Consider the following 70,487-nt stretch of genomic DNA (forward strand, 5'->3'; position numbering starts at 1 on the left):
TCAGCTCAGCTCTGGCTGTTGCGGCCACTTGGGGAGTGAATCAGAATGGCCTAGTGGCTAAATCCTCACCTTACATACACTAGGAATTCATATAGTTGCTGGTTCATGTCCCAGTACCCTATTTCCATCCAGGTCCTTGTTTCTGGGAAAACAGTGGAGGATGGCCCAAAGCCTTGGGATCTTGCACCCATGTGGGAAACCCAGGACGAAGCCCCTGTCTTCTGGCTTCAGATCAGCTTAGCTCCGGCCGTTGTAGCTACTTGGGAAGTCAACCAACAGACAGAAGATCATTCTCTCTACCTTTCCAAAGAAAATAAAAAGAAATATTCAAAAAAGGGGAATTATTCTAAAACTTAAAGAATGCACTCACATGTACTTACGTCGTGTGTATGTGTGGCCCTATTATTGGCACAAGGATTTTCCCTGTTTCCTTAAGTACTTATTTGGTAAGCTCCCTTTTCCGTTTCCTTGGAGTCTCTAAGCTAACAGGTCGTGTCCTGCCCTGCTTCCACGCCCTGCCACGTCACCCCAGTTTGGCTATGCCAGGAATGTTCCTGGGGAAGAGTAGCTGTATGACTCAGAAGGCACCCTAGGGATTACATGGAGGTAGAAGCAGAGACAAAGTTTAGGGGGAAAAAATGGGAGACATTCGCTTCTTAAAATACTTATAATTCTACTTTTGCCTACATCCATTCAAATATTTAGGAGACAGGCTGTGTCAGGCACTATTTTACAAGCTTGAGATATAAAAATGGCTACGATATGATCTTTGCCCTGAAGAGATCAGCTTATGAGGAAGATAAACAGGTAAACAGACTGCCATAATACAAGATTGTATGTATCAAAGTAGTTATTTTATGGTGCACAAGAGATAAACAAGGATTTATAAGAAGCTACAAGAAAACAGGGATTTCTTATTTTAGTGGGGCTGACATCAGATTCACAGATCAGCCCCCAGGGAGAAAAGATCCCTGTTGGATAACCCTTGTCATTCAGGAATTTATTGGTTATTCCCATTGTTGAAATCAGAAATAGGCTTGTCTCTACATTAACTAGTTTCTGTGGTAACTCAGGGAATAACAGCAAGCTCAGTGTCTTTTTAGGAACAAAAATAATTTATTACAAAATTTTGATTTCCTGAAGGCCAGTGAGCCAAATCCTCTGTGTTACACCCTCTGGTTCCTGTTGTTTAGTTGGGTGGGAGGTACAAGAATAAGGCCATCATAAATTACGTCAATATGACACTGCTAAAGAATTACAAATGATAACCCAATCTCTCCTGCAGCTATCTTGATATGCAAAGGAAGCCCAATCAGCCAGCAGGTGGCAGTAGGGAGAGGCTGAGAGCTCTGCGGAGGACTTTCTGCACACACTGGAGGTCCTGGGTTTCCTTTGGTGGGCCTTGACATCTCACTTCCGGATGTCAACAAAACCGAGGATTTTCCCCATTCTCTTCATATTTGTTCATTCCACTTATAATGACTGGGGCATCATATGTGCACAGGAGGAGTGGAAGATAACAAGGGTGAACCAAACCCAGTCCTCACCCTCCAGAAGCCGGCGGTTTATTCAAACAAGCCTTCAGGCTTGCCCACTATGTGCCCAACCTCCAGAGTGGGAGGGCCATGTTTCCGCGTGCTTCCATGCCCTTTGCAGTATACATCGTCGAGTGATAGAGAAGGGCAGCGAAAGCCGTCTAGTTACCTTCCATGGCTCCTTTTGGCTCCTTTAGATCTAGTGATCGAGCTGTTCAATATTTCCTCAGTTCTGTCACTGTGTCCAGCCTTGACTGAGGCAAGCAAAACATCTATTTTCAACGTCCTTTGGAGGAAGACACGGCAGGCGCACACGCTGAAGTCAACAAGGTCGTAAAACGGACAAGGGCAGTTTTTATTGGCATGTGACGTTTTGCGGCATTCGACTTGAAGTTGGCGCTGAGTGTCCGGAGTTCTTCCCGGGGCTGGGAATTCCAGAGGCTCTGTGGCTGCCGGAGTGCAGAGCGCGCATCGCCCAGGTTTCTCGGCGAGCTGACCCGCCGAGCCACCGTAGGGACCGTCGGCCGTCCGGCGCGCGCCCGGCTGCCTCACCTGGGGAGGCGTTAGGACGTGAGGTACTCTTCTCACGTGACCATCACAAGTCTCCCCATTGGCTCTTGCTCCTCTCTGCCGCCCACGGGAGTGGCCCGCGGAGCTGCCCGCGCGCACGCGCACTGCTCGGATTTCCTCGGCCACCTAAGAGCGGAGCGGCGGGGCTGGGCGATAAACAGGCTGAGGCTGGGAAGGAAGGGGAGGGGGCGTTCGTCGTTCCTCCGGCCTCGTTTTCCTTAGACGGAAGGCTTTAGTCGTGACAGGGGGTCCCAGCAGGCAGCTTGAGCCTACTTTTCCCTTGTGAAAGGGGGAAAGCAGCCCCTGCGGAAGGCGGTTAAATTACGTAGGGGGAGCGAGACGGGAGTTCTCCCCCGTGCTAGGCGAATGGTGCGGCCCTGAGCTGGTCCAGGAGTTGGCTCGAAGAGTCTGAGAGGCCCCAGAAGGGGGACTGGAAAGTGGACCTCAGAACGTGGGTTCTGTGAAGAGACGTGGGGAAAATTCGGTTCCGAGGAGAGGAAGAGTCCGGTTCAAAGGGAGCGAGGACGCTGAGGGGGGAGGGGGCTGCCAAGATGGCGACGGCCTCTTGTGGGCCGTCGGCGGTCGGGTGTTCAGCCTTGGATTCCGGGATCCCTTCTGGTACCTCGGTCTCAGGTAAGCCGGGCGGGCCGTGGGCAAGGAGGCTCATGAAGGCTGTGGCGGTGGCAGGAAGAGCGAGACTTGGGAGGGCACCTGTGGTTCGGGTCTGTGCGAGGGATTCCCGGGAAGGGGGAGTAGAAGGCTGGGCTTTCCGAAAAGAGGACCAGTTTCTGAGCGGGCAGGGGCAGTGTAAGGAAAATGGAGGCCTGTGAAGTCGAGAGGAGCTACTTCGTGGGGGAGGCAGGTCCAGGACGAGTTGATGGATAATACATGTCAGAGAGAAGCCCTGAGACTTAAAAGGGATTGGAAAGTTGTCGGGGTCTTTTGGGTTGCTGGGGAGGAGGAGGGGATTGTGGGAGTTACTGGAATTGTATGATTAGAGACCCACCCCCCATCAACACCACTACCACCACCACTGCGTCATTCGTTTGCACTTGGCCCCCGCTTCTAGTTGGACTAAACTGCTTTGGAGAGTGCTCAGCGACGGGAAATAATGAGAAGTTCTGAAGCAAGAAGTTTTGAGAATGTGGGGAATTGTCTCTCAAAGCCCCTCAGAGTAAATGGCGAGGCTGGGATGGAATCTGAAGGTGCAGGAGGAAGGTGATGTTAGAAATCATGTCAAAGCTGGGGGTGTGTGCTCCAGGTACTGCGGGTGGGGGGACTATTGCATAATAGGAAATGGATGGGAAGAATGCTTGGGATGTGTCAGGAAGCTGGAACTTGGGGGAACGGGAGTAGTTAGGAACTAAGGAAGATTGAGGGAGGCCCACAAGGACAGCAACAGATTTTGTGTAGGAGGGAAAATGTGTTTGGGTGGGGGAGTTTCGTGAGTCAGAAACTGTTCTAGAGCTTCCATCCTAGTTGTCCCGCTGTGACTGTTGCCTTTGCGCTGGGAACAGGAGGGGCTGCCAGAGGCTGGGCGCCTTCCTGGAGGTTTTGACATTACCTCAAGGCCTGAGATTGCGTCCTTGCCATTTGGAATTACCTCAGTAGGTGATGATTCCACCTTAAACACTGCAGCTCAAGTGAGAAGAGCTGATAGTCTCGAATAACCTCTTCACAAGCTGTCGTTTTATTTATGTGCTCCTATTTTTAGTTTCTTGAGAGATGATTTTTACCTTTCCTGTGACAGCATTAGAGGGCCGCAGCAACTCACGTTGCCTCCCACACATTACAAGGGAGGGGTGAAAAGTGATAGAATTTGTATGTATGTTAACTTTTGAATTTGTAACCCATTGCCACTGTTTCCAAATCCAGAGAAGAGGGTGGTTGTGTGTGGTCTTCAGGGGAGCTTTGCAGTGCTGAACTCAGGTATTGTTAGAGACCAAGGTCGACCTTTAAAGCAGTGATTCTGTCCCACAGTTTGATTCAGCCTCAGGAAGTACCTGCCCAATTAGGCCAATTTAGGAGTCATAAGAAATTACCTAATGTGTCTTAGTTCTCTTCTGCCTCCCATTTCAGGTATCTTATTAGATGTTACTGTGTATCTTTTTATGTTTTATTCCTGGTCTTAGGGATGGGCAGTTCTGTATTGCTTTAAGCAGATCAAATAGTACATTTCAGTGAATTTATAGCTCCTTGACTGTTAATGGGAAGTCAAGGTGAAGAATGTCCAAGTTAATGTATCTACAAATCACATTGAATTTGTTAGAAATGAATTTAAGGTAAAAAAGAAAAATCCTGGAAAAAATAAGTTTTAAGTGAAAAGTGAATTGCCTGGGACTGGCACTATGGTGCTGACATCCCTTAGATAAGAGTTTGAGTCTCAGCTGTTGCACTTTGAATCCCGCTCCATGCTGCTGTACCTGGGGAGGCAGTAGAAGATGGCCTCTGCTTGGGCCCCTGCACTAGTGTGGGAAACCTGGATAAAGCGCCTGGCCCAGCCATGACCATTCTCTCTGCCTCTTACATGTCTTCTCTCTCTGTGTGTAACTCTGTCTTTCAAATAAATACATCCTTTAAAAAAATAAATTGCCTTAGATTACATTTCTTTAACTTTTGTTTTGTAGACCCTCCTGTGCTTCTTTGACTTCTACTGAAACAACCAAATTAAGCAAAATTCTGAGGATGGCATATAGGCTGAGGTGCCTGTGGCACCAACATCCCATATGGGTGCTTATTCTTTTTGTTGTTGTTGCAAAGTCAAATATACAGAGAAGGAGAGACAGAGAGGAAGATCTTCCCTCTGATGATTCACTCCCCAAGTGACCACAAGCAGGGAGCTGGATAGGAAACGGGGCTGCCGGGATTAGAATCTGCGCCCATATGGGATCCTGATGCGTTCAAGGCAAGGACCTTAGTCACTGGACCGCTGCGCCGGGCCCCAAGCTGCTGATTCTTGTCCTGGCTGCTCTACTTCCAATCCAGCTTCCTGCTTATGTTCTGGGAAAACAGCAAGGGATGGCCCAAGTCCTTGGGTCCCTGCACCCAGGTGGGAGACAGGAGGAGGTTCCTGGCTTGAGATCTGCCCGTTGAGGCCATTTGGGGAGTGAAGATCTCTGACTCTGCTTCTCTCTGTATATTTTCTTGTGTATCTGCATGTTCACTTAGCTTTGAGATTAGTGAATTTTCTATTTTTTTTTTTTTTATTCATAAGGCAGAGAAGGAGGGACAGATCTGTCCACTGCTGGCTCACTGCCTAAGAGCCCACAACAACCAGGGCTTGGCCCTGACCAAACCGGAACCCAGAAGCCACTCTGTCTCCTGTGTGGGTGGTGGCACCTCAAGTACTTGAATCACCATTACTGCCTTGTGCGTTATTAGTAGGAATCTGGATTGGAAGGCCGGTGAGGAGCCAGAACTTGAACCGGGCCCTAAAGGGATACGAGCATCCCAAACAGCGTCTTCATTGCTGCCCCATTTGCATGCCCCAGTACATGTTAATAGATTTTCTTCTTTAAAAGATGTTTTTAGGTATTATAACATGTTTGAGCTAATGCAGGATAGGGTAAGGGCTTTATTTGTGATTGGAGGAAGAGTGTTTTTCTGTTTGGACGGTGGTGACAAGGGAACTAGGAAATTGGCAAGAGTGATAGTTTGATTTCCTTAGCTGTTAAAGAAGGCTAACCTGGGAGCAAGTGCAAGGTGTGGGAGCCAGGTGTATTTGCTAAACTCATCTTAAAACCAGTTTTTGTTCTTAGATGTTTCCCTGAACTCTGCTTCAGTTTTGGTGAAACTCTGAAATCCTAAAGTCATGATTCATTTGTGATGTGGAAAGTGGATGTGAAATGATTGTCAGAGTTCACAACAGCCTGATTGTGTTAGAGAAGCCGTTCATAACATTAGAGTTCAGAAAAGTGGGGTACAGTCACATTAGGAAGAAGTGATTTTGAGGAGTTCCCTGCCTGTGATAAACTCTTATCTAGATACCACTTAAACTATAGCTGGTCTTCTGTACAGTTGACCCGTGAAATACAGAAGGTGCAGCAAGCCCTAATGTCTAAGAGATGTTTAACATCATTTCCAGGGGAGTAGCTGTCATGCTTGAATTTGGATGAGGCAAATATAAATGAAACCAGCTTTTTAAAAATTTTTGAAACCAGCTTTTTTTTTTTTTCTTATTTATTTGAGAGAGTTACCCAGAGAGAAGAAGAGACACAGATCTTCCATCTGCTGGTTTCTCCCCAAATGGCTACAACTGTCAGGGCTGAGCCATACCAAGGCCAGCAGCTTTATTTGGGTCTCTACATGGCATCGGGCCCACACATTTGAGCCATCCTCTGCTTTTCCCAGATCATCAGCTGGGAGCAGGATTGGAAGTCGGGCAGGACAGACACAAGCCATTTCCCATATGGGATGCCCATGTTGCAGAAAGGTTTCACTCACTACCCACATTCCTGGCCCCATATGTATTCATTTTTATAAGAAGATTTGTTTGTTTATGTTATGTGTTTTAAAGGCAGGCAAATGGCTGCAACAGGCATGACAGGGCCAAAGCCAGGAGCCTGAAACTCTTAAGTCTCCTGCCTGGGTAGTAGGGGCCCAGGCAATTAGGCTGTTTTCCTCCGCCTGCACATTAGCAGGGGGCTGGATTGGAAGCACAGCAGTCAGGACCCAAGCTTTGTATTCTGGTATGGGATGCTGACATTGCAAATGTTTTTAACTCACTGCGTCATAATATTGGTACCTGTGTGTTCATTATTATACTTTGTAAATAATGTAGAGACAATGCAGTTTGCTGTGTTGTTTCAGCTGTTTAGTGTATAAAATAAACTTATTTCCTGTTCTCCATTCCTATATTTGAACAGTGGCACTTCTTAATCAGCTTTGGTGAAATGCTGTTAACAGTGCCAAGGTCTGTCAAGCCAGTGTTCGGAGATCTTGTTTCTTTATCTCTGGTTGAACTTCATATGGTCCATCAGAGCATGAAGTTAATCTATTTTATGCCCCTTTAACTAGAAAAGAAGGTGAAGAGTTTCTGTTTTGGAGAGCTGATATGAAGTCAATGGAAGGGTCAGAAAGGCAAGTTATTATGCTAAGGGCTACACTGCTCCTCTGAAATAGGAGCCTTGTGATAAAATCATGTTAGTCCCCCAAGTAAAAACACTTGAAACCTTAGATCGACAGGAATGATAACTCCCTCTCCTTCCGAGTAGGGCGTTTTGAAATGGTCACTACTGGACCTGGCATCATAGCCTAGTGGGTAAAGTCCTCGTCTTGTTCCCGCCGGAAACCCATGGGAGTGCTGGTTCTAATCCTGGTGTCCCTGCTTCCCATCCAGCTCCTTGCTTGTGGTCTGGGAAATCAGTGGAGGACGGCCCAAAGCCTTGGGACCCTGCACCCATGTGGGAGACCCAGAAGAGGCTCCTGGCTTCAAATCAGCTCAGCTTTGGCTATTATGGCCACTTTTGGGGAATGAATCAACAGACAGAAGATCTTTCTTTCTTTGTATCTTCTGTCCTGACTTTCAACAAAAATAAAAATACAATAAAAAAAATCTTTTAAAAAAATGGTCACCATTCACCTTTGTGATGTTCATCAGAAGCAGGTGAGTTGGAGGGAGCTACACAGTGCTTTTCCTGGCTATCTCCTTCCCCGCTTTCCCTCTCCCTGCCAATTGCTGAAGGAAACCCCAGAAAAGACAGGATTGTAATATTTTTGCCTGGCATGTTTGTAGTAGAGTTAGCTTCATTGATTTCATCACAAGTAAATTGTTCTGTGATCTGGAGACTTCAGTAATAGAGGTACTTGTGGGTGTTGTGTCCTCCGCTTTTGTGTTTTTTGCTTATTTTGTGTTAAGATTTTTTTATTTGGGGCCCTGTGTTGTGGCTCAACTAGCTAATCTTCCCTTTTCATCAGTGGGATCCCATGTGGGAACTGGTTCATGTCCCTTGGGACCCTGCACCTACTTGGGAGACCTGGAAGAAGTTCCTGGCTCCTGGCTTCAGATTGGCCAGTTCCTGCCATGCAGAACTTGGAGAGTGAACCAGCAGATGGAAGATCTGTCTCTCCTCTCTGTAAATCCTGCCTTTCTAATAAAAATATATTTTTTTTTATCTGAAAGGTTGAGTGGCAGAGAGAAAGAGAGATCGGTCTTCTGATTCAGTCCCCAGTTGTTCATGATAGCCAAGGCTGGGTTGGACCAAAGCCAGGAGCCAGGACCCCATCATTGTCTCCCACATAGGTGTCTGGAACAAATGCATTTGAGCCATCACCCAGGCTGGGTTGGAAATGAAGAGTAACCAGACTGCAGCTGTGACCCTTGAGATAGTGTGTGGACCTCCATGCAGTCTGTTTTCTTTGTGTATAGTATAAACTACTTGTAAGCTGATCTGTTTTTGTTTTGCTTTTAGGATTTGTTTATTTATTTGAAAGGTAGAATTAAAGGGCTGGTTGACTCCTCAGATATCCTCAGTGGCCAGGGCTGGGCCAGGCCAAAGCCAGGAGTTACTTCTGGATCTCCCACATGGGTGACAGGGGCCATCTTCCACCACTGTCCCAGGCCATTAGCAGAGAGCTGGATCAGAGGTAGAACAGCCAGGGACATGAGCTGGTACCCAAATGGGTGGCTTTACCTGCCATGCCCCAATGTTAGTCCCATTCTTCCCTTCATCTCTTCTACTATAATGAAAAACAAAGCAGTTTAGATCATCTCATTGTAGTGAGAAACTGAAATTTGCAAGCAAAATGGTGGGCTTTACATTTGTCCTGATCAGAATATTACCAGATACCATTTTGTTTGATATTTTATTGTAAGTAAGGAGAGAGCTTTCTGTTTTCTCTCTCCACAGGGGGGTTTTAACCCCCCTTCCTTTCATTTTCTTGATAGGGCTGTAACAGCCAGAGCTGAGCTGATCCAAACCCAGGATTCAGGGGTGGATCTCCCACGTGGTGCAGAGCATCCTCGACTGCTTCCCCAGGCCATAAGCAGGAAACTGGATGGAAAATGGGGCTGCCAGGATTAGAGCTGGCGCCCATATGGGATCCCGGTGCGTTCAAGGCGAGGACTTTAGCCACTAGGCCACCATGCTGGGCCTTGTCATTATTTTTTATTAGTTACTCTTGTTGCTTCCTAAGTCCGGAGTCATTTATAAAGAACTAGTCATTAGCTAAATCCTTGCCTTGCAAGCGCCAGGATCCCATATAGGCACCGTTTCGTATTCCAGCTGCTCCATTTCCCATCCAGGACCCTGCCACCCACGTGGGAGACATGGAAGAAGCTACAGGCTCCTGGCTTTAGATCGGTTCATCTCTGGCCATATACAGAGAGAGGAGGAGAGAGAGAGAGAGAGGAAGATCTTAAGTCCGATGGTTCACTCCCCAAGCTGCTGCAACGGCTTGTGCTGAGCCAATCTGAAGCCAAGACCCAGGAGCTCTTCTGGGTCTTTCACACAGGAGCAGGGTCCCAAAGTTTTGGACCATCCTTGACTGCTTTCCCAGGCCACAAGCGGGTAGCTGGATGGGAAGCGGGGCCTCCTGGACTAGAACCAGCACCCACATGGCATCCCAGCGCGCTCAAGGTGAGGACTTTAGCCACTATGGTATCGTGCCAGACCCAATTTTGGAATATTCTTGCTTGAGGTAAAGATGGCAACAAGATCATTATTTACTTATTTGAAAGGCAAAATCACAGAGTAAGAGAAAGGAGTCAAAGGAGATCTTCCTTTTCCCCTCCGTGAATAGCCGGCAGCATGGTCAGGTCTCCTATGCAGGTGACAAGGGCCAAAGCCCTTGAGCAATCCTCTGTTGCTGTCCCAGGTACGTTAATTAGGGAACAGCCAGGTCTCAAAGTGGTGCCCATATGAGATGCTGGCATCATAGGGAGTAGCCTAACCCACTATGTTACAGGTTTCCTCCCTACCCCCAAATAGCCAGGACTGGGATTTGAACCAGTATAAATATGTGTTGCAGGCATCACAAGCAACAACTTAATAACACTTACCCCTAAATTCATGTCTCCTGTAAGTTTTTTTTTTTTTTAAAGAGACATTTATGTATTTTAATTTGAAAGGTAAGTTTACAGAGGGGAGAGACAGAAAGGTTTTTCATTTACTGGTTCACTCTCCTAAGGGGCCTGATAGCCAGAGCTCAGCTGATCGAAGCTGGGAGTCTGGGTCTCGCACATGCATGCAGGGGTTCAAGGACTTAGGTAATGCTCCACTGCCTTCCCAAGCCGTAAGCAGGAAGTTGGGTGCTACAGGGTAGATCAGCCTGTTGAGCCAGGGCCCCGGCCCCTCCTATAAGCTTTTAATTCTTTGACTGTTTTCTGTTTAAAATAGACTTCCTTTAAATCTCAGCTTCTCTATCATTCTTAACTCTTGTCTCCAATCATTTTCTTCATCTTGTGAAATTCCAGTTTGTTTATTTGTAATGAGTACATACAGTATGTGTTCATTTATAATCATTTGATTCTTGGAGCAGCTCTCTGTGGTGATTTAAGGATCCCTTAAGGAATTTAACATATCTATTTGCCTTGTATCCTTTTTTCCTTTTTTTTTTGTTTGTATTTAACAGAGCAATATAGTATGAACCTAGAATAAGCACTAGTCCAAAGGATTGATGAAGTTGACAGAGTATGGCTCGCAGAGCTTGGCTGAGGAGGGTTGAGCAGGGAAGACTGGGTGAGAGAATGAGAAAACAGGGTTTGTTTTCATTTTGTTTATAGGGTGGTTAGGTGTGTTACTTTTTCTATGTTGTTGTTGTTTTTTAGTATACAGTTGTCTCAAAGTGCATTTGTTGAGGCCATTAATGCTTATTATGATATCATTAAAGCTGGGGTTTCTGTGCTGAAATATGCCTGTCCTGATCCAGGAAAATCTGTTCGTTGTTTTTTTCAAGATATGCAGAGCCAGATATGGAAATAGAGTTGGGAGGTGGCCATCTGCCAAAAATCTCGAATACCTCTTGGCCATGAGTGGTTTATACAGGAGACTCAAGTCTTTTAAGGAAGGACTTGAGGTGTTTTTTTTTTTTTCCTTAATAATTCCAACCAATGTTTTGTTGCCAAGTGACGTATACTTGTAGCCTGTGAAACGTAAAATTTACCTTTGTAGAACTATAAAAAGACAGAGATAGATTACAGAACTATCTAATTACTGTAATTGTTTCATTTTCCAAATTAGAAAACCAATGTTCAGAGATACTAGCTGTAAAGGTGCTGCATGCAGACTGTGTGCTATGAAAGTAAATATTGATAACAGCACAAAACACAAAATGCCAAGGCGAAATGGCCTGTGCCAGTAGGGAATGCAGCACCCAACCAGCACACATCCCACTGGTTTAGGTGAGGGACTAGTGTGTGATGGGCAGAACTGGGGAGAGCTGCAGTACTCATTGGTTCCAATGGAGGTCGGGGCTCAGAATAGATCCAACCCAGGGGTTGCAACCACCAGCTGTTCGGAGTGATGGACTGTGGTGGGCACTGCACTTACTAGTAGTACATGTAGGAGCCTGGACTGGGAACGCCTGAAAGTTTCTTTGGGGATTCCCCTGAACAAAATGGAGGAATTAAAACATTAACCAAGAAAAGATGGAAGATGGAGTAGATCAGTCAACCACCTCAGCTATATGCTTGCAGCGGAAAACTGGACAAGGGGAAACTCTAAGATAGACTGTGTTTATCAGTGGACTCTGCACCAGTCTCATCGTACCTGGACTGTTGCTGATGATATGTTGGAGCTTCTAATTGATCAAGGTGATGCTCTGCTGGCTCTGCCTTCAAACCTGAGAGGGCCTCCCTAAGAGGCCGTTGAACTTGACTGGACAGTGGGACGCTGGACTCTGTATGGTGTGAGCTTGTAATTAGGGAATCCCAAAGGAACCTGAGCTGTGGTTACGCATCAAGGTGAAGGAATTCACCATGGGGGAAGGGTTTGGGGTGAAGAGAGGAGAATCCCAGTACCTATGAAATTCTGTCATGTAATACAATGTAATTAATGAATAATAAAAAAAAGAAAGTAAATATTGATAAATCTGCTGAGTCCTTGCTCTGTTGCTTTTAGTTACCCTGAACTGAGATGAGGACTAAAAGACCAAACTATTTTTGAACATTTGCTTCTAGGAGCGTTTTTCCCTTTCTGAGTTTCCCTGGAACATCCTTGGAAAAAAAAGAAAGTTGCCATGAGTTAGCTTTTCCCTGAGGTGTGGCTTGGTTTTTGTAATCGACTTGGTTCAGTATTGTGGTGATGGTACAGTTTTTTTTAAGCACTGTTGCTTAGAGCAGTGTACTCAGTAATATTTTTCAGGAGGCAGGCTGACATTTCACATACATTTCTGAGTATTTTCATTTGGAGAACATATTGTACCTCCCCCCTGCAAGGGTGTACGTAGGAAAACATTCAGTAGTCTCAGTTTACTATGACCCCAGAGATTGCTTCTGATCCTAGCTACAACTGGGTTGGTTTAGGTTTTATTTTTAGTGTGTGTGTGTGGGGTGTTTTTTGGCATTTTTGTTTTGTTTTTCTTTTGAACAGCTCAGAGTTAGCATTTTGCTTTCAAAAAGCATAGTTTCTTTTTTTTTTTTTTTTTTTAAGATTTACTCATTTTTATTGAACAGTTTAGATTTATGGAGAGAAAAGGAGATACAAATCTTCCATCTGCTGGTTTACTCCCCAAGTGGCTGCAATGGCTAGAGCTAAGCTGATCTGAAGCCAGAGGAGCCAGGAGCCTCCTCTGGGTCTCCTGTGTGGTTTCAGGATCCCAGGGCTTTGGCTGGTCCCCTACTGCCTTCCCAGGCAGCAAGCAGGAAGCTAGAAGGGAAGTAGAGCAGCCGGGATATGAACCGGCGACCATTTGGGATTCTGGAGAATGCAGTGTGAGGACTTTAGCCACTAGGCTACCACGCTGGGTCCTCTGTTGGTGCTCTCAATGGAGGAATTATTGACATGTCTCTGTAGATCATTGGTGAGTCTTTGAATTGATCCCTGGGATATCTTCTCTATGACCTGTGGAGGTAAAACTCTATTGTCTGGGGAATGTGCATGTGACCTGCCTCTGGTGTTGTCAGATGACATGTGTATTTCAAACACTGCAATCAGTCACACACTGCACCTTAGGTTCTCATCTGGTAGATGATGTCACCTCCTCCCTGACGGAAATGGTTCTGCTCTGGAAAGCTTGGAGAGAGGCTGTGCTGTGAAGGCCAACTGTGTGTTGTTTTATATGCTGCAGGGAAAAACAAGTCACTTCAGAGCTGTTCACCATCGGAAAATATCTTGGTGTAAGTTATCTCCTTTCAAGGCCAGCTCATCCCTCCCTCAAGTTTGCCTTCTTCATACTTCGTAGAGTTATGCTGATGGTTTGTCTCTTCACATTCTCTCCTTGCTTTTGATAATAAATTTGAGTGTCCAGTGGTTTAGTAACAGCAAGCAAATTTGTGCAGAATCACAGTGGTGTGTTGCCTAGTGTCCAGAAACCAGCCCTTTTAAGTACCCTTTTCACCATTAGCAATTTTGAGTGGGGCCAAGGACTAAAATGAAATGCTTTCCATGACAGAATTACTCAGAAAAGTTTTCTGTGGCACCGTATGATGATTCAGCTCTATAATTTAGCAAGAATTGATAGGGTGTTTCCACTTGGACATTTTACTTAGCTGGTTCTGAAATTATTTTAGAACTATTATAGATTTCCCAGCTTATTTTCATAATTCAAAGCTAGAGTTTTTAAAAAATATTCTTGAAGTCTTGGCATCCAAAAATGCTATGAATTAGGTATCCCTGTTTATAAGAGACCGTTGATATTTAGAGGGACATTGTTGCCTCTTGCAAAGTGAAGCTCTTGTATGTGAACCTCACATCACAGGTTTATTTTCAGTTACATGGCATCTCAAAGTAATATGTAATTGCAGAAGTGTGTGAGTGGATAGGAACCTGCTTGGTTAAGGTTAGAATTGTCAGTGACGTTCTAGGCTGTTTTTCAGCTTTGTAGCATTGTAATGTGACTATATGAGCCTGAGTTAATGTGTTTGGGGAAGGTGGTGGTTTATGTGTGGGACTGTTACAGTGGCTTACTGGGAAAAATGGGCTATACAGCAACAAATGAGAATAAAGTCACTTTCATGTATCCTTTCTCTTTATGCATTAAAATACTTGTTACGGAAGTATTATATAGTAAAAGGAGAATAGACTGAAGTTACAAATTTAACCTAATCTGGAGATGGTTGTATTTGGCATTTTCATCTATATATAATGATTGGGCTTTTTTCTTTTGTGTATAAGTACATGTGAACTTGTAGGTGTCACTTTGCTCTTTACATTTTAAAGTTTATTATGACATTCTTCCTAGTCATAAATATACATAAAATAATGGATATAGTATTCTTTATTATAACTACACCGTGACTGAATATAAAGTCTCTTTTTCTTTTTTTTTTTTTTTTAAAGATTTATTCATTTTATTACAGCCAGATATACACAGAGGAGGAGAGACAGAGAGGAAGATCTTCCGTCCGATGATTCACTCCCCAAGTGAGCCGCAACGGGCCGGTGCGCGCCAATCCAAAGCCGGGAACCTGGAACCTCTTCCAGGTCTCCCACCGCAGGTGCAGTGTCCCAATGCATTGGGCCGTCCTCTACTGCTTTCCCAGGCCACAGGCAGGGAGCTGGATGGGAAGTGGAGCTGCCGGGATTAGAACCAGCGCCCATATGGGACCCCGGGGCTTTCAAGGCGAGGACTTTAGCCGCTAGACCACGCCGCCGGGCCCTAAAGTCTCTTTTTCATTAGGTTTCTTCTAGGTTGTTGTTGTTGTTTTTTTTTTTTTTTTTTTTGCTCTTGTGGTTTTTGGGGGTTCTTCTAGTTTTAATATCTGCATTAATAATTGTGTGATACTGCAATGAACAATTTTGCTAATCTGAACAGTGAAATGATTTGCAGTGTAAATGTTGTGACCACTCAGTTTTTGTGGAGGATTTCCATCTCATTTTTTGGACTTTACCTAGAAAATTTTATTTTACATTATAGCTCTTGGAATCAAAGTTCTACCTGAGACTGTATGCTTATTTCCTGCTATAGCAAGTAGAACTCCGAAGCAAGTGATAACTATCTGTTTTTCCTCATTAGGTTTCAACTTTCTGTGCTGTGGGGTCAACCGTGAGAGAGGTAGATCTGATGCCTATCTGTGCTGAAGAAGCATGAGCTCCTGCAGTAACTGGCCCTCCTCCTCCCTGTAACAGTTGCATACTTTTGTAGTGGCAGTGCTGATGTCTTGGCAAATATTATTTAACCATAGCATAGCATCCATATCCTTTTCCCTCTCCAAAAAATATGCTATCTATCTTAATAATATTGAAGTATCTTTTCTCACAGTATGAATCAGTTTTGTCTCCTTTAAAATTTCCCTATGACTTGAGTTTCAGTAAGCTAGTCTTTTTTTTTTTTCAAGGATTTTTTTTTTTAATCTGTTATTGGAAAGGCAAATTTACAGAGAGAAGGAGAGACAAAAAAAGATCTTCCATCTACTGGTTCACTCCCCAAATACCTGCAACAACGGGAGGTGAGCCAATCCCGAGCCAGGATCCAGGAGCCAGGAACCTTTTCCGGGTCTCCCACACAGGTTTTAGGCCGTCCTCGACTGCTTTCTCAGGCCACAAGCGGGGACCTGGATGGGAAGTGGAGCAGCAGAGACTTAACCGGTGCCTATGGGATCCCAGTGCATGCAAGGAAAGTATTTAGCCACTGGGCCATTGAGCCAGGCACCAGTAGGCTAGTCTTAGTTCTTCCTTTTCTCTTTTTGTTATTACAATTATTTTTCCTACACTCCCCCACCCAGCTTTTTTTTTTTTTTTGAGGGCGAAAGATTTGTGTATTTGGAAGTCAATTACAGAGAGAAACAGAAAATGAGATCTTCCATCTGTTGGTTCACTCCCAGATGGCAACAATAGCCAAGGGTGGGCCAGGCCAAAGCCAGGAGCTTTTTCTAGGTCTCCCACATATGTGTATGGGCACAAGAAATTTGGGCCATCTTTCATTGCTTTCCCAGGCACGTGAGCAGACAGGTGCATAGTGTAGCAGCCAGCACCCATATAGGATGCTGATATGGCTGGTGGCAGCTAATCCCACTAGGCCACAGTGCTGGTCCCTTCCATGACCCTTCCCACCCTGTAGATGATATTTTGTAATTCACGACAGTTGCTTTTATTTATAGAGAATTTGCCATATGTTAAGTCTTATATGACTTAATTCAGATAATCCTATAATGGTGAATGTTACTTCCACATTTTATGGATAAGGTAGCCAAGGCTCAGAAAGTTTTAACCACCCTTGCCAATGTTACATCTGGTGGTTAGTTAGTAAATGTTGCATCTGGTGGTCAAATCTGGGTATTCTGATTGCAGAGCCCACGTTCCAGCCCACTGTGCTGTTTCTGCTTCTCTTGCTAATCTGAAAGCCTGTATGTGAACTAACTTGACTTTAAACTAGAGTAAATATTTGTTGCTGAGTGGGTACTGTCTGAACCAGAAGTCCTTGGTGAAGGAGAAAATAGTACAGAAGGGAATTTTCCTAGCCCGCGCTAAAAAAAAAAAAAAATCTGTTGAGTAATGTGGAATTTTTGATCATTCTTTTAGAAAATATTTTAGACATTTAATGTAAACTTTGCCAGTCACCGACAGTGCTTTTGTTTTTAATTAAAGCAAATTATAGTCCCCTATACATGAAAAAGAAAACTCTAGACCTGAGATAAATGGAGGATTTCCCCCAGTATTGTCTTGGTACAAAGACTGGAAGGTATTTTCTGCTACCAGTTAGGATTTTAAGGTCAGACTCCAAGTATGAGACTGAAAAGACAGTTTCTGCCTCTCTGACTACTGGCGTTTCTGGGTTCATAACAAAGACAGTTTCATTGAAAGAAGAGAGGCACCTTCTACCAGGGACATTGATGACTGTTGCTACATGAGAGAATGTTGTTGTTTTATTGCTCATTTCATTAAGAGGAACTGAAGGTAGAAGGCTGCATTCTTAATCCTTTATTTATGAAAATTTGTCTGTGAAAACTCTTTCCTTTCCCAGGGGAAGAAAATAAGTTTACAACATTGTGGCTGGCTTGGAGCCTCTTGTCTCTGTGTCGCTCTAGGTGGTCAGAAAATTTTGAAAACAGTAGATGATTTAGAAAGAAGTTTAACTAGAAATTAGGAATGCAGCTTCCAATTTTGGTTCTGTCAGTGTCTGCTTTGTGATGTTTGACGGCCTTTAACCTCTTTGTTCTTCTGTGTTCCTGTTTATTAAAAAAAGAAGCATTGCACTAAAAAATTTCAGGCTTTTTGTGAATTATTTTTCTAATATAAGTGATGATTGATTAGTTAGAGATTTATTTTTATTGAAAAGGCTGGCCACTGCCTTCCCAGGAGCATTAGCACATAAGAAGTGAAGTAGCTGGGACTTGACAGTTGATCATATATGCAGATGCTACATGTGCCTTAGGTGGTGGCTTAGCCCGTTATGCCACAGTGCCACCCCTTCTGTATTCTGATTTTATTCATAAACATTAAATCTCATTCTTCTTAAAAAAAATGTGGCTGATGTTGCCTTGCTGAGTTGGTGATAAGGGATTCTGAAAAATCGGTTTTTTTTTTGTTTTGTTTTTTGTTTTTTTGTTTTGTTTTTTCTTTTCCTCTCAACAGAGAGCACACTGATTTCCTAATTGGGAGTAACTGATTATGTAGCTAGGTATGTGCACATGCATCTGGTTATGCTGGGCAGGGCAGCAGGGGGTTTTGGGAAGAGCCAGGTACTTTGAATTGCGTTCTGCGATTTAATGTTGCAAGGTGATTGATCGTTGAACCTGCTGGGGACCCAGTTTTGCCCTTGCATTTGAAATCACACATAGCATTTGTCTAGCACTGTATATAGAAGAGTTCAAAAAGCACTTTGATTTAGCTTATTTAATTTAACCATTACATAAACCTTCTAGAATAGGTTATTTTTAGGGACAAGCCTTATTTGAATTGAATAGCAAAGCAACACAGAAGTGAGAGACAGATATCTTCCATCCACTGACTCAATCCCCAAAGGACTACAGAAGCTAGGTCTGGGCTCGAGCTAGGAGCCAGGAATGCCATCTTGATCTTCCACAAGGGTAGCAGTGGCCCAGGTACTAGGGCTGTCGTCCTCAGCCTTCCCACATTAACAGGAAGCTGGGTTGGAAGCAGAGTATCCCGAACTGAAACCAACACTCCAGTATGGGACATAAGTGTTGCCAGCAGTAGCGTAACTCTGCCACAGTGCCGGCCCCAACTTTAATTGGTACCCTCAGCTGGGCAGCATGAGTGGCTTCCTGTGAGGTGCTTGATTCTGTCTGGGCTGTGGTCCACATCCAAGCTCTCTTGGCACAGGAGTGTGTCCAGTGACCCCAGACATCCAATGGGAGGAGCTCAGGTTCCAGGATCTGTGTGCCTTGTTGTGATAAAGGGGGTAAGTCAGTACATTGACTTAGCTAGAAGGTTGTAAGATACAAGAAGTTTGACTTTGTCAGTTATACTTAAAATTCTGCAGTAAGCCATCAGAACTTTTAACAAAAAGTCAGTTTCGGTTTATTGCTCCTTGAAAGCTTTAGTCCTAATTTATTTAGCTAAAAATGTTCTGTCGAATATAAATCTTCCTGGAAAGCGTGTTAGATCATTGAACTCTGCTGGAGAGGAATAACAGTAAGAATTAATCTGCTTTTCTGATCTTGGTCCATTTTATGCAGCATATATTCCTAATAGCTAGTTGACATTTTTCTTGTCTCCATTTTTGGGAAAAGGAATGAAAACCATCTGTTAATTTTTTTTTTCCCACTGTGACATATTAGTAGAGAGGAAACTTGGCTGCTCTGTTTATTGGTGCCATAAATGCCTAGTGTGTAGCCTGCCTTTTTTATTTTGAAAGATTTATTTTTTTTAAAGATTTATTCATTTTATTACAGCCAGATATACACAGAGGAGGAGAGACAGAGGGGAAGATCTTCCGTCCGATGATTCACTCCCCAAGTGAGCTGCAACGGGCCGATGCGCGCCGATCCGAAGCCGGGAACCTGGAACCTCCTCCGGGTCTCCCACGCGGGTGCAGGGTCCCAATGCATTGGGCCGTCCTCAACTGCTTTCCCAGGCCACAAGCAGGGAGCTGGATGGGAAGTGAAGCTGCCGGGATTAGAACCAGCGCCCATATGGGATCCCGGGGCTTTCAAGGCGAGGACTTTAGCCACTAGGCCACGCCGCTGGGCCCGAAAGATTTATTTTTATTACAAAGTCAGATATGCAGAGAGGAGGAGAGACAGAAAAGAAGATCTTCTGTTCAATGGTTCACTCCCCAAGGGTCCCCAAGGGACCACGATGGCCAGTAGTGAGCCGATCTGAAGCCAGGAACCTAGAGCTTCTTCCAGTTCTCCCACACGTGTGCAGGGTCCCAAGGCTTTGGGCCGTCCTTGACTGCTTTCCCAGGCCACAAGCAGGGAGCTGGATGGGAAGCAGGGCTGGTGGGATTAGAACCAGCACCGATATGGGATCCTGGTGCAGGTGAGGATTTTAGCTGTAAGGCTGCCACGCTGGGCACTTTTTTTTTTTAAGATTTATTCATTTTTATTGGAAAGGCAGATGTACAGAGAGGAGGAGAGACAGAGAGGAAGATCTTCCGTCCGATGATTCACTAACCATGTGACTGCAACTGCTGATCTGAAGCCAGGAACTTCTTTCCGGGTTTCCAACGCGGGTGTAGGGTCCCAAGGCCCTGGGCCATCCTTGACTGCCTTCCCAGGCCACAAGCAGGGAGCTGGATGGGAAGCGGAGCCGCTGGGGCCCATAGGGGATCCCATAACTGGCGCCCATATGGGATCCCAGCGTGCATTCAAGGAGAGGACCTTAACTGCTATGTCATTGCCTCGGGCCCCCTTTCATTTCTTAAGATTTATTAATTTTACTTGAAAGAGTTATGGAGAGACAGAAATTTCCCATCTAGTGGTTCACTCCTAAATAGCCACAGTGGCCAGAGCTGGGCTGATCTGAAGCTTCTGGGTCTCCCACGTGGGTACAGGGACCCAAGGCCGTGGGCCATCCTCTTCTGCTCTCCCAGGCCATTAGTAGGGAGCTCTATCAGAAGTATGCAGCGGGGACATGGATTGGTACACATGAAATGCTGGTGCTGCAGGCAGATTAGCCTTTCATTTTACTTAAAATACAGAGATAAAACTGGGGAAACAGATCTTCCATCTGCTGGTTCACTCTCTAAACTGCTGCAGTGGGGCCTGGCAGTGTGGTCTAGTGGCTAAGGTTCTTGCCTTGAACGCACTGGGATCCCATATGGGCGCCGGTTCTAATCCCGGCAGCTCCACTTCCTCTCTATCTATCCTCCTCTCTGTATATCTGACTTTGCAATAAAAAATAAAATAAATCTTTAAAAAAAAAAAATAAACTGTTGCAGTGGCCACAGGTAGGCCAGGCCAAAGCCAGAATCCTAGAATCCATCCAGGTCTTGCATTTTAGTGGCAGGGACTCAAGTGCTTGGGCTGTTATATGTTGCCATTCATGGGCACATTGGTAGGAAGCTGGATCAGAAATAGAGTAGTTAGGCACTTTGAGATGGACGCAGAATCCCAGGTGACAGTTAGTTGCTGTGCTAGATAACTAGCCTTGGATTTCTTTTTTTTTTTATGGCGAATCTTTATTTCCTTTGAATAATCTGTATAACCAGATTGAAGTGATATCCCAGTCATCTTTTTGAAGATAAAGACCAGTGCTCTCCAATGTGGGAAGCAGGGCAGGGAACGGTCTCTTTTCCTGAGTTGATCATGTGTCTCCAGGGTGGTCATAAATAGATTACAGGGTGACAAACCCCTGAGAGTTCATTTAACCTTTAGGTAGATTTTTTGTAGATGTGGTCTGTCTGTGTGCCTTCCTTCCTTTTTCAGATTTTATTTTTTTGAAAGAGTTAGAGAGGGGGTACATGGAGGGGAGGCAGATCTTCATGCACTGGTTAATTCTCTAAATGGTCACTTAGAGCTTTGGCTTGGCCAGGTGGACCTGGAGTCTGGAGCTTCCTCTGGCCTTCCCATGTGAGTGCAGGAGCCCAAGCACTTGAGCCATCTTCTGTGCTGCTTTTCTAGGAACATTATTAACAGATGGAATTGGAAGTGGAGTATCCAGGATACAAACTGGAACTCATAGAGTGCTGATGCCCCAGTCAGTAGCTTTCTCTGCTATGCAACAGCACCGGTCCCAACACATGTGGTCGCTTTGTAAATATGTGTGTTCTGGAAGCTTTTAGTAAGTTCAAGTAAAGAAAATGTCATCAGTAATACCTGTGAGAGTTTTAAGATTTGTTAATTTTAAAGATTTATTTTGATCAGAAAGTCAGATTTACAGAGAGGAGAAACAGAAAGGTCTTCCATCTACTGGTTCATTCCCCAAGTGGCTGCAGTGGACAGAGCTGAGCTGATCTGAAACCAGGAACAAGGAGCTTCTTCCAGGTCTCCCACATGGGTGCAGGATCCGAAGGCTTTGCCCGTCCTTGCCTGCTTTTCTAGACCACAAGCAGAGAACTGGATGGGAAGCAGGGCCAGAGGGATTTGAACCGGCGCCCATATGGGATCCTGGCACATTTAAGATGTGGACTTTAACTACTAGGTTATTGCGCCGGGCCCAATACCTGTGAGATTTAACCACAAACTTGTATAATTACAGTGAATAAATTCCTGTTGAATTTATAGCACAAATTAAATAAGGATGTGGTAGTGCAGAGTTGATTTCTGCCTATACAGAATGCTTTTTCATAATTTTGATATTGTTTTCTCATACTTAGCCTTTTTTTTTTTTTAAGATTAATTAGTTTTTTTTTTTTTTTAAGATTTATTCATTTTATTACAGCCAGATATACACAGAGGAGGAGAGACAGAGAGGAAGATCTTCCGTCCGATGATTCACTCCCCAAGTGAGCTGCAACGGGCCGATGCGCGCCGATCCAAAGCCGGGAACCTGGAACCTCTTCCAGGTCTCCCACGCGGGTGCAGTGTCCCAATGCATTGGGCCGTCCTTGACTGCTTTCCCAGGCCACAAGCAGGGAGCTGGATGGGAAGTGAAGCTGCCGGGATTAGAACCGGCGCCCATATGGGATCCCGGGGCTTTCAAGGCGAGGACTTTAGCCACTAGGCCACGCCGCCGGGCCCAAGATTAATTAGTTTTTATTGCAAAGTCAGATATACGGAGAGGAGGAAAGACAGAGAAAGATCTTCTGTCCGATGATTCACTTGCCAAGTGAGCGCAATGGCCAGTTCTGTGCCGATCTAAAGCCAAGAGCCAGGAGCTCTTCTGGTTCTCCCACACAGGTGCAGGGTCCCAAGGCTTTGGGCCATCCCCAACTGGTTTCCCAGGCCATAAGTGGGGAGCTGGATGGGAAGCGGGGCCGCTGGGATTAGAACCGGCACCCATATGGGATCCTGGCGCTTTCAAGGCAAGGACTTTAGCCTCTATGCCATCAAACCAGGCCCACCCTTTTTGTTTTTATACATCACCTCCTTTCCTTTTTGAAATAACATAGTGGGCCCGGTGCCATAGCGTAGTAGTTAAATCCTCAACTTGCACACATCAGGATCCCATATGTGCGACGGTTCTAATCCCGGCGGCCCTGCTTCCCATCCAAGTCCTTGCTTATGACCTGAGAAAGCAGTTGAGGATGGCCCAAAGCCTTGGACCCTGCACCCATTTGGGAGACCTGGAAGAGCTGCTGGCTTCTGTCTTCAGATTGGCTCAGCTGCAGCCGTTGCGGTCACTTGGGGAGTGAACCGCCTTTCAATAAAAATAAATCTTAAAGGAAAAAAAAAGAAATAACATAGTAATGGATGCATTGTAGATATGCTATAGAGTTTATTATTCTTCTAACCTGTTTCTAAAAGTATTTATTTATTTTATTGGAAAGTCAGCCATACAGAGAGGAGGAGAGACAGAGAGGAACTTCTTTTGTCTGTTGATTCACTCTCCAAGTGGTCTCTATGACTGGCGCTGTGCCAGTCCGAAACTAGGAGCCAGGAACTTCTTCCAGGTCTCCCACGAAGGTGCGGGATCCCAAGGCTTTGGGCCATCCTTGACTGCCTTCCCTGACCACAAGCTGGGGATTGGATGGGGAGTGGGGCTGCTGGGACATGAACTAGTGACCATATGGGATCCTGGTGCATGCAAGGCTAGGACTTTAACCACTAGGCTATTGTGCCAGGCTCTATTGTTCTAACTTTAAAGGAAAAAATATCTCCAGTGATTCTTGGTAGCTGTTCCTCTTAATCATGATGATAATCAAATGAACCCCTTTGACATTGTTGGATAAATCATGGAGTTACATTTCCCAGAGAAGATGGGAAAACTTGGGTAAAAAAAACTGGGGCTAGAAAAAGAAGAGAATACGCATAAAATCTCTGTGTATAGGGAGGAAAAAAAAGGGAAAAGTACCCATAAATTCATACTCAGACTATCGTGTTTCATTGAGCACATGTATATATGCGTATAATTTTGTTTTGTGTTTTTGTTTATTTGCTTTTAGCAGCAGCACCTGGAATTAAGAAACCTGTGGCACCTGAGGTGAGTTTTATGATACAATGATTACGGAAAGTTCAATCCTGTGATAGAATATTTGCTTATAACATCTTGATTATATACCTACTTAAATCAGAGGAAGCTTGACAAAGTTCTTTTGTCTTAATAGCCAAGAAATCATCCAGCTTTAGTTCTGCTATGGTTTATTATGTATGTTAATGTCATTTGTGGGGGCCAGCATGTTGGAGTACCACACAAATACATCACCCATTTTTTTAAGAGACTTATTTTTGTAAGGATTATTTATTTATTTACTTATTTACTTATTTATTTATTTTTATTGGAAAGTCAGATATACAGTGAGGAGGAGAGATGGAGAGGAAAATCTTCTGTCCGATGATTTACTCCCCAAGTGACCGCAATGGCTGATCCAAAGCCAGGATCCAGGAACCTCCTCCATGTCTTCCATAAGGGAGCAGGGTCCCAAGGTTTTGGGCTGTTGTACTCGACTGTTTTCCCAGGCCATAAGCAGAAAGCTGGATGGGAAGTGGGACCGCTGGGATACGAACCAGTGCCCATATGAGATCCTGGCAGTTGCAAGGCATGGACTTCAGGTGCTAGGCTACCAGGCCAGGCTCAACCCTCTCCCCTTTTTTTTTTTTTAAGATTTATTCATTTATTTATTTATTTTAATTGGAAAGACAATTTACAGAGAAAAGGAGAGACAGAGAGAAAGAGCTTCCATCTGCTGGTTCATACGTTAATTGACTGCACAGCCGGAACTGAGCCGATCCAAAGCCAGGACCCTCCCCCAAGTTCCCCACATGGGCTAAGGGTCCCATGGCTTTGGACCGTTCTTGACTGCTTTCCCAGGGCACATGCAGGGAGCTGGATGGGAAATGGGGCTTCCAGGAGAGGAATTGGTGCCCGTTATGGGATCCCGGCGGATACAAGGCAAGCATTTATCCATTAAGCTATCGTACCATGCTCGATACCCTTTTTAAATCTTGCAGAAAACCTCAGTGAGTTAAGCAGTTGTCCATGTTTTACAGATAAAGGGAGTGAGGAGTATAAGTTCTGTAACTTGCCCAATGTCATGTAAGTAAGTAAATTACTAAAAATGAGATTCAAATTAAGCAATCTGACACTAAATCTCATTTTTGTGTTACTGTTTCCTGTTTAACATACTTTTAGTGAATAAGAAAAACAACTTTTAAGTACAGGAAAGCTATTAGTTCCCCAGATTTTTTCTTTTTAAGCAGAATATTTTCAGCTTGATTAACTTGGTTCCCAAAGAGTGTTTCCCCATCCTCTTCTCACTGCTAACCCGTCTCCTGCATGTATTTCGGGGCCTAGATTGCTGACTGTTTTGGACGAGGAGAGTGGAACTTGAATATTAAGTTTAAGATTGTGACATCGGGGCCTGGTGCGGTAGCATTAATGGTTTAGGTCCTCGCCTGGAACTTTCCGGGATTCCGAATGGGCGCTGGCTCAAATCCCGGAAGTTCCACTTCCCATCCAGCTCCCTGCTTGTGGCCTAGGAGAGCAGTCGAGGATGGCCCAATGCTTTGGGACCCTGTACCCATGTGGGAGACCCAGAAAGAAGTTCCTGGTTCCTGGCTTCAGATCGGCACAGCACCAGCCATTGCGCTCACTTGGGGAGTGAACCATCGGACGGAAAAACTTCCTGTCTGTCTCTCCTCCTCTCTGTATATCTGCCTTTCCAATAAAATAAATAAATCTGTAAAAAAAAAAAAAAAATTGTGATATTCTGTTTTTTCTTCTGCTCATCATTTTGCCTGTGGCTGTTCTGGTGCCATCTTCACTCTTGGGAATAATCTAGATTCTGCTGTACTGGTCTAACTCCTCATGGCTCTCAAAGGCTGTCATTGGGGCAGAGAGCAAACTCAATGTCTCAGCCTGTTAGTTTTTGGGCTGTATAATTATTTGATTTGCCAGTGGCTAAATTATTCCTGCTCGTGAATTCAGTTTGAGTAAATAGATTTGAGTTGGGTTGAAGATTAGAGGAATAGTAATTTCTGAAAGCTAGTACATGAAAAAAGAAAAGGTTTATGAAAGTTAAATTTTAACATACTTTGCTTTTTTGTGAACTCTGACTTAATTTTCCTTTCTGGGTCTACCGGAAAGCCCTTTCTTCCTATTTTTATTTTTTTATTTTTAATGATACTTGTGTCTGTTTTATCTGTCATTTTTCTGAGGTCTAAAGGAAAAATGGATCTTCCTAAGTTTTCTTCTGTGATCTTATAGACACTGTGTGTTTGCATGGGTTGCATCTTCTAAGGAATTTATACTTTTTTTAAAAAAGATTTTTTTGTAGACAGAATTAGAGAGAGATGAGAGAGTGAGAGAGGGAAATATCTTCCTTTACCTGGTTCACTCCACAAATGGGCACTCCTCAAATGGGCTGGACCTGGGTGAAGTGGATAAAGCCAAGAGCTTCATCTGGGTCTCCCACATGGGTGGCAAGATCCCAGTTACTTATCCTCTTCTGCCTTCCTCGGTGCACTAGCAGGGCACTCGATCTGAAGTGGAGCAGCAGAGACTCAAACCATTGCTCATATGAGATAGTGTTGCAGGTGGCATTTTAGCCCACTGCATCACAATCCGAGTCTGTTTGTGAATGTGCTTAGTATAGAAAGGCTGACTGCTCTGGTTTGCTATATCATCACAATAACTGATGATTATGTGACACTCTGTACCAAGTAACCTTGACTTTTCCTTTGTAGGTTCCCTATACTCCTGGCATGACCATCAAGAAAATAGGCCACCGAAGTGTTGATTCCTCAGGAGAGACAACATATAAAAAGGTATGCAAGAATGAAATCCTCTGTTTTATTCCAGGAACTCAGTGGGGACAGCGCTCTTTGTTATTCTGTGCATCTGTCACCTTTCGTGGTATTGTAGGCATTTGCACAATTAGCCATCGTGACACCTGGATTTAAGAATTTATTTTGCAGTGCTTAATTGTCTCCTGTCATATACACATGCTTAAGAAATTATTTATTTGTATTTGAAAGACAGATTTACAGAGGAGCAACTGGGATACAAACTGACACCCATATGGGAGCCCAGCACACATAAGGGAAGGATTTAGCCACTAGGCTATCAAGCTGGGCCTGAGAAATTGTGTTTCCATTAGATATAAAAATGTAACTAGGTCCTCGAAGCTATTCCTGCCTTTCCACTGAGGACCATATTTCTCTCCTTTTTTTCTTGTTTAAATTTTATTTTATTTATTTGAAAGGCATAGTGATAAAGAGATATTAGCTCTGCTTTTCACTTCCCAGAAGGTTGCAGCTGATGGGTTGGGCCTGGCCCGAACCAGAAGCTGGAAACTCCAGGTCTCACATGTAGATGGCAGGGGCCCAAGTGTGTGAGCTGTCTGCTTCTGCCTCCCAGGTACCTTATCTGGGTGCTGGATCGGAGTCAGAGCAGTCGGGACTCTCTTCCATCTAGGTTGTAAGAATGTTTATGAAGCAAAAGCCAGATTCCAGCCAGATGACACAATGATGGAGAGCAGAGATAGGCAGCAAGTTTTTCTTTCCCGTTCTTTCCCCTTTTTAAAATTAAGATTCTGGTTTTAACTAATGAATAATGTTTAGAACAGATACTCCTTTGAGTTCTATATATCAAATGAACTGCAAAGATCTAAGACACGAAAGGATTGAGCTGGTAGAGGAAAAATGAGAAGTGTCCTGTGTTTCGGGATGATCCTTGTTCTTCAGTTTAGTGGTGCTTAGACTTGCCAGGGGAGAGTAAGGGTGCAGTCTCATTAGTTGTCTCTTACCTAGTTTGATACAGGATGTGACAATTTGTCTTGGAGTCTTGTATCCAACCTGTGTAAAATTTGCATTAATTCTCTGCTTTTTTTTAAGACTTTATTTATTTATTTTTTTTTTACAAAGTCTGATATACAGAGAGGAGGAGAGACAGAGGGGAAGATGTTCTGTCCAATGGTTCACTCTCCAAGCAGCCGCAATATCCAGAACTGAATCAATAGCCAGGAGCCTCCTCCAGGTCTCCCGCACGGGTGCAGGGTCCCAAGGCTTTGGGCTGTCCTTGACTGCTTTCCCAGGCCACAAGCAGGAAGCTGGATGGGAAGCGGAGGCACTAGGATTAGAACCAGCGCCCATGTGGGATCCCGGGTGCGTCAATGAGAGGACTTTAACCACTAGGCCTTGGTGCCAGGCCCTGCTTTTTTTATTTGCTTGTCCCCAATTTCAGAGGTAAATCGGCTCATTCCTGGAATGGATTATGAGGCCCATGTCTGTTCAGCAGACATTATAGGAGCGTTTGTTTTGTTTAAGATTTTTTTACTTTTATTGGAAAGGCATATTTACAAAGAAGGAGAAACAAAAAGAACAATCTTCCATCCAATGACTGCAATTGCTGCAGCTAAGCCAGTCCAAAATCAGAAGCCAGGAGCTTCTGGGTTTCCCGTGTGGGTACAGGGTCCTAAGGACTTGAGCCATCCTCCAGTGCTTTCCCAGGCCACAAGCAGGGAGCTGGATGGAAAATCCAGCTGCCAGGGATATGAAACGGTACCCATGTGGAATGCTGGAGTTCGGAAGTTAGAGGATTAGCCATTGAGCCATTGCATCAGTCCTTCCCCCGCTTTTTGTTTAAGATTTGTTTATTTATTTGAACATCAGAGATAGAAAGAGGGAGAAACAAGGAGAGAGGAGAGAGAGATTCCATTCATTGGTTTATTCTCCAAATGGTCTCACAGGCCAGTGCTAGGTCATATTGAAACCAAAAGCTTTGTCTGGATTTCCCATGTGGTTGCATGGGTCCAGACACTTGGACCATACTCCACTTCTTTTCCCAGGCCTTTTCTGTTCCACCTGATATCTAGACCAGAAGCAGAGTAGCCAGGACGTGAACCAGCACCCATGTGGGATGTTGTCATCACAGGTGATGGCTTTAATTGGTAGGTCACCTCACCAGCCCATCTAGAACTCTGTCATTGTGCTGAACTTTGAGGTAAGAAGGTGAATGTCTAGTCTGATTAGGGAGACAGATACTTGAAAGTGTATTTAGAATTTGAATTTTTTTGAGGTCTAAATAGGTAATGTCCTATGGGGTTTGGGAGTACAGGGAAAAGATTAAAAGCAAAGGTGTCTAATAGAACTTAATATGGTGATGAAAATATGCTGTATCTGTATCATCGAATTGTTAGCCCCATACACACATGAACTGTGATTAATAAGATTGAGGAGGGTACATTTTTACTGAATGAGTTTAAATAACTGTATGGATAGTAGTTACTATATTGAATTGCATAGATTTAGATGTGATATGTTCCCATTGGATTGAAATACTATAGTGTACAATAGGGGCTCTTATATCTGTGTTTCAGCTGAACTGTGATTATTCTAACATCAATATTTCTCTCAGAAATAATTTTGCTTTTTTTATTAGGAACTGTTTGTTACTTTTTTTAAAAAATATTTCTTTATTTTTATTAAAAAGGCAGATTTACAGAGATAAGGAGAGACAGATCTTCCATCCATTGGTTTCCTCAGATGGTTGCAATGGCTGGAGCTGAGCTGTTCCGGAGCCAGGAGCCAGGAGCTTCTTTTGGATCTCTCATGTGGGTGCTGTCCTCCTCTGCTTTCCCTGACCACAAGCTGGGGATTGGATGGGAAGTGGAGCAGCTGGGACATGAACCAGTGCCCATGTGGGATGCTGGCACTTGGAGTGATCAGCTAATTGAGCCCTCATGATGGCCCTTCTCTTTGTCACTCTTGTCCTTATCAAATTCTTCCTGGTGGGAAGCTTCTGCAGGCAGTAGTCAAATCAAAGTATTGGTTCAGGTCAAGCATTATGTCATTGCCAGGTAAACTGTCACTGGCAGCACTGACATTCCAGATGGGTGCCAGTTCCACTCCTTGCTGCTTCATTTCTTTTTTAATTTTTTTTATTATTTTGTTTTATTTTATTTTATTGCTGCTTCATTTATGATTCAGCTCCATGGTAATTTGCCTGGGAAAGCAGTAGAGGACAGCCCAAGTGTTTGGTCCCAAGTACCTACATGGGAGACCTGGAAGTAGTTCCGACTACTGGCTTTGGCCTCACCCAGCCCCAGCTGTTGTGGCCTGTTGGAAAATGAACCAGAGGTTGGAAGATACTCTCCCCGCCCCCCCTTGCATGTGTGTGTATAATTCTTTTAAAGAAACAAAGCAAATCTTACAGTGGAGTGGAGGTTCCTAGATAATTGAGAACAGGAACCCCAGGAGTAGGACCTGAGATTCTTCTCAGTACAGTGTGTTTTCCTCATGCTGATAGGAAGCTCTTGTTTTGTCAGACTGATAGTAGGGAACACCTTGCTAGTAGAGTCAAGCTCAGATGGTCCCATCTTTGCTACACTGTGTCTTTACTGTCCGTATTTAATTTCAATGTGAAGTTTGAAGTGGGGCAACAGGAATGATCCAGTTTAATTCTATGTAGTAGAAGTGCATTTGCTTTTTGTTCTTACTCCTCCTTCCTGAATTTTTATTGCCAGTCAAACTTAATACAGGAAACTTTTCTTTCTGTTTCTTAGACCACCTCATCAGCCTTGAAGGGTGCCATCCAGTTGGGCATTACACACACTGTGGGGAGCCTGAGTACCAAACCCGAACGGGATGTCCTCATGCAAGACTTCTACGTGGTGGAGAGTATCTTCTTCCCCAGGTATAGAGGTTAATTAACGTTCAGGCAGATGGGCTGGAAATGTGACTTTTTTACTAAATTATTTGAGAAGCAGATACAGCTCGCATCCACATGCTTAGTCCATGATGCCCACAACAGGGAGGGCCACCGTAGGAGGCTGGGATCTCAGTATAGGCCTCTGACCTGGGTGACAGGAGCTTAGTCACTCACGCCATCACTGCTGCTTCCCACGATCTGCATAGGCAGGAAGCTGGAATCAGGAGCCTAAATCTCAAGTGTAAGACACAAACACTTTCAACTGCAGGCTCAGCACCCACCTCCAGTGTGGGTGTTTCAAGTCAACCCCAGGATAGTTTGAAGGGTTCTTATGTGACTAATTAAGGTATGTGTCCAGTTCTCACCTAATGGTCATCAAGATGATGTTGGACTGGACAATTTGCAGAGCAGGTGCTTGTAGATGTCTCTATGAGCCTCTGGCCTGTGAAATTACTTGAAAATACCCATAAAAAAGAACCTAATGGATTGAGTAGGAAGCATTGTAATTCCCTGTCTCCATGGCGTGCTCCCCATATTGTGCATTTATCTTCCTGAGGAAGTGACTCATCTAACCCCTGTACTTCTCCTGGGAGGTTGGCCTTTTTCCCGTGCCCATGTCTGTGTGTGTCTCCAGATGGGCTCCCTAAATGACAGGACTAGGGATTTAGGATTTCTTCTGTTTAACTCCACAGTGAAGGGAGCAACCTAACTCCTGCCCACCACTACAATGACTTTCGTTTCAAGACCTATGCACCAGTTGCCTTTCGCTACTTCCGAGAGCTATTTGGGATCCGGCCTGATGATTACTTGGTAAGCCTCGGGATTTCGGGACCCTATTGCTCCATTAGGGGTGTTGCCAAAGGAATTCCCCCTTTCGCAATTGTGTTTTGCTCTGCCGTTTTCTGAAACAGACTTGCATCTGTGTTTGATCCTGTAGTGTACAGGCCCGGGTGTGTCTAAATCTGATTTTCTTCTCTCCACCTCAGTACTCCCTCTGCAGTGAGCCGCTGATTGAGCTCTGCAACTCTGGAGCTAGTGGGTCCCTTTTTTATGTATCAAGTGATGACGAATTTATCATCAAGACAGTTCAGCATAAAGAGGCGGAGTTTTTGCAGAAGCTGCTTCCGGGATATTACATGGTAAGGTACCAAGGAACACTAGCTGCAATGCCAGTAAGTCATCTTCAGTTGGGTAAAACAGTATTTCTGTCTTAACAATGCAGTCACTCCTTCTACAAACTATATGGTTAAAAAGATTTTCAGGCCCAGCGTAGTGGCCTAGCTGCTAAAGTCCTAGCCTTAAACACATTGGGATCCCATATGGGCACCCGTTCTAATCCCAGCGGCCCCGCTTCCCATCCAATTCTCTGCTTGTGGCCTGGTAAAGCAGTCGAGGGCAGCCCAAAGCCTTGAGACCCTGCACCCACATGGGAGACCTGGAAGAAGTTCCTGGCTCCTGGCTTCGGGTTGGTTCAGCTCCACCCGCTGTGCTCACTTGGGGAGTGAACCATCGGACAAAGATCTAACTCTGTCTCTTCTCTTCTCTGTATATCCACCTTTCCAATTAAAAAAAGAAAAAGATTTTCAAAGATTTATTTATTTGAAAAGCACAGTGTCATGGAGAGGACAAGATAGAGATATGCTGTCTACTGGTTCATTCCTCATATACCTGCAACAGCCTACAGTGGGCCACGTGGAAACCAGGAGCCAAAACGTGGATGGCAGGAACCCGAGTACTTGGATCATCCTCTGCTGCCTCCCAGGCTCATTAGCAGGAATCTGAATTGGAAGTGCAAAGTAACTGGGATTCGAACAGCACTCTGGTGTAGCTTAACCCACCTTACCATGCCAGTTCCCGATTAGTATTTGAAAGGACGTTTATTTGCTGGTTTGCTTCCCAAATGCCTGTAACAGCCAGAGCAGGGCCAGGCCAGGTCCAGGAAATGGGCATCTCAGTCTAGGTTCCCCCATGAGTGGAAGGAACCTGACCACTTCAACCCTCACCTGCTGCCTCCCAAGATCTGGAATTGGGAGCTGGAGCCTGGGCCTCACTCAAGCACTGTGTTCATGGCAATCAGACCTTGTAACTGCTAGGCAAAGTAGCCCCCCTTCTCCTATGTCTGTCCTTTTATTTATTTTACATTTTTAAACATGTTAACTTCAAAACAATTTTGAATTTGTAAAAGAATAGTGAGGTAGTAATACAGAATTCCCAAATGCCTGACTCACCCTATTTTTTCCTATTAGCATCTCATACTACTCATACTAGTCTTTTGTCACAATTAAGGAACTACTGCAGCTTCTACTTTTTTCTTATCTAAATTACCTTTTTCTTTCCCAGGCTCTGTTATCAACATTAAGTAGTCACATTGAGTTAGTTCTTTTTATGTTCCATATATGAGGAGAAACATGCAGTACTTATCTTCTTCCTGTGTCAGACTTATTTCATTCAACCTTGTATCCTTCAGTTCAATTTTTGCCTCAGATGGCAGGAATTCATTCCTTTTTATATAAGCCACATTTTCTGTATCCATTCATCTGATGATGGACATGGCATTTTGGTTAATTCCTTGTTTTGGCTGCTATGAACAATTTTTTAAAAAAACACTTTTTATTTATTTGAAAGAGAATCTTCCAATCATTGCTTTATTCCCCAAATGGTTGCAAATGCCAGAGCTGGGCAGGTCCAAAGCCAGATCCAGGAGCTTCTTCCCAGCCTCTCACGTGTGTGGCAGTGTCACAAGCACTCCCCCAGGCACAGTAGCTGAGACCTGAACAGGTGCCCATATGGGATGCCGGCATCATAGGTGCAGGCTTTAATGTGCTTGCCTCAATGTCGGCTGCACTGTCTTGCTGTTTTAAAATATTTATTTGAAAGTTCCAGTGACATGAGGGAGAAAGAGAAACAGGCGTGTCTACTGGTTCACTCACCAAACAGTCAAAATAGCTGCAACTGGGCCAGTCTGAAGCCAGGAGCTAGAAAGTCCATCTTGGTCACGCATGTGGGTGGCAGGTTCCAAGGTCCATTAACAGGGGGATGAATCATGAGCAGAGCAGCTGGGGTTCAAAGCAGCACTCCCTTATAGGTTGCTTGCTTTGGCAAGTTGTAATTTAATCGGCTACAGCACTGCATTGGCCATTATGCCTTAAGATTTGCTTAGCTGGGCCCGGCGGCGTGGCCTAGCAGCTAAAGTCCTCGCCTTGAACGCCCCGGGATCCCATATGGGCGCCAGTTCTAATCCCGGCTGTTCCACTTCCCATCCAGCTCCCTGCTTGTGGCCTGGGAAAACAGTCAAGGATGGCCTAATACATTGGGACACTGCACCCGCGTGGGAGACCTGGAAGAGGTTCCAGGTTCCCGGCATCGGATCGGCGTGCACTGGCCCGATGCGGCTCACTTGGGGAGTGAATCATCAGATGGAAGATCTTCCTCTCTGTCTCTCCTCCTCTCTGTATATCTGACTTTGTAATAAAAATAAATCTTCAGAAAAAAAGAAGATTTGCTTAGCTTAGACTACTTTATCTGGAGTCCAGGTTGCAGGTGGTTTTGTTGTATGCTCAGAATTTGGAGAACAAAGCAGGTTACTATCCTGGTATTGCCCTTCTCAGTCTCAATCTGATAGTTTACTCTGGTGAGTTCTGGAGAATTTAGGAATTCTTTTTGTTCTTCATGGTACCCCCAAGAATACATGATAATCAGGGTTAAGGGATAGGCGTTATGTTTTTTTGTTTGTTTTTTGTGTTAAGACTTATATCATTTTTATTGGAAAGTCAGATATACAGAGAAAGAAAGACAGAGAGGAAGATATTCTGTCGATTGATTCACTCCCCAAGCAGCTGTGATGGCTTTAGCTGAGCTGATCCAAAGCCAGGAGCCCCAGAGCCTCTTGGGATCTCCCACGTTGGTGCCGGGTTCCAAGGCTTTGGGCTGTCCCCTACAGCTTTCCCAGACCACAGGCAGGGAGCTGGATGGGAAGCGGGGCCACTGGGATTAGAACAGGCACCCAATGGGATCCTGGCATGTGCAAGGTCAGGACTTTAGGCAGTAGGCTACTGCGCTGGCCCCAGAGGCCTTACGATTTTTCTTCTGCTAAGCCTCTCTGAGGGCCCAGCCTGATGGCATAGAAGCTAAAGTCCTCGCCTTGAAAGTTCTGGTATCCCATATGGGCGCTGTTTCTAATCCCGGCAGTCCTACTTCCCATCCAGCTTCTTGCCTGTGGCCTGGGAAGGCAGTCAAGGACAGCCCAAATCTTTGGGACCCTGCACCCACTTGCTAGACCCAGAAGAGCTCCTTGCTTTGGATTGGCTCAGCTCCAGCCATTGCAGCTGCTTGGGGAGTGAAACAACCGATGGAAGATCTTCCTCTCTGTCTCTCCTCCTCTCTGTATATCTGCCTTTCCAATAAAATAAATAAAATTTACAAAAAAGAAAAAAAGATCCTCTCTGACGGCAAGTATCCATTATATGTTTGGTATCCTGACTGATTGAGCTTTTTAACTAATTTGGAGGATCTGGTGTCTAGTTTGATGGTGATTTTGTCATTGAGATAAATGCATTGGGCAGTGTTAAGTAGATGCCTTGTGGGTCTGTGGGTGGAAAGATCATACTGAAGAAGTCATGAAGGGTGGATGGTAGCTTTGCCTCTTGAGTTTCACTGAAATTTAAGTAGTTTGCTATGCTACCTGCTTATTTTTGTGATTGCAGAACCTCAACCAGAACCCTCGCACTTTGCTGCCTAAATTCTATGGACTGTACTGTGTGCAGGCAGGAGGCAAGAACATTCGAATTGTGGTGATGAATAATCTCTTGCCACGATCAGTCAAGATGCATATGAAATATGACCTTAAGGGTTCAACCTACAAGCGACGGGCTTCCCAGAAAGAACGAGAGAAGCTTCTCCCCACGTTTAAAGACTTGGACTTCTTACAAGACATCCCAGATGGGCTTTTTTTGGATGCTGACATGTACAATGCTCTGTGTAAGACCCTGCAGCGTGACTGTTTGGTGAGTTTGTCATATTTGCCTCTCAGACACTGAAGATGTCATCCACTAAAATAGCTTGCTTTTAAGCATTGATTCTGTGGGAGATTTGACTCTGTTCCTTAGCTCCATATGTCTTAAACTTCAATTAACTTTTGCTTTGGTTCTTTGCCATAACTTCACATTTTCACTTTCTTTCTGTTTAACCACCCCCCTCACTGGTCTAGATTTCCTACCGTGACTGTCCTGGGCTTTTTAGTCAAGCATTCTCTCTATTTTCACACCCATTGCCTTATTCTTCAGATGCTAGGTGTGCCTCCCAAATCCAGATTAATACTGAAGAAATTGAATCCCACTGAAAAAACCATACAGAGCGTATGGTGGCGTGTCCACAGATGTATGCTCTCCAGCTCCAGATGCCCTTTTAGTATTGTTTATCAGTCCATTTCCTTTTCCTCCCAATGAGAATTTCAGATGTTTGACACTCTGAAAAAATATATTCTTTTACATTCTTCTTTCACCTATTTTATTATTTATTTATTTATTTGAAAGACAGGCAGAAATCTGCTGGTTCATTTCCCAAATGCTTTTTCTAAACCCATGTAAGTACCACTTGATAACCTATTTTTTTTTCCATCATGGAAATACATCCATTGTTGTATGGGTAGGTATTAGACTGACTTGAATTTATTTATTTATCACATCTCTCACATCTGAAGTTCTGTGTCCTTGAGGACAGAAATGCTCTCAGCTATCTTTTTACCCTTTAAACAAACATAATACTATACATGGTAGGAATTTGGATAGAAATTATCTTAGGAGGACCTACAAAAAATTCCCTCTGTCACATAATATATTTGCCACACCCTCATTGTGGATTCTTTTCAAAGATGGAAAGACAGGGAGAGAGTTTCCATCTGCTGACTCACTTCCCAAAAGGCCACAACGGCCAGGGCTGTGCCAGACTAAACCCAAGAGCCAGGAACTTCTTCCAGGAGCTTAAGCACGTGGGTGAGCGGCTGCTTTTCCCAAGCACATTAGCAGGGAACTGGATCTGAATTGAAGCAACCACGTCTTGAATTGGCCCCCTAGTGAGATACTGGCAGTACAGGTGGTAGCTTAATGTGTTATATCACAACACCAGCCCCAAGAGTTAATAATTTTTTTGTCATGAATAGTTACAGGGTAAGTACAAAGAGAGTCTTATGGGGTAGGCATTGAGACTTGGAAAAAGTGATTTGCACTTATTCAAATGGCAGGAAACACCAGGTCAGGTTTATATACTCCTCTCTAAGAAGGTGGAAGAGCAAAGGGTTAAACTATAATTAGCCCTGGAGGTTCATTGTTACTATTCATTAATGCTCTGATATCCTAAAAACAATTCTTTTTTTTTTTAAGGTTTTTTTGTTTTTTTAATTACAAAGTCAGATATACAGAGAGGAGGAGAGACAGAGAGGAAGATCTTCCATCCGATGATTCACTCCGCAAGTGAGCTGCAACGGCTGGTGCGCGCTGATCCGAAGCCGGGAACCTGGAACCTCCTCCGGGTCTCCCACGCGGTTCGTTGGGCCGTCTTCTAGTGCTTTCCCAGGCCACAAGCAAGGAGCTGGATGGGAAGTGGAACAGCCGGGATTAGAACCGGCGCCCATATGGGATCCCGGGGCGTTCAAGGCGAGGACTTTAGCCGCCAGGCCACGCCGCTGGGCCTGTAAAAACAATTCTTAAACTTCATAAGGTTCAGATCATGTTTTTCCTTTCCATTAGGTACTCCAAAGCTTCAAGATAATGGACTACAGCCTCTTGATGTCAATCCACAACATAGACCATGCACAACGGGAGCCCTTGAACAGCGAAACACAGTACTCAGTGGACACTCGCAGACCAGCACCCCAAAAGGCTCTGTACTCCACAGCCATGGAATCCATCCAGGGCGAGGCTCGACGGGGTGGCACTATGGAGACTGATGACCAGTGAGTGGGCCAGGGCACCAGAGAAGAGAGCATAGACATTTCTTCTTGGGGAAGGGAGCTAGTTCCTGGAAATGAGTGGCTTTAGGAAAACAATGATTATTTTTGGTAAGCAGAGATGTCTTCTCTGCTGGTTCACTGCCTGTGTATCCGCAAAGCTAGAGCTGCCAGGCTTCACTTGGGCTAAAGCCCAGAGCCGTACCTCAATCCTGATCTCACACACAGGTTGGAAAAATGCGTTTCTTTCTTTCTTTCTTCCTTCCTTCCTTCCTTCCATCCTTCCTTTTTTAAAGAATTATTTATTTTTTTATTGCAAAGTCATATATGCAGAGAGGAGGAGAGACAGAGAAGATCCGCCATCTGATGATTCACTCCCCAAGTGAGCGCAACGGGTGGAGCTGAACCAGTCTGAAGCCAGGAGCCCAGAGCCTCTTCCAGGTCTCTCACGCGGATGCAGGGTCCTCGACTGCTTTCCCAGGCCACAAGCAGGGAGCTGGATGGGAAGTGGGGCTGCCAGGATTACAACCGGCGCCCATATGGGATCCTGGCGTGTTCAGGGCGAGGACTTTAGTCGCTAGGCTACCGTGCCAGGCCCCCACAAATGCATTTTTTAAGTCATGGTATTTCTCAGATTTGAATCAGCAAGAAGCTGGGATCAGGAATCAGAGCTGGGAATCAAACCCATATATAGGATGCAATTACCCACCCAGAAGGGTCAGCAACATAAATGCTTACAAAACTACAGAATGAGCTTTCTTTTTTTTTTTTTTTTTTAAAGATTTATTTATTTTATTACAAAGTCAGATATACAGAGGGAGGAGGAGAGACAGAGGAAGATCTTCCATCCGATGATTCACTCCCCAAGTGAGCCGCCATGGTCGGTGCTGTGCCAATCCGAAGCCGGGACTCTGAACCCTCGTGGGAGACCTGGAAGAGGTTCCAGGTTCCCGGCTTCGGATTGGCACAGCACCGGCCATGGTGGCTCACTTGGGGAGTGAATCATCGGATGGAAACTCTTCCTCTCTGTATATCTGACTTTGTAATAAAAATAATCAGTAAATCTTTTAAAAAAATAAACCAAGAAAGAACAACGTCTTTGATCGTGGCTTGTAATACGTCAGTGAAGGAGAACTTTCCAAGATTAAAGACCTAAGAAGCACACATATGAAATGCCAGGAGCCTATGGAACTGTATCATAAAATAATAATAATAATATGTAAAAAAAAAAAAAAGAACCACACATAAGGTCAGGATAGGTACTTGGCTTAAAGGTTAAGCTACCGATCAGGGCACTTTTTTTTTTTTTTTCTTTTTTTTTTTTAAAGATTTTATTATTATTGGAAAGCCGGATATACAGAGAGGAGGAGAGACAGACAGGAAGATCTTCCATCCGATGTTTCACTCCCCAAGTGAGCCGCAACGGGCCGGTGCGCGCCGATCCGAAGCCGGGAACCAGGAACCTCTTCCGGGTCTCCCACGTGGGTGCAGTGTCCCAAAGCTTTGGGCCGTCCTCGACTGCTTTCCCAGGCCACAAGCAGGGAGCTGGATGGGAAGTGGAGCTGCCGGGATTAGAACCGGCGCCCATATGGGATCCCGGGGCTTTCAAGGCGAGGACTTTAGCCGCTAGGCCACGCCGCCGGGCCCAAGGGCACTTTTGTCCCATAATCAGATGTTCCTGATTTCCACTCATGCCTCCATCTTCCTGCTAACGTGGATCCTGGGAGGAGTGGTAATGGCTCAGATAATTGAAACTTTTCCACCCATTTGAGAGACCTGTGTTGAGTTCCTGACTCCCAGCTTGAGCCCTCCAGCCCCTGCAGGCACTTAAGGAGTAAGCCAGTAGATGGGTATACTTTCTGACTCTGCCTCTCAAGTGAATTCTAAAAATAAGAGTTCCACTAGGAATGTAGGCACCACTCTGTAAGCTGTTTTAGGACCTTATCATGAACTGTTATGGACTTTGTAGAATACATCTTTCTGTTGAGGTGTCTTGTGACATGATTCTCAAGAAGAGTGTCTTAGTGGCTGTAGAGAGATGATTGTCCTGACCTCGGCACCCTCTGTCGCCTATGCTCAGTTGTCACAGGGGAGTCTGGCAGGACACAAGCACTCTCCCTCTGAGCTTAGGAGACTTTCCTAGGAGTGGGGCCAGTTCTTAAAGGCACAAGAGGACAATTTACAACCACAACAAAGAGATGTGCGAAGTACTGAGGAAGTTTATGATGTTAGTTGAGGGAGCATTCCGAAATTTGCCAAATAGGTGCTGGCGGGTGGGACAGAGTGGACAAAGAGATAGGGAGATAATGAGGTTATAATGTATATTCCAGAAGGGTTTGACTCCTTCCCAGTTTACAGAGGATAAGTTCATTCTGTCTCAGTGAATGCAATGTCCCGGACTCGAGGTTAAGAAAAGCCTCTATTTCTAACGAATTTTCTTATTTTTTCCTTTGTGTTCTCCAGCATGGGTGGCATCCCTGCCCGGAATAATAAAGGGGAAAGGCTCCTGCTTTACATTGGCATCATTGATATTCTGCAGTCCTACAGGTGAGCAACATAGGATTCCCAAATTTGGAGACAGGATAGGTGTGGCTAGCCACTCATAGTTTGCAGATGAGCTTAAGTTCTTTAGTTTGTCAGCTTACCCTGATGCCTTTCATATGATTTATTTCCTTGGTTTTGTCTTCTACCCTAACTTCTCTATACTACTGCCTATCTCCTCAAGCAATATGTATCTTCTGTGGAAAGTTGAGTCAGTCCTCGGAAGTACCAGGGCGTTGAATATGCCATCTGCCTGTTTTTTTGAAAAACCTGTGGGAAGAGTCATCCTCCACATTCGAATAAAGCTGGCAACAACCCTCTTTCCAAAGACAGAAAAATTTAAGAGAATTGTTGTGTTCTGTAAAGTGTTAGCTTGTGGGGCCAGTGTTGTGACACAGTGGGTTAAGCTGCTGATTTCAACAGCAGCATCTTGTACTGTAAAACTGGCTCAAGTCCCAGCTGCTGTACTTCAGTTTCAGCTCCTTGCTACAGACATGGGAAAGCAGCAGAAGTTGGCCCAAGTACTTGAATGCCTGCCACTGCACATGGGATACCCAGAAGGAGCTCCAGGCTCCTGGCATTGACCTGGCCCTGGCCTTGGCCCAGCCCCAGCTGTGTGGCCATTTAGAAAGTGACCCTGTGGATGGATGATAGCTTTTAATTTCTGCATCTTTTAAAAATGAAAAAAAAGGACTGTATTTTTAAAGACTTAGCCTGTGAAATAAGGAGACAGTGAAGTAGTAATAAGGGAGAAATTAGAACTGAGTTTTATTTCTATGTCATGTACTGATGAGGACTTGAATATTTGATTCACTGATTTCAAAATATTATCCAGTTTTATCTATGCCTTTTAGAATTGTCCATTCTTCTAGTTTTCCTTTTGCAATAATAGATTTTAGAAGGTTTACTTATTTATTTATTTGAAAGGTAGAGTTAACACAGAGGGAGAGAGGCATTTTTAAGATTTATTTTTATGGGAAAGATTTACAGGGAGGAGAGACAGAGAGACAGATCTTCGTCCGATGGTTCACTCCCCAAATAGCTATAACAGCTATAGCTGAGCTGAGCTGAAGCCAAGGAGCCAGGAACTTCTTCCAGGTCTCCCACATGGGTGCAGGGTCCCAATGACTTGGTACATCATCCACTGCTTTCCCAGGCCACAAGCAGGGAGCTGGATGGGAACTGGGGCAGCTGGGACATGAACTGGCACCCATATGGGATGCCAGTACTAGAAGGTGGGAGGTTAACCTGTTGAGCCATGGCACTGGCCCCAGTAATTTTTTTTTTTTAATGATTACAATAAATATTCTTATCCCTGCCTTGCTGGGGACATAAAAGGTGCTTTTTGTTTTTTTTTGTTTTTTTTTTTAAGTTTTTTTTGGCAGGTGAAGGGGGGGCCGTCAGGTATACAGAGAAAATGATGTTTCGCTCCCCAAGACCAGGAGCCAGGAGCCAGGAGCCTCTTCCTCGTCTACCATGGGGGTGCAGGGTCCCAAGGCTTTGAGCCACCCTCAACTGCTTTACCATGCCACAAGCATGGAGCTGGATGGGAAGCAGGGCCGCTGGAATTAGAACCGGTGCCCACATAGGATCTCAGCATGTGTGAGGCAAGGACTTTAGCTACTAGGCTACTATGCTGAGCCCTAAGCTGCCATTTTTTCTGTGGGGAAATAATTGGTGTATTTGGAAACAACACTGGTTGCCACATGGAACAAGCACTACTGGGCTTGTTGCAACAGTCCGTAAAGGGTATACCCTCTCAGCTATGTCTTCTCAGGGTTTTTAATACCATTGTTTCTTTAATCACCACATCTATAAAACTATTAAGGACATTCATTCAAAAATGATGAGATTGTTAATACAAAGTTTTCTTGGCAGGTTTGTTAAGAAGTTGGAGCACTCCTGGAAAGCGTTGGTACATGATGGAGTGAGTAGAAGAGGTTTCCTTCTTTGCCTGCAGTTTGTCCCTCCATTTCTGCCTTTTTGTTTGTTTCCATTTTGGGATTTTCGCCTTCTGTGATAGGGAAAAATAGCCTTTGGAAGAGAAGTCCTTGTTTAGTCTCTTGCTCTAACTGCGTAGCGATCTTTTCTGCTTTGCAGGACACCGTATCAGTGCATCGTCCAAGCTTCTATGCTGAACGGTTCCAGCGCTTCATGTGCAATACAGTGTTCAAGAAGATCCCCTGTAAGTGGATTCTACCAGATGACCCCCCAGTGGCTCCCTTACCCCAAGAAATGAGGGCCAGGACACCTGTGTCAGGGAGCTGCCAAGGCCAGCGGCCTCTCCTGCTGTACCCACGTCCTGTGAGAGCTGCTTCTCGTCTTTGTGTCAGTCACTCTGTCTGTCCCAGTCGTTTCCGAGTCGCTGCTTTTCCCCTGGCTCTCCCTACATGTGTCACTGAGGTGAGGGCCTCTTCTGGGTAACTGGTGGGATGGCAAAGAAATGTTTAGTTGTGGGTGGAGAATTCATGCTAAACACTCAGACAAGCGGAACGCAATTTTTCTGTACAGAATAGGCGAGGATGTTACCATTGTGACAGTTTCTATTCATGACCCAAATGTCAAGCAAGTCTCACCCTGGATCAGGTGGTGGAAGCTTTTATTAATTTCTGCTTAGCAAATGTTCTTAATCTGTTAAGATTCTGGTTGGGGAAGGTAGGGGTGTCAGTGTACTGTTTTCTTAACCTTCTGTGCTATTGCTGCTGGCACGTCTCAACTCTTCCTTTCCTCATACACAGCAGTAGACCTTTGTTAAGGTAAAAAGGCCCTGGGTGCATCAGACAGTCTTAAGGGGTGTAGAAAGATCCTTTCAGTCTTTTCAGAGTAATAAATCAGCAAGTGTACATTACTTCAGTGCTTGTGTGTGTAAGTGCCAAAAAGATGCCGTGTGAAAGGAGTGTCTTAGATTTTGCTGGGAGGGCACTAGTGGAATGAATAGAGGACCTTGATTATGCAGACACCAACCCATTGTGATTGCATGTAGGATTAGGCAGGTGGGTATGTGTCATCTTTCCTTTAGATTTTCTGCTTCTTTCCAAAGTGAACAGAGATACTACCCCTCACTCCCACCTCTTCATTTACATTAACCCCCCTTCCCCTTTGCAGGAGAAGAGCTTTGAGTGTGTGTTGGGGACACTAGCTATTTGTATCTGTGTCTTGGTGATGGTTTCTGAGGTGGGTGCTAAGTAGGCTCTCTCTTTCCCTTTTGAAGTGAAGCCCTCTCCTTCCAAAAAGTTTCGGTCTGGCTCATCTTTCTCTCGGCGAGCAGGCCCCAGCAACAACGCCTGCGTTACTTACCAGCCATCCATCTCTGGGGAGCACAAGGCACAAGTGACAACAAAGGCAGAAGTGGAGCCAGGTCAGCGCCAGGGCTGGGGTCCCCATGTGATTGGGCACTCCCACCCTCTTCCTGGGCCTTTGTCTTCTCTGGCCAGGACCCATAGTCCTCATTTCTGTCCAGGAACAAAAAAATTGCTGCATGTTTTTTCCTTAGCTCTTTCACCCTGTTTTCTCCTTTTTTATTCATTTTCTTCCCATTTGTTCCAGATGTCCACCTTGGTCGTCCTGATGTTTTACCTCAGACTCCGCCTTTGGAGGAAGTCAGTGAGGGCTCACCTGTTCCTGGCTCCACTTTCTCACCTGCGATTGGGGAACCCTCACCAGTGCTAAACATAAGGTTGGTGCTTTGGCCCCTTTCTTCACATCAACTTCTCAGCTCTGTCTTCAGATGCTTTAGAATTTCTCTGATGCATATTTTTCAAGTGATTATTGGTTGTCTTCTGATCTTGACTAGATTTGTTTAGATTTTACCATCTTTATTAAGTGGTCATCTCATTATAGTACGTTACCCTAAGTTTAGGGACTTAAATAAATATATGTCATGGCTTCTGTGATTCAGGAAATCACTAGATCTTAGCTGGGTTTTCTGACTGCAAAGTGGCAGTCAGGTGATTTTGTTTGTTAAGATCTGTTTATTTGAAATGCGGAGTTAGAGAGCCTTTCATCTGCTGGTTTTCTCCCCAAATAGCCACAGCTGCCAGGGCAGGGACCAGGCCAGCACCAGGAGCCTGGAGCGTCTTGCACATCTCCCACATTGGAGCAGGAGCCCAAGTACTTGGGTCATTCTATGCTGTCTTCATAGACACCATTAGCTGGGAGCTGGATGGAAAATGGAGCAGCCAGGACTTGAAGTGGCACCAGCATAGGGTGCTGGTGTTGCAGAGGCTCAGGCTGCTTCGCTACAATGCTAGACCCTGAAGGCTCAAATTTGGCATCACCTGCAAGTCCAGAGTTTGGTTATTTAAGTAATGTCCAATTTTGGATGAGGTTCCCTGGGTATAGTTCCATAAGCCTAGTCCCTTGTGTAATTCTTTTCCGTACTTGGACCTGTAAAACTAAAAACAAAAAGTTACCTTTCTCACATACGCAGCAAACTTTGTTGGAACAGGCACTAGATAATTACTAAGCATTTCTATTTGAAATGGGAAGAATGGGAGACACAAAGGAGAAACTGATTCAGTAACTCTTCTGCAGCTCAGGAAATGTCTAAGTTGGTTTGATAAGTCTTTTTAAAATTTATTTTTATTGCAAAGTCAGATATACAGACAGGAGGAGAGATAGAGAAGATCCGCCATTCGATAATTCACTCCGCAAGTGACTGCAATGGCCACCAATTGGAAGCCAGGAGCCAGGAGCTCTTCCAGGTCTCCCACGCTGGTGCAGGAACCCAAGGCTTTGGGCCGTCCTCGACTGCTTTTCCAGGCCACAAGCAGGGAGCTGGATGGAAAGTGAGTTAGAATCAGCACCCATATGAGATCCCGGCATGTGTTCAAGGCAAGGACTTTTAGCCGCTAGGCCACCGTGCTGGGCCCTTGATTAGATCTTACAGCGTGGAAATAACTCTCCCCGTGATTTGGCCTTTGATTTTATCCTGAGGTGGTTTTTTTGTTTGTTTTTTCATGAAAACCAGAAACTGTTTGCAGCTGTAAGTAGATTTCTGGTTTTTGTTTATTTGTTTTTCCCCAGTGGAACTGAAAGGATCTCGTGGGCTTTTCATTTTACAGTGTTTTCTGTCCCTTTTGGTTAAAGTTATTTATTCTGATTTAATCATCTCAGATTTTTAATTCCCTGCTATGAATCTTGTTGGAACTAAATTCTTGAGACAGAATTTATACTTCTTGCTTGCTTTCTTTTTTCTTCTTTTTCCTCCCCTGTTAAAAACATTTGAAAGTCTAAGTTACAGAGAGAACAGGGGAGAGAGATTGAGCCTCCATCTGCTGGTTCATTCCTTTAACAGCTGCAATGACTGGCTGTGGACCCAGCCAAAGCCAAGAGCTTCTAAGTCTCCCACATTGGTACAGGGACCCAGGGACATGAGCCATGCTCTGCTATTCTGCCAGGGACATTAGCAGGAAGCTGGATTGGAAGTAGAGTGGTTAGGACTCAGACTGCCAGCCTTCACTACTTTGTTGGTAAGTCCTAAGCTTTTTTTAAAAGCCCTGGGCACCTTGCACCATGACATATCCACCACCTATGGCACTGGCATTCCATATAGGCACTGGTTTGAATCCCAGCTACTCTACCTTTGATCCAGTTCCCTGCTTCTGGCCTGGGAAAGCAGCAGAGGGTGGCAACAATTCCTAATGTTCCTGTGCTCACATGGAAAACCCAGAGTAGGCTCAAGGCTCCTGGCTCTATACGGGCTCAAGCCCGGCCATTGCAGCTATTTGGATGGGAACCAGCAAATAGAAGATCTCTTTCTCCTTTCCATTTTGTATCTCTGCCTTTCAGATTAAATTAAATTAAATGAAATTAAATGAAGACCCTGTTTTTCATTTGGGAACGTCTGTGAGAAATACTCTGAGTCTGAATGGCTGAGTACTATGCTGAGGCACCACCTTTTATTTGTTTCAAGGTCTGGATAAAATGTTTTGTCATTTTATTGTTCACAGTCATATCCTTTGTTACATCTGTATAGCACATTTTCTTGGTAGTGCCCTAGATTGGATCTTTGCTTAATTTTAGTATTGTTAGCTCTGAAAGAAGCTGAGCTTTATCTGAATCTCTCAAGTCTTCTGTAGTAGTTCTCCTTTGGTTTATTTTTCTTCTCTTGTATTTAAATATAAACACCAAGAAAAAATTAGGGGTCACCTTCAACGTAAAATGGAAAGCTTCTAAGCCATATCATGCAGTCTATTGTGTAAATACTGCACTTTTCATATAACTGCACACACTAATTGGAACGCTTTAAGCCTTTATTAAAACTCTTCAGGGGCTGGCACCATAGGGATAGGAGGCTAAGCCTCCAATTGTGGCACCAGCATTTCATATGGTTTGTTTCTCGGCTGTCCTACTTCCCATCCAGCTCCCTGCTTATGGCCTAGGAAAACAGTGAAAGATGACCCAAGCTTTTGCACCCCACCTCCATGTGGGAGATCTAGAAGAAGCTCCTGGGTCAGCTCAGCTCTGGCTATTGTGAACAGATTTGGGTAGTGGAAGGGTGGAGGGATCTTGGAACTTACTTTAAAATAATAATAATAAATAATTAAATCTTAGAGGTTATTAAAAAGACTGTCCTCTAAGCCATTCCCACATTTTATATTTGTGTTATAACAGCATTCTACATCCAGGTACAAAAATCAATATTATCTATTGTGTAACAAATTGCCCTAAAGTATAGTGGTTGAAAACAGTGCATGTCTGTTCTAAAGCTGTGGCGTAAGTATATGCCTTTGGTTCAGGGTCTCAGAAGGTTATAGTCACACTGTTGTCAAGGCAGTGGACTTATTGGAAAACTCATCTGGGAAGAAGATCATTTGCAAGCGTATTTACATGATTGTAGTTGTGACCCGACTCCTTACCTCATGGCTCTATGAGGCGTCTCACAACATGGCACCCAGTTTCCCTCAGAGTAGAGAAGCAAGGGAGTATGTGTCCAGGTGGGGCCATCATCTATGTAACCTAATCTCAGAATTGACATTCAGTCTGTGTACTGAGTTCTGTTTGCAAAAAGAGAATCACTAAAGGGTGTGACTATCAGAAAGCAGGGGTGATTGGGGCAGTCTTAGAGTGTGTCTGCCACACTTGAGAATTGAACACAGAGAATCCTAGGAAATATTTTGTACTACTCATGAACTACAATTAAAACTGAGAACATCTAAACAGGATAGCTTACATGCTGTTTCTGAATGCTAAACTGATTCTGAAAGTAAATTTGAAGAAGTAATATGATATTTCCATGTGAGTCTTTTATGTATTCTGATTCTTCACCTCTTTGCTTCCATTTTCCCCCCATCAGTTCGACTTTGGAGAAGCTGGAAGTTGTAGAATCAGAGTTCCCCATGTGAGTGAGTATCTGGTCTCTTGGGGAAGATAAATGCTCTAAAAGGTGCGAAGTAGATCACAGTCATAAAGCAAACCACAACACAACACTGATAGCCCACCCCTAGAAAAAGTGAATCAGTGACAAAAACAGAACAGAAATTAATTGTTAAGGTTGCATGGTTAGTGAGAGGGCCTCCCTAAGAGGCCGTTAAACTTGACTGGACAGTGGGATGCTGGACTCTGTATGGTGTGAGCTTGTAATTAGGGAATCCCAAAGGAACCTGAGCTGTGGTTATGCATCAAGGTGAAGGAAGGGAAGGGGGAAGGGTTTGGGGTGAAGGGGGGAGAATCCCAGTACCTATGAAATTGTGTCATGTAATACAATGTAATTAATGAATAAATGAATAGAAAAAGAAAAAAAAAGTGATTTGCAAATGACTGACTCTGTTCCAATTAAACTAGATACTCTCTTTATTTTGTCATTGTAGACAATCAATTGTTTATAGATCCACAATGACTTCTTTGTTGCAATTTAATATATTATTTTGAGTGCTACAGACAGTGTGTTATGTCCAATGGTGTTGTCCCCCAAGGAACAGGAGATATAAGAGCAGTTGTGTTAGTTTTACTTTACTTATATGTTGCACTTTCTAAACTTTGTGTGATTTTATTGCCCCTATTTAGACTTTTTGCAATTTAACAAGGCACATTTTTGAATGTGTAACTCAGAACTGCATGTAGTAATGCTCTTCGGGAAAAAATAACTATCTTTACTCTTTGTAATGTCTCTATTATAAATATAAGTTCCAAAAAAAAAAAAAAAAGGAAAAAAGGTTACGTGGTTAGGCTGGTCCCTAAATCTTACTTCCTAAAAATGTGTTGGGTTTTGTCATACTTGGGAGCTGATGCCAAAGTAGGAAACTGCCAGCTTGGTTGATTTTTAACTTAAATTCCGTCTATGCCAATTCTTCTATATCCTTAACTTCATATCTTTTCCTTTTTCAGTGAGCAAAATAGCTCAGAAGACCTGGGTAAAGAGTTACCAGCCATTTTATGTCAGCCCTTGGCCCAGGATTGCTGAGTTTTCTTCTTAAAGGAATGTCATATGGAGAATAGGGGAGCTCTTTGTCTCCTTTTGAAGAAACTCCTCTTCCTCATGAATGAATGCGGAGGACAGCAGCATCCTTTCTGCTTCAGAGCTCAGTGGTGTGAATTCTCAACTGACTGACGTTGGCATCTGCAGTGGAATTTTTCATGCCCCATCCTTTGTGCTGCAAGCGCGGTTGCTGGACTTGATTCTCTTCCTCCTCATCTACCTTTTCCCAGGAGTTGGACTCTCCGTTTCCTCAGGACATGCTGCTGGCACATCATTCCCACTTGAGCTAAATCCCTCTCATCCCTAGGAGAAGGTGCCTGTGATCTTTGTAAAGGTCTTTGGAGGTGTCAGAGTGTTTAACCACCTCCCTGACTTTCTTCTTTATCCTTAAGAAAGGAGAAGAATGAACAGCACAACGAGCACAATTTCCAGCCAGTCTCGGGGCAGCCCTCCAGAAGCACTCCCTCTGATGAGCCCTGGTATTTATGAAGCGCAAGTGTGGCAAGTGCTCTGCCTGGAACTCCTCTCTTGATGACTTTTCTTAAGGCTGAAGAAATGAAGAGAGTGGGACACGGGGTTTAAAAAATGTTTACCCCTTTTATGGTAACAGTGGGGCAGCCAAGAGACTTAGGAAGTTGTAGCCCTTCCTAGGCAGGGCCCTCTTCACTGCCAGGCCATAAGGATTATGATTTTACAATTTGTAGTGTATTCTGGTGGTTTTTCTAGACACGAAGACTTATCAAATGAATTTTAGATCATTCTCCAAAGGAGATTGTTTCTTTGCTTTTCCCCATCCTTTCCAGTAGTGCTCCTGGAGATGGGGACACTTGTGTCTGTTTAGCAGAGAGTTTATGAAGCTCAAAAAAGATCCTCAGGTTCCTGAGGAGCCGGCTGATGGCTGCCTCTCAGAAATCGTTGCTCTGTCACAGGCCCTGCCACCTGGCTGCTGCAGAAGTCGAGAGCTGCGTAAGCCACCTCCGCCCCGTCTTTGGGAGGCATGCATCTCCCTCGGCCCCTTTCACACGGGCAGGGGCAAGGAGGGGGCCTGGCGGCTCGGGCAGAAGGCATTTCCATGCTCTCCCAACCCTCCCGTGACCATAAGCCCACACCCAAGAAACTGTCTATATTAGACACCCCAGCCAGTTTCTGGCTGCCTGTCTTTGCTGCCATGTTCTTTTTTACAAGAAGGAAAGAAACAATTCTTGCTATTTTTTTTTCAATAATTACTATTTATGATGTATTTAAGTGTTTTATTCAGGACAGAGTTCTGTAAGGGATGGGAGGGAATATTTGAGGGAGGGCTGGGTCTTAGGGAAAGGAATGGGAACCAACATTTTTATGAAGTGTCACTATTTGCCTCTACTTTGTATTGTTCAGAAATGGCAAATGCAATATAAAAGTAATAAATATCTGGTTTTAATGAGTCAACTTTCATCCTTTATTTCTTCCAACTGATTCTTTTTTGTGTATCATCTGCTCTACCCTCCTACTGCACCACCCAAGCCCAGTTTGATTTGTGTTGCAAATGAACAAAGGCTGCATCCAGTTTTCCTCCAGCTCAGAAAGACAGCTCCCTTCTAAACTAATCCACCACCCACATGAGCAGGAGGCCATATGGCTCCTACCAGCTAGTTACCAGTCTGCAGGGAGAGTTGCAGACAAGCTTTTGTACTGCTAGATGCTGTGCAGTGGTCCGTGATGGAGCTGTTGAGCCCCCTGATTTACACTCATAAACCCCAGTTGGTTTTACTAGTTTGTGGATGAAGTTGAGCCACTATAGAAGACTGACAGTGTAGCCTGGAGTCTTCAGCAGGTGCTGCACGCCTGCTCAAGGTAGCACTACTGATACTCGCCTACACGTTTGGCACCCATCTCACCTCAGTGTTGCAGAGGGCCATCGTGGCCAACTGTACAGCTGTGTGTTTACCAGCTAGCGAGCAGTACAGGAGAGGAGCTGGAGATGCAATGAAGTAGCTGTTCTTTGACAACATAGTGTCCAGAAGAAAAATATACAAATACTTTAAGTGTAATGCAGCTAAAGATGAAAGTACAGGGTCTGGAACAATGGCTAATCTGCGAGTCCACCCAGGAGCTTGGGACTCTGGTGGGCAGGCAGAGCTCCAGATCAGCACACCACCCACTGGGCTTCCGAAGCCTAGGCTGGAGGACCCATGCACTCCTGGGCACGAGGATTATGGATTCATTAGGGAAAGGACCAAGGGGTAGGGAGGACCGTCAGGGGAGTACCTTGCAGGTGAGGAGTGACTCCTGAGACTCCCAACCACAAGGCTACTGTACTTGGAGGTAAGTGAGAAGACTGAGACCTGGTGATTTGAAGGGGAAGACATGAAGACCTTCATGGGTCAGACATGCTCCAGCCCATATGGGAGACCTGAGATAAGCTTTTTACATGGAACATTGCTAACCACCACACGCCAGTGCACGCACAAACTATGACGGGCCTGTCTGGCAGGGCGAGATCCCAGCACATGACAGTGTCATAACGGGAAGGGTCCCATTATGCTGGGCATTGATGCCAACCAGCACACAAGAGAACCAGGTCCAAGGGTAGATCCTGTAGGGGATATGTGGGCCTAACTCTGGAAATACAAGTCCTGCTGGTTGGCTGAGTTAGATTTGGGGTGGGGCCCAGTGTGGGAGCCTAGTGGCTGAAGTCCCTGCCTTGAATGCAGCGGGATCCCATATGGACACTGGTTCTAATCCCGGCAGCCCCACTTTCCATCCAGCTCCATGCTTGTGTCCTGGACACAAAGCCTTGGATAGCCAAAGCCTTGGGACCCTGCACCTGTGTGGGAGACTGAGAAGAGGCTCTGGACTCCTGAATTCGGATTGGCTCAGCTCCAATCATTGCAGCCGCTTGCGGAGTGAATCAGCAGATGAAAGATCTTCCTATCTGTCTCTCCTCTTTGTAATTCTGATTTTGCAATGAAAATAAACATTAAAAAGAAAAGGTGGGGTGGTGATGGGCTGAGGTAGGAGTGACCATGGAACCCACCGGTACTGATTGGTACTCGGGCTGTGAACAGACTGGGCAGGTACAGGCAGCAGTACCCACATGTGCACCCTACAGCAGGGTGTGGGGCAGATGGCTGCAGCATCCACCTTACCAAGGCTGGGATGAGAGGGGCATGCTATGCCAGCTGGGGCCTGGCACCAGCTGACACGTGTGAGATCCGGATGTGGGCCTAGCAGGGCAACTTGGGAAACCTCCCTAGTGGGTCATAACTCCTGCTGGTGAGCATGAGGTCCAGGCCTGGGTGATGGGGAGGCTGGGCAAGGTAGCACTGTCTGCTGACAAACATTTGGAAGGGAGCGGACTGGGCAGGACCAAGCAGACCCTAGCCAACAGGAAAATGCAGAAACCAGGCTGGAGCACAGATCGTGCCAGGCGAGGCTGTCACACCTACCAGTTTGCGTGAGCCAGGGATGGAAGCAGACTGAGAAGGGCCAGGTTGCAGCACCCAAAGGCGAGAACTGGGACTGGGGGTTGGGTGGGTCAGGCCAGGCTACAGCATCCAAAGGCAAAGTCCAAGACAGGTGAAGGGCTGTGCCAAGCTGGGTCAGAGCAACCACTGGAATGCACAAGATTTGTGGCTGTGGGCCCGACGTGGTGGCCTAGCAGCTAAAGTCCTCGTCTTAAACACACCGGGATCCCATATGGGCATAGGTTCTAATCCCTGCGGCCCCACTTCCCATCCAGCTCCCTGCTTGTGGCCTGGGAAAGCAGTCAAGGACACCCCAAAGCCTTGGGACCCTGCACCCGTGTGGGAGACCTGGAGAAAGTTCCTGGATCCTGGCTTCAGATCGGCACAGCATCGGCCGTTGCAGTCGCTTGGGGAGTGAACCAGAGGACGGAAGATCTTCCTCTCTGTCTCTCCTACTAAAAAAAAAAATAAAATTGTGGCTGGCTGGGATCAGGCCTGGTTGGGAAGCTAAGGGGACACCCTGGCTGGGTTGTGATTCCAGTGGTGCGCATGAGGGCCCAAGTGGGAGCTGCAATCTGGTCTGGACATGGCTGCAGTGTTCCTTGGCACACCTAGTGTTGACTGGGTCTGGAGTGCACCAGACTGGACTAGACTCCAGCACTCACTGGTGCTCGTGAGAACCAGGGTGGGTAGGGGATGGACTGGACTAGGTCTCTGCCCCTGCAGAGCCATGTATGAACTGTATCTGGGTGTGGACCAGGCTTGCTGGGTTGTAACACCCAACAGTAAGAACCGGAATGGGTGAAGGCAGGTCAAGAAAGGACACTGTTCTGGCTAGGACAAGAGATGGGTAAGTAGGGCTGGTTCGTGGACCCACCAGTGTGCACACTATCTGGCATTGGGAGAGGCTCTGTTGGAGTAGCTTGGGGAACTCTTGTTGGGACACAGTCCCTGCAAGTGAGTGCAAGAACCAAAACAGAGCAGCCCATACCAGGCCAGGTAACGGTACCCACTAGCATACCTTGGGCTCAGTTTTGGGGTGAGTCAGACTGCGCTAATTCGTATTACTCGCTGGGTCGGGCCACAATACCAGCTGGTTAATATTAGGGCCGGAACTGGGGGATGGCTGGCCTGGGCTAGGCTGTAAATCCCACCAATGTGAGCAGGAATTGGGAGTGGACCAGGCCTGCCCAGGCTACAGCACCCACTGGCAAAAGCGGAGGTATGGCGGTCTATGCCAGAGTGAGACACAGCGCTTAAACAGCATATGTGGGACCTGAAGATGGGTGGGAGCAAACCTGGCGGCGGTTGCATGGGGCTCCCACTGGTGAGCATGAGAGCTGGAACTGGTGGCAGACAAGACCAGACAGAGCTACAACATCTGTTTTCTTGCCTGCGAGCTGGATTGGGCAAAAACCACACTGAGCTGACTGTAGCTACTGGTGCATGCGTAAATTGGAGTTGGTGAGGGTGGGTTGGGATTTGCCCTAGTATTAGCTGGCAGATGCTGACATGGGGGGGCAAATTCTGTCAAGTTAAATTGTGCCGGAGACCAGCTCCAGCTGACTGAGAGCTTGCAAAGGATGCGTGGATCGGTGAGACTGTAAGAGGAAAAGATAAGACACGGACCACTATGGCTTGATGCTCATAATGGACAACTCAGAAAAGTTGCCTTCTTTATTTATACACAAATCATCACAAATTTTTGCACAATATCCAATTGTTTCATTTTTACATCATGGTTAAGAAAATGCAAAAAACAATCCTAAAATATTATTTACTTTAAAGAAAACATTTTTGGCAAGCTATTACTCATTGAAATCTGCAGTGACCTGGCTGAAGCCAGGAATTCCACGGTTGGCAGCACATGCAGTTACATAGTGAGTTTTACTAAACACAAACTAATATTGATTAAAATATTAAGAGAACAGAATTAAAAGATTATAAATGAAAGGATCTTATAAAAGCATATAACAAAAAAAAAAAAAAAAAAAGGGCTCGGCAGCGTGGCCTGGTGGCTAAGGTCCTTGCCTTGATCCCATATGGCCGCTGGTTCTAATCCCAGCGGCTCCACTTCCTCTCTGTCTCTCCTCCTCTCGGTGTATCTTACTTTGTAATGAAAATAAAATAAATCTTAAAAAAAAAAAAAAAAAGCATATAACATAGGTTCTTTGCTAAATCTTATAATCAAGTCATGCATTAATTACCGTCACCTTCACCTAGTGCTGATTCAATTGTTTTTTGTTCTTTTGTTAAAGGGCAGTGAAAGAGATCAAGGCAGCACAGCCAATCTACAGAGGGCCTTTACAAGAAACTTCCTCTTATCTTTATAAACTGTTTTCTTTCCTTAAATATAAGTGCAAATGTAAGATAGAGATTTTAAGCCATTTTGAGGGGGTTCACATTTGTTTCCCTTTAGAAGTTGCCCCATATACTTTTGCTTTCTGTGGAGAGAAACTAGAATGCATCATATCGTGTGTTGTAACAGTTCGAAGCGCATGGTAAACAAACTCTTTGTACCTCCATTATTGCCATCAGTTGCAAGATATTATCAAGCCATTTTTTAAGGAAAACATTACTTATACTAGGGCAAATTCCAGGACAAAAGTGGGCACATAACAGGATGTTTGGAGACATTGTGGGCTCAATTGTACTATTATATACTTTTAACGGTGTGTCATAGCCTTACGTAGCTAAAGATATTTTTATCATAACATGATTGATCAATTTGAGGTGTCATACCAGTTACAGGAATCACTTCATATTAGCAGAAAAACAACAACAATACCCTCAGGAGAATTCTGTGAAACATCAGAGAGGTGATTGTCCATACAATGGGGTGAGGCAGCAATGAGGTGAGCAGAGACATTCCTCCGGGCCTTGCCTCACTGCTAGAAACACTTCGTATCCTTACTAACCAAGGAGCAGTGCTCATCAGACACCCATGCCATCCGACCCAACTGCATGGCTCCCCACAAAACTGCAAAACACCAGGAGAGTACAAGACCCGGGAGTGGGAGTGAGCCCATTAGGAAAACAGTGGGCACCTCCCTCTTGCGTTGCCAGTCCCATTGGTGAGCATAAGAACCAGGACTAGGGGCAAGCATGGTTAGACAAAGAGTGGCACCTGCTGGCACCAGTGTGGACTGGATGGTGGAGCTGGTGGGGATGAATTAGGCTTCAATGCCAATTGACATGCACGAGAGTGGAATATGATGTGGGACAGACTGCACCAGTCAGCTGTCCATATTGGCAAGCACAGGAACCAGTGCAGGGGGTAAGCCTGGTGGGAGCTACTGGAGTTCACTCCAGCTAGGCTGCAGCTCCCACCGGTTTACATGATGGCCAAGTGTGTGGTGGGCAGGATTGGTCTGGGCTCCAAAACCCATTGGTTTTGTGCAAAAGATAGGGCTAGAGACAGAACTGATCTAGCAATTGCAACCACCAGCATGTGCATAAGTTGGTTGGAGCAACAAACTGTGCCAGATCCTGTATTGGCAAACACACAAGAATCAGGTCTGGGATCACCTCAGACAAAGTTTCTTTGGGGGATCCCCCAGTTGAACCACTGGACTCAGAGCTGCAATTATGGAGAAAATTGCAGGTTCCATGGTCCAACCTTGGCATGCTTATGTCAGAGTTGGACCTCCTCAGTGGCTTAGATGAAACGGTGGACAGCATAAACAGTTGCACATGGAGGATATGGCAGTACATTTGAGCCTGCAGAGGGTATCTGGTATCATAACAGAGGATGGAAGACAGAACGAATCAATCAACTACCCCGCCAAGCATTGGCAGTGAATACCTGGGCAGAACTCTAAGGTGAACTATGTCAGCCGGTGGAGTCTGGAGAGATTTCATTGTGATTGGAGTGGCAAGATTGGCAGCAATACAGAACTGTTGAACTATCAAAACCACTTGAGCAGGACCCTTGGAGCATGCCCCACATCAGGGACCCTGGATGATTGGCAGGCTGGGTGTGGCTTCTCCATTTATCTCTCCCCTTCCCCCAGATACAGGAAGGAGAAAAAATAAGGTGGAAACAATGGTCTTACCCACTTTCCTCTAGCCGTTGACCCTTCACACTCTAATCAACTATGTAAAAATCATCAAAAATAAAATGTAAAATGTTTCAGATTAATCTTCTTTTTAAAGATTTATTTATTTTTATTGCAAAGTCAGATATACAGAGAGGAGGAGAGACATAGAGGAAGAGCTTCCGTCTGATGATTCATTCCCCAAGTGACTACAACGGCCAGTGCTGTGCCAATCTGAAGCTAGGAGCCAGTAACCTCCTCCAGGTCTCCCATGCAGGGTCTTAATTGGGCCGTCCTTGACTGCTCTACCTGGCCACAAGCAGGGAGCTGGATGGGAAGCAGGGCTGCCGGGATTAGAACTGGCAGCCACATGGGATCCCAATGCTTGTAAGGCGAGGACTTCAGCTGCTAGGCTACTTCACCAGGCCCCAGAATGAGTTTTTTTGAATGGGTATGGCAATCACATGAAGGGAGGTTGGGCTAGGTGATGATGAGAATCATTGGAAAGAAAAAGGTGTATGCAGAGGTGGACAATGGGATTGAAAGAGGAATTGGGATGTCTCAGTTTTGAACTGAGTTTAGTCCACAGGCCCAGCTTTCTTAGAGAGTGGATAAGCAGACACGTCTCACCAAGAAATTTGTTCTGAATGTGTTTTAGTCATTAAAGTTCTTTCTGCTTTGCTGACTTAAATAGTCATACAGCTGCTCAATGGAGTAGCTGCTTTTGAGTCCCTCTAGTGGTGAACAGTTGCCATGATTATTCTATAACTGCATTTATATTCAGATACACACAAGGCCCATATGTAAAAATTCTATAACTGAAAAGACAATCAAAATAATTGATTGTGTCAATTATCAGCTCCATCAAGTATCAGCTCCTCATATGTGTTAATATTTTGAGCACATCAGTCTCAGCTCTTCAGAAAGGTATTTGTAAGAGCTGGAATCTCATTTGCTTTTTTTTCTTAAATTATTTTATTCCTATTGCAAAAGTCAGATATACAGAGAGGAGGAGAAACAGTGAGGAAGATCTTCCACCCGATGATTTACTCCCCAAGTGGCCCAATGGCTGGTGCTGCACTGATTTGAAACCAGGAGCCAGGAACTTCCTCTAGGTCTCCCACGTGGGTGCAGGGTCCCAAGGCTTTGGGCCGTCCTCGACTGCTTTCCCAGGCCACAAGCAGGGAACTGGATGGGAAGTGGAGCTGCTGCAACTAGAACCAGTGCTCATATGGGATCCCGGCATGTGTTCAAGGCGAGGACTTTAGCTGCTAGGCCATCGCGCAGGGTCCTAAATCTGGATTTGAAATAAAAATAGGGCCCAGTGGCGTGGCCTAGCGGCTAAAGTCCTCGCCTTGAATGCACCGGGATCCCATACGGGTGCCGGTTCTAAACCTGGCAGCTCCACTTCCCATCCAGCTCCCTGCTTGTGGCCTGGGAAAGCAGCTCGAGGATGGCCCAAAGATTTTGGACCCTGCACCCATGTGGGAGACCCGGAAGAAGATTCAGGTTCCCAGCTTCGGATCGGCATAGCACCGGCTGTTGCTGTCACTTGGGGAGTGAATCATCAGATGGAAGATCTTCCCCTCTGTCTCTCCTCCTCTCCGTATATCTGACTTTGCAATAATAATAAAAAATAAAATAAAAATAAATAAAACTTTTTTTAAAAATGAGCAGTCAGGACTTGCAGTGGTGTTCACCAAGGATGTTGGCAATGCCCCCTCCCTGATTTACATGTTTACAATATACTTAATCCTTGGCTGGTGTAGTAACATTTTAGGCTAATTCCCTTCTGTGGCACTAACATCCCATATGGCATGCGTTTGTGTCCCAATTGCTTCATATTCTTTTTATTTATTTATTTATTTTTATTAATTACATTGCATTATGTGACACAGTTTCATAGTCTCTGGGATTCCCCCCACCCCTCCCCGTCCCATCTCCCCCCATGGTGGATTCCTCCACCTTGTTGCTGTATTACATTTCATATTCAGTCAAGATCCTTTCATTGCAAGCATATACCAAGCACAGAGTCCAGCTAAAGTCAACGGTTTCTTGGGGAGACCATCTCTGGTCTGAAGGCAGAACTGGCAGAATATCATCCCAACCAATTTAAAGCCAAAACATAACATCAACAACAATTTACAACATTATGGAATTAATTGACATGGTATTGAGTAATCAATATGTTAAAAAAAATGCAAGTTCTTAACCATATTCTGTGACTACTTCATTGGCATTTCAAGTTTAGTTTATATACTACCGGCTTCTATACACCTTAAAATGGCTATAGGGTACTATTCAGCTGTCTCATGTCTATTTTCATTTCAGTATTTAGCAGTTTATAGTGTTTAAACATAATTTTGCTGAACTTGGCAGGTTTTAGGGTAGTCAAAACTGGCTTATAAGATTATTTATGTTTGGTATATGCTTGCGTTGAAGGAATCTCAACTGAACTTGAACTGTGGTTATGCAACAAGGTGGAAGAATCCACCATGGGGGGAGGGTTTGGGGAGGGGTGGGGAGAATCCCAGTACCTATCAAACTATGTCACATAATACAATGTAATTAATAAAAAAAGATCATTTATTTATTTTTAAATTGGAAAAGCAGATTTACGGGCCTGGTATGGTAGCCTAGCTGCTGAAGTCCTAGCCTTGCAAGCACCAGGGTACCATATGGGCACCGGTTCTATTTCCGGCAACCCCATTTCCCATCCAGCTTCCTGCTTGTCACCTGGGATAGCAGTCAAAGACAGTCCAAAGTCTTCGGACCCTGCACCTGCATGGGAGACCTGGAGGAAGTTCCTGGCTCCTGGTTTCAGATTGGCTCTGCACCGGCCATTACAGCCACTTGGGGAGTGAATCATCAGACAGAAGATCTTCCTCTCTGTCTCTCCTCCTGGCTGTATCTTACTTTCCAATAAAAGTAAAATAAAATAAATCCTTAAAAAAATAAACAAGAAAAGCAAATTTACAGAGAGAGAAGGAGTCACAGAGTGAAAGATCTTCCACCCACTGATTCACTCCCCAGATGACTGCAATGACTTGAACTGAGCCAATCTTAAGCCAGGAACCAAGAGCTTTTTCAGGTTTCCCATATGGGTGTAGGTTTCCAAGGCTTTTGGCTATCCTCCGCTGCTTTTCCATGCCATTAGCAGGAAGCCGGATGAGAAGTGGAGCAGCTGGGTCAGGCACAAACACCCATGTAGGATGTTGGCTCTTGCAATTGGAAGATCAGTCAACTGAGCCATCCTGTGGGGCCCAAACTAATCTTAAAAATAAAAATTAAAAAAGGTAGCTATCTGTGTTTTCCATTTACATTGAGAAAAAATGGAGGCCTAGACAGGAAATTAAGAGGAAATAAATTGGGTCCGGCAGCGTGGCCTAGCGGCTAAAGTCCTCGGCTTGAATGCGCCAGGATCCCATATGGGCGCCGGTTGTAATCCCAGCAGCTCCACTTCCCATCCAGCTCCCTGCTTGTGGCCTGGGAAGGCAGTCGAGGACGGCCCAATGCATTGGGACACTGCACCCGCGTGGGAGACCTAGAGGAAGAGGTTCCTGGTTACCGGCTTCAGATCGGTGCACACCGGCCCGTTGTGGCTCACTTGGGGAGTGAATCATCAGACGGAAGATCTTCCTCTCTGTCTCTCCTCCTCTGTATATCTGACTTTGTAATAAAAATAAATCTTTAAAAAAGAGGAAATAAATTAATTTTGAATGTTACTAGTAGAAGAGTTTGTTGGTGTAGGCTCTGTGCTGGGCTCAGGGAGCACAAGATGAACGTATCTTTTTTGCTCTTGATTAAATGCAGGAGCAAGCTATGGAAACAAATTCAATTTGCCAGTATAACAGCTAGTTAGAACTAAGTGCTATGGGGAGGCAGGGAACAGGGATGTGACAATGTTGGGAGAAACATCCACAGCATTTTCTTTTTCTTTTCTTTATTTTTGACAATTTTTACATAGTTAATTAGGGCACAAAGGTTCAAGGGCTACAGGAAAGTGGGTAAGACTATTGTTTCCACATTGTTTTTTCCTGTATCTGGGGTAAAGGGGGAGATAAAGGGAGAAGCCCCACCCAGCCTCCCACCCAAACCAGGTCCCTGATGTGGAGCATGCTCCAAGGGTCCTGCTCAAGTGGTTTTGATAGTTCAACAGTTATGAATTGCTACCAATCTCGCCATTCCAAGCATGATGAAATCTCTCCAGAATCCACTGGCTGACATAGTCCACTTTAGAGTATCAGCTTGCCCAGTTTTTCACTGCCAACGCTTTGCTGGGGTAGTTGATTGATCTGTTCTGTCTTCCATCCTCTGTTATGATGCCAGGTGTCCTCTGCGGGTTCCGACGGACTGTGGTTTCCTCCATGTGCAACTGTTCCTGCTGTCCACTGCTGGGTCTGAGCCTCTGAGCAGGCCCAGCTCTGGCATTTGCACTCCATGGCAGACCATGGAGCCTGCACTTCTCTTCATGGTTAGGGTTCTGAGTTCGGCATTCGATTGGGGAGATCCCCAAAGAAACTGTGTCTGAGGTGATCCCAGACCAGATTCTTGTGTGTACTTTCAAGTACAGGGTCTGGCACAGTCCATCACCCCAATCAGTTGGTGGTTGCAATTGCTGCGTCTGTTCTGTTTCCAGCGCTGTCTTCCACTAGAACCAATGGGTGTTGCAGTGCAGCCTGATTCAGCCGAGGACATACTCGGCCCTCACATAAACCAATGAGAGCTGCAGCCTAGTCGGAGCGACACACAATAACTCCCACCAGGCCCGCCCCCGCCCTGGTTCCTGTATCTACAGTGTTTTCAAAGAAACGTTCCTCTGCAGCTTCTTGGAGCTCCAACCCGGGGAACCCCACCTGGGAATGCAAGGGCCAGGCAGGTGCAGGTGGGTCCGTTTTTTTCCTGGTGTTACCCCGGCAACCGCCTCCACCCCCTGCCCACTCATAGCTTCCTTGTAGTTTAGCTGTGCCTACAACTCCCAGAAGCCAACGGGAGCAGGCTGGAGGAGGAAGTCACCGGAAGCGCCAAGACCTGTGATTGGTGACGAGCCTACGGCCAATTGCCGGAGCTGTTGTTCCCCAGTCGAAGAGCCGGTCGGGGAGGGAGGAAAGAGGCAAGATGGTGTTGGAAAGTACTATGGTTTGGTGAGCAACGACTTGGCGACGTGTAGGGGCCGCTCTGGGGCCGTCGGGGGCGCGTGGACCGCCGGGGCCGGGGCGGGTCAGGCGTGGGGACGGAGGGCTGATGGACGGGACGCCTTCCGCGGCGCGGAGGAAGGGAGCTCCTCAACTCCCTGAGTCATCCGTGGGCCGAGAGGGACAGGCCCTGGGACCCCGGGACCCCCGACCCCTGCTGCCCCCTCTGCGCCCGCGGGTCAGGACACAGGGTCATGACGATGTTAGTCACACAGCTTAAGTGGGGGAGCCCAGCTGCAAGCCCAGGGTTCCCCGAAAAAGGCTCTGACCCAGACCAGCAGCTTTCTTCTTCGGTCTCTGCCTTCAAGCCAGAGTTTCTTGTACGAGGTCGTTGTAACCATTTGGGGATGAACTAGTGGATGGAACATTCTCTCTCTCCCTCTGTAGCTGTTTAAAAAAAAAGTTTATTTGCAAGGCAGAAAGTTAAAGAGAAGAGATTTTCTTTTCTTTGGTTCATTCCCCAGGTGTCTGCAGGGCTGAACCAGCCTGAAGGCAGAAGGCAGGAGCTGCTGCAGGGTCTTCCGCTCGAGTGGCAGAGGCGGAAACACATGGGCCATTTTTCACTGCTTTCCCCGGGCGAAGTAACGGGGAGCTGAATTGGAAGTGGAGCATCGGGGCTTGAGCTGGCACTCATGGGATGCTGACCTTGTAGGCCGCAGCTTCACCTGCCAGTGATAACTTTTTATATGAAAAAAGGACTGAATTATACATATGAGCCACATATTGATTGGGACTTAGACGGTTTGTTTATGTGAAACTCGGATGTCATTGGGAGTGCTGTGTTTGAGTGGAAAGAGAAGTGGATGTAGATTCCCCAAGCCTGTGTTTTCTGGTATTTTCTGGTATTTCATTGTGTGTTGGTAGCTCTCTCACTTTTTTGGTCTATAAAATTAGAGCCATCGTAATGTCGGATAGACCAGCTGGTGAGATGTGTCACGCTGAGCGGCAGTTAGTCACGGTGGTGTGTGGGTACGGAGGGGCCTTTGCTTGATAATAAAGGGGGAACCCTTGACAGGTAGGGGGAAGGGCTTGGGCAGGGGAGCAGAAGGGTGAACAGGCAACACGTGAGGGAATGGGGGAGACTAATGAGACTCACAAAAAGGGATTTGGGGGTGCAGGTAGTTCCCTCCTTAGATTGTATTTGGAAAGTGGACTCAGGCTGAAGCCCGAAAATGCCAAGCCGAGCAGATTGAGCCCTGGCCTGTGCTTAGAAGACTGGGGGTGATTGAGGCAGGGCTGTGAACAAGGTGGGCGTCTGGTGTAGCGAGTGAGTCTACCTTGGGGTTCCTGCGTCCCAGGAGTGTGTGTCGTGAAGGCCTGGCGCTGGTGACACAGCTCGAGTTTCTGCTGCTTGGCTTTGCCCTGAGCCAGCCCTGGCTTTTGGCGGGCATTTGAGAAGAAACAGGTGGGGAATCTGTCTCTACATCTCTCCTGTGCCCCTGAAATTAATTACTTAAATAGATGAGTTTTTAGAGGATGTCATGAAAAAATGCTAGTGATCTGTTTATTCGAAAGGCAGAGTTAGGAGAGGGTATGGAAGACACGGAGAGATCATATGTGCTCTAATTTGCTCCCTGTCTGGCTGCAGGCAGCAGAGGCTGGGCCCAGCTCAGTCCAGCAGCCTGCAGCTCCATGTGGGTCTCCCATGTGGATGCAGGAGCACAAGACCTTGGGCCATCCTATGCTACTTTCCCAGGCACATAACTGGGGAGCAGCGGGGACTTGGAAGCAGCACCCATATGGGATTCTGGCATCCAAAGTAGCAGTTTGACTTGTTGCACCAATGCAGGTCCCTGAAAAAAATATATATGTATACATATGTATAATTTTTTAAATTTTAATTTGTTTTTATTTTATTATTTATTTTTGGAATAAATAAAACTGAGATAAAAAACATCAAAACACATGGGATGCAGCCAAAACAAAACAAAACAAAACAACAAAAACAGTATGGAACAGATTATTGAAGCTATACTTTCCATGCTGGTTTGCTTATATAAGAGAGAACATGTGGTATTTGTTCTTTTGTGATTGACTCATTTCACTGAGCATAATGGTCTCTAGTTGGGATCACCTGGTTGTAAATAGAATAATTTCATTCTTCTTAATAGCTAAATAATATTCCATGGAGTAGACATACCACAGTTTCTTTAACCACTCTTCTTTGGACACACATCTAGATTGTTTCCATGTCTTTGCTATTGTAGATTGTGCTGCTGCAAATATAGGATTACAGATCCCCTTCTCCTATGCAGATTTCATTTCAGTTTGGTATATTCCTAGCAGCGGGATAGCAGGATCATATGGCAGATTTATTTGCAATTCTTTAAGCGCTCCCCTTACTGATTTCCACGGTGGTTGTATTAGTTTACACTCCTACCAGCAGTGAAGGAGGGTACCTTTCTCCCCACATCCATGCCAGCAGGTGTTGTTAGTTGAGTTCTGAATGTAGGCTGGTCTCACTGGAGTTAGGTGGTACCTCAGTGTGGTTTTCATTTGTATCTGATGGCTAGGGAGCCTGAGCTTGTTTTCATAGGTCTGTTACTCATTTGAATCTGTTCTTTTGAAAAGTATCTGTTCATTTCCTTTGCCCATTTTGTTACAGGGTTTTTTTTTTTTTTTTCTTTTCTGTCCCTGGGTTTCTGAAGCTCTTTGTAAATCCTGGATATTAGCCCCCTATCACTTGTGTAGTGTGCAGAAATTTTCTCCCATTTTGTTGGTTGCTTCTTCACTTGGTTGATTGTTTCCTTTGCTGTACAGAAGCTTTTTAGTTTGATGTAGTCCCATTTATTCATTTTTGCTTTTGGCATCTTTTCTAAGAAGTCTTTCCCTAGTCCTATATCTTGGAGTGTGTTTCCTATGTTTTCCTTTAATAGTTTGATGGTTTCTGGGTGTAGATTTAAGTCCTTGATCCATTTAGAGTTGATTTTCGTATAATGTGACAGGTGTGGGTCTTGCTTCTTAATTCTTTTTTTTTTTTTTTTTTTTTTTAAAGATTTATTCATTTTATTAGAGCCAGATATACAGAGAGGAGGAGAGACAGAGAGGAAGATCTTCCGTCCGATGATTCACTCCCCAAGTGAGCCGCAACGGGCCGATGCGCGCCGATCCGAAGCCGGGAACCTGGAAGCTCTTCCGGGTCTCCCACGCGGGTGCAGGGTCCCAAAGATTTGGGCCGTCCTCCACTGCTTTCCCAGGCCACAAGCAGGGAGCTAGATGGGAAGTGGAGCTGCCGGGATTAGAACTGACGCCCATATGGGATCCCGGGGCTTTCAAGGTGAGGACTTTAGCCGCTAGGCCACGCCGCCGGGCCCTTGCTTCTTAATTCTGCAAGCTACTATCCAGTTGTCCCAATAGCATTTGTTGAAGAGACCAGGCTTTTCCCCTGGATTGTTTTCAGTTTTCTTGTCAAAGATTAGCTGACTATACATGTGTGGGCTCCCTTCTGGTGTTTCTGTTCTGTGCCACTGATCTTCTTCTCTGTTTCTGTCCCAATACCAGACTGTTTTGATAACCACTGCCCTGTGGTATGTCTTGAGGTCTGGAATTGTGATCCCTCCAGCTTGGTTTCTATTTTTTCAGAATAGCTTTGCCTATTCGTGGTCTTTCGTGATCCAGATGAACTTTTGTATCATCTTTTCTATTTCTGAAAAGAATGTTGTTGGGATTTTGATTGGGATTGCATTGAATCTGTATATTGCTTTTGGTAATGTGGTCATTTTGATGATGTTGATCCTGCCAATCCAGGAACATGGTAAGGTTCTCCATTTTTCAAGGTCGTCTTCTGTTTCCTTTTTTAATGTTTTGTAGTTTTTGTCATAGAAGTCTTCCACATATTTAGTTAGCTTGATTCCTAGGTATTTAAGATGCCTCTTTTCTATTTTAAAGAGGACTGTACTTTAAATTTCTTTGTCATCCATGGAATTATTTGTGTACACTAGTGCCATTGACTTGTGTTCATTAATTTTGTATCCTGCTACCCTGCCAAAGTCTCTTACGAGTTCCAGTAGTCTCCTGAGTCTTTTGGTTCTCATATGTAGAGAATCATGTTGTTAGAGATAATTTCATTTCCTCTTTTCCAATTTGGATTCCTGAAAAATATTTTTAAATGTTTATTATTTCTTTTAATGTATGAAAAGCAGTAGGGGTGGGGAGCAGCACTGGATACAGAGCTGTCAGAGTTCCAGGGTGAGTCCTTGTTGTCCCACTTCTGGTCCAGCTGTCGGCTTTCGGCTGAAGCAACTGGAAAGGCACAGGATGGCTGGAGTAGTTGTTCCCTGCTGCCCATGTGGGAGATGGAATCCAGCATGAAATTCCTGGCTCCTGGTTTCAGCCTGGCCCAGGGGCTGTCGGCAGCCAGACTGGGAGTAAACAATGGACAAAGAAGGATCTCGCTGTCTCTTCTTTTTCCTCTCTGGTACTCTGTTCAAATACATTAGCAGATCCCTAAAAAGAAAGAAAAGAAGGCCTGGTGCAGTGGCCTAACACCTAAAGGTCCTCGCCTTGAACACCCCGGATCCCATATTGACACCGGTTCTAATCCCAGCAGCTCCACTTCCCATCCAGCTCCCTGCTTGTAGCCTGGGAAAGCAGTCGAGGACGGCCCAAAGCCTTGGGATCCTGCACCCACGTGGGAGACCCAGTAGAGCTCCTGACTCCTGGCTTCGGATTGGCTCAGCTCTGGCCGTTGTGTCCTCTTGGGGAGTGAACCATCAGACGGAAGATCTTCCTCTCAGTCTCTTCCTCTCTGTATATCTGACTTTGCAATAAAAATAAATAAATATTAAAAAAAGAAAAGAATTAGAGTTAACAGACCTTCCATTTGCTGTTTCACTCTCCATATGCCTGCAACAGCTGGCTGTGGGCTAGACTGAAGCTAGGAGCCCAGAACTCCATGTGAGCCCCCCCACATGGTTGGAGGAGCTAGGGACCCAGCCACTGAACTATCCCCTGCTTTCTTGCAGACTGCACAATAGCAGCTGGAAACAACTGGGACGGACACCCAGTTCCAGCATGGAATGTGGCCTGGCCAGGCAGTGTCCCAACAGCTGTACCAAACATCTGCCCCGGCCAAGGGCCTGGTTGTGTATGAGAGGGGAGGGATCTGTTTTCACCAGTGCCAGTACTGCCCCCCAGTGGTTCTAAGTTGTAACAAAGTGGGACATCTTCCTGGTTCTCCTATCACTTCTCTCTGCTTTTCCAACCTCCCTGTCTTTATTTTTTTTCCTGCTTAAAAATGTGTTTATTTATTTGAAAGGCAGAGCTACAGAGAGAGAGGGAGAAGGAAGGACACGTTGATCTTCTGTCTACCTTATTCACTTCCAAAGTGGCTGCTTCAGGCCTAAGCCAGGAGCCCAGAACTCCAACCAGGTCTCTGTTGTGGGTTGCAGGGGCCCAGGTATTTGATCCGCCTTCCGATGCCTTCCAGACACGTCAGCAGGGAACTGGACTGAAGTGGATTGGTACTCATAATCTCCCGTACAGGATGATGATCTTGCAAGCAGGGACTTTACGTGCTGTGCTGCAATGTAGCTACCCTCCCCCCATGCTGCTCCTTCAGTTTTTTTTTTTTTTTAAGATTTATTTATTTATATTGCAAAGGCAGATTTAGAGAAGGAGAGACAGAAAGATCTTCCATCTACTGGTTCACTCCCCAGATGACCACAACAGGCAGACCTGAGCTGATCCAGAGGCACAGGCTTCCTTCCGGGTCTCATGTGGGTGTAGGGGCCCAAGCACTTGGAGCGTTCCCCACTGCTTTTCCAGGCTACAACCAAGGGGGTTGGGTGGGAAGGGAAGCAGCCAGTCTACTAACCAGTGCCCATATGAGATCGCTGCACTTGCAAAGTGAGGAACAGCTAACTGAGTTATCGCACCGGGTCCTGCCCCTGTTCTTTATATACTTACTACTTTGAAAGGCAGAGAGAGAGGGAGAGAGAGGGTGGGAGCGGGGGGGAAGAGAGAGAGAGACAGAGACGGAGACCATTCTCTCTCACTCCCCAAATGGCCTCCTCAACCTGGGCTGCATCCCCTTGCAGCCAGAAGCTAAGATTTTCAGTCAGCTCTTCCATGTGGGTGGCAGGGCCCCAAGCACCTGTGATCTTGTGCTGATTTCCCAGGTGCATTAGCTGGAACTCCAGCCGGCACTCAACTCTGTGTCAGTGGCTTAACCTACTCCACCACAAGAACAGCACCTCATGCCCCTGTCTTTTACTCAGATTCTTTGTCCCCTCCCTGCCCATATGCTGATCTCCACCCCCTTCCACTCTAGTGATGCTCTAGTCTCAAAAGGCTCCTTGTTTCCTGCCGTTGGAGGACTGCTTTCTTGGCTGCAGTGAGGCAGGGGCTTCCCTGCTGGAAGAATGTTTGGAATTAGTCTGTTGGGGGCGAAGAGGATCCATGCGTGGCCAGCAGAGGCAGCCCTTGACCTCCGTTAGAGAGGCTGTGTAGGGGGAGCCGATGGAGCTTCTGCTGGAAGAACCAGTCTGCTTGATGCTTACTAGGTGTTTGGTAATCCGGTGGCAACTCTGTAAGGGTGGCTACATGTGACACGGAAGGCAGCTGGACCCTGGAAAAACTCGGCAATTCCGGCTCGTAGAGTTAGTAAATAGCAGAGTAGGTTTTGAACACTACCCTTTGTTCCCTTTTTTATATACTTTTTTCCAGAAGCTGCTTTCTTCTTTTTTCTTCCTTTTTTTTTTTTTTTTCAAAATTTTTATTTTAGATGAGCTTTACATAGTTGATCAGGGTGGGGAGAATGGAGGGTTAGGGAAAAGTGGATGTGATCATTGTTTCCAAGTTTTCCATTTCTTTTTCTGGTATCTGGGGGTAGTAGAGAGACAAGGGGAGAGCCGTACCCAGCCTCCCAACTGCCCCGCACCCAGGGATGGGAATGGCCACCCAGTTTGGATCCAGGGTCCTGATATGGATCACGCGCCAAAGGTTCTGCCCAGGCAGTTTTAGTCGTTCTGAAATGTTGTCGATCTCTCCGATCCAAGGATGAGGGAACACTTTCCATGTCCGCTGGCTGACGTAGTCCACCTGAGTCTCCGTTCCCCTAGATACTTGCTATCATTGTTGGGATGGGGTAGTTGTCTAATCTGTTCTGTCCTCTTTCCAGAAGCCTGTTTTTTTGTTGTTGTTGTTGTTTTGTTTTTTAAAGATTTATTTATTTTATTATAAAGTCAGATATATAGAGAGGAGGAGAGACAGAGAGGAAGATCTTCCATCTGATGATTCACTCCCCAAGTGAGCGCAACGGCCGGTGCTGTGCCGAGCCGAAGCCAGGAGCCAGGAACTTCTTCCAGATCTCCCACATGGATGCAGGGTCCCAAGGCTTTGGGCCGTCCTTGACTGCTTTCCCAGGCCACAAGCAGGGAGCTGGATGGGAAGTGGAGCTGCTGGGATTAGAACCGGTGCCCATATGGGATCCCGGCGCGTTCAAGGTGAGGGCTTTAGCTGCTAGGCCACACCACTGGGCCCCCCAGAAGCCTGTTTTTAAAAATATTTATTTTTATTTGATGAGGGAAAATATAGTGACAGTGTAATGGAGACTATCATATCCAGATGTGAAGATACAGCAGTATGCAGCTCTACTTCCAAATCAACAGTGGACTCCCAGTGAAACTATTGGAAAAATCTTGACAATAGGATGCTGGGCTATCTGGCATTGTCTGTACCAGCAATGTCAGGACACACTTAAATAACAGACTGATGGACATATGACTGCTTGTGAAGGACTGTACCGTTCTAATCATCTGGGGAAAATCAGTTGGGGGTTGGGAGTTTTGGGAAGTGGGTAGGGAAATCCTATACTCTATGCAATTGTACCATAAAATTTAAAATAATAATAATAATAAGAGTTCAGTAAAGCAATGTATGTATGTATCTATCTATCTATCTATCTATATAAAGACAGGGAGAAAGATATCTGGTCTGTAGCCAGGAGGCTCGAGTTTTCCCTGGGTCTTCCATGTGGGTGCAGGGATTCAAGGAGCTAAGCCATCCGCTACTGCTTTCCCAGGCCATAAGCAGGGAACTGGATGGGAAGTGGAGCTGCCGGGATTAGAACCGGCGCTCACATGGAATGTCAGTGCTGCAGTCTGAGGCTTAGCCTTCTGTGCCACATACTGGCCCTATCCAGAGGTTTCTTAATTACCTCTGCACTATTATCAGACAAATCACACCAAGGAAAAAAATGGAAATATATATATATATATCACATATTTTTAGTGTGTGTGTTTATTTATTTATTTTGCGGCGTGGGGAGAGACAGACTGATGGATAGAAGCAGCTTCCATCATGGGTTCAGTCACCAGATGCCCGCCCCACACCTGTTTGTTTTTTTACCTGCCAGTTGAAAAGGGGTGGGTCCTCTGGGCCCAGCCTCCCCGCTTCCATAGGAGCTTCACTTCCCTGGCCACCTGTGGTCCCTGGGAAGCAAGAGCCCGTGTTTCATGCTGTCTGGCTTCTTTTACATTGTGCAAAGTTGCATAGAAGACCGGAGACCCCAAATCCACTCAGGCTCACTTTTATTTTTTTTTTAATATTTATTAATTTTTATTGGAAAGTCAGATATACAGAGAAGAGGAGAGACAGAGAGGAAGATCCTCCATCCGATGATTCACTCCCCAAGTGAGCCACAACAGGCAGTGCACGCCAATCCAAAGCCGGGAACCTGGAACCTCTTCCGGGTCTCCCACACAGGTGCAGGGTCCCAGTGCATTGGGCCGTCCTCGACTGCTTTCCCAGGCCACAAGCAGGGAGCTGGATGGGAAGTGGAGCTGCCGGGATTAGAGCTAGTGCCCATATGGGATCCCGGCGTGCTCAAGGCGAGGACTTTAGCTGCTAGGCCACGCCGCTGGGCCCCAGGCTCACTTTTAGTTCAGTCCTGTTGTTGACGCTGTTAACCACGTGATGACTCTATTTCTCTGCACTCAGTGCTGCCCACAGTCAGTCACTTGAGCCATCACTGCTGCTCCCCATGGTCTACACGAGCAGGAGTCAGAGGCAGGACTTGAACCCAGACACTCCATTATGGGATATGGGATGTGGGCATCCTACATAATTTATATATATATATATATATTTTTTTAAGATTATATTCACTGAGGTTGGCAATGTGGCCTCTCACGTTAAGCTTCTACCTGCTGTGCCAGCATGCTGTATGGGTACAAGGTCAAGTTTGAACTGCTCCATTTTGGATCCAGCTCCCTACTAATGGACCTGGAAAGTATCCCTGTAAACATGTTTTAAGTTACTTTCTGCATTGCCCACATTTGAAATGCCTGTCCCCGTGACAAAGCTTTACAACACTCCAGTGCAGCTCATGATAGAGTGCACGTGAGATGCTCTTCGCTCACCACCTTAGGTGTAGATCAGAAAGATTTGTGGAGCTCCAATTACATTTCACTCCTCTAGTGATTTTGCATCCTTTATTTAAGACAACACTGATTGCACTTGCCTGTAAGTTTTACCAGGACTGCGGAGTGCTGCGCCAGGAGGGGTCTGGAAGGGATCCCTGAACGAGAGAGGCCATTTTGGGGACC

General features: G+C 45.4%; 2 protein-coding genes and 1 non-coding gene across 6 annotated transcripts in view; all 3 read left to right on the forward strand.

Annotated features, from left to right (window-relative positions):
* The first annotated feature begins 1,933 nt into the window (after positions 1 to 1,933).
* On the forward strand, positions 1,934 to 49,213 carry PIP5K1A (phosphatidylinositol-4-phosphate 5-kinase type 1 alpha). Of its 3 annotated transcripts, none has more exons than XM_058660245.1 (15): positions 1,934 to 2,738; positions 23,655 to 23,692; positions 26,395 to 26,475; positions 30,213 to 30,343; positions 31,051 to 31,168; positions 31,345 to 31,497; positions 35,062 to 35,361; positions 37,102 to 37,307; positions 39,765 to 39,848; positions 41,721 to 41,769; positions 41,943 to 42,027; positions 43,054 to 43,200; positions 43,389 to 43,518; positions 47,140 to 47,188; positions 48,171 to 49,213. In XM_058660245.1, the coding sequence occupies exons 1-14, from the start codon at positions 2,657 to 2,659 to the stop codon at positions 47,186 to 47,188; spliced, it is 1,653 nt and encodes a 550-aa protein (XP_058516228.1). In that variant the 5' UTR covers positions 1,934 to 2,656; the 3' UTR covers positions 48,171 to 49,213. The 3 variants fall into 3 exon arrangements, with proteins under 3 accessions (XP_058516228.1, XP_058516226.1, XP_058516227.1); XM_058660243.1 differs by having other exon boundaries at positions 47,140 to 47,184; XM_058660244.1 differs by having other exon boundaries at positions 23,658 to 23,692; positions 47,140 to 47,184.
* LOC118758762 (small Cajal body-specific RNA 11) lies at positions 39,344 to 39,480 on the forward strand. The gene has a single exon (XR_004995844.1). It is a non-coding gene; the product is annotated as a small Cajal body-specific RNA 11 (non-coding RNA).
* Positions 49,214 to 60,730: 11,517 nt separating the features above from the next.
* PSMD4 (proteasome 26S subunit ubiquitin receptor, non-ATPase 4) overlaps positions 60,731 to 70,487 on the forward strand; it is a 14,178-nt gene continuing 4,421 nt past the window's right edge. For both annotated transcript variants that reach the window (XM_004588884.3, XM_004588885.3), the window contains exon 1: positions 60,731 to 60,888. In XM_004588884.3, coding sequence (XP_004588941.1) covers positions 60,863 to 60,888 — 26 coding nt within the window. In that variant the 5' untranslated portion in view covers positions 60,731 to 60,862. The remainder of the gene's footprint in view (positions 60,889 to 70,487) is intronic.

Source organism: Ochotona princeps, chromosome 2 (genome assembly GCF_030435755.1).
Source record: "Ochotona princeps isolate mOchPri1 chromosome 2, mOchPri1.hap1, whole genome shotgun sequence".
Lineage (NCBI taxonomy): Eukaryota > Metazoa > Chordata > Mammalia > Lagomorpha > Ochotonidae > Ochotona > Ochotona princeps.

What these genes read in the sequence shown, in the direction of transcription:
- PIP5K1A (XM_058660243.1), top strand. Translation starts at nt 2,657, where the DNA reads ATGGCGACGGCCTCTTGTGGGCCGTCGGCGGTCGGGTGTTCAGCCTTG. An exon ending in CCCTGCAGCGTGACTGTTTG is followed by an intron (nt 35,362 to 37,101) that starts GTGAGTTTGTCA and finishes CCTTTCCATTAG; the next exon opens with GTACTCCAAAGCTTCAAGAT. An exon ending in ACTATGGAGACTGATGACCA is followed by an intron (nt 37,308 to 39,764) that starts GTGAGTGGGCCA and finishes TGTGTTCTCCAG; the next exon opens with CATGGGTGGCATCCCTGCCC.